General features: G+C 36.6%; 1 protein-coding gene and 1 long non-coding RNA gene across 2 annotated transcripts; one reads left to right on the top strand and one right to left on the bottom strand.

The window, feature by feature from the left end:
• Positions 1-35,778: 35,778 nt before the first annotated feature.
• On the bottom strand, positions 35,779-41,017 carry LOC145732028 (uncharacterized). The gene is made up of 3 exons (XR_014178925.1): positions 40,902-41,017; positions 40,606-40,788; positions 35,779-35,887 (listed from the first exon to the last, which is right to left on the bottom strand). It is a non-coding gene; the product is annotated as an uncharacterized LOC145732028 (long non-coding RNA).
• Positions 41,018-50,285: 9,268 nt separating this feature from the next.
• Positions 50,286-60,050, top strand: LOC145731604 (uncharacterized). Its single transcript, XM_081983457.1, has 5 exons — positions 50,286-50,573; positions 50,673-50,914; positions 51,000-51,210; positions 51,609-51,846; positions 59,809-60,050. Exons 1-5 carry the CDS (start codon positions 50,503-50,505, stop codon positions 59,866-59,868), a joined length of 822 nt encoding a protein of 273 aa, XP_081839583.1. The 5' UTR covers positions 50,286-50,502; the 3' UTR covers positions 59,869-60,050.
• The last annotated feature ends 12,039 nt before the right edge of the window (positions 60,051-72,089 follow it).

Raw genomic sequence — 72,089 nt, 5'->3', positions numbered from 1 at the left:
ACTACGGTGTACTAATTACTGGGAAAATCCGTCGGGTCAATACGAGTCCTAACGACGGCTAACTACGGTGTACTAATTACTGGGAAAATCCGTCGGGTCAATACGAGTCCTAACGACGGCTGACTACGGTGTACTAACTACTGGGAAAATCCGTCGGGTCAATACGAGTCCTAACGACGGCTAACTACGGTATACTAACTACGGGGAAAATCAAAAGGAACGGTCAGGTATTGCGGTATAGGCCCAGAACAGACGCCGTACCGGTACACGTGGTTGAATGGTACTTACTGCTGGTCGGGTTTCGTGTCGGAGCAGGCTGGCTGGTTCGGTCGCTGACCGCAGGTGGAAGAGGCCGTTTGCCACGTGCAGGCCAGTTTTATGACCTGCAATGCCCCACTCACCTACGTACCATGTATGGGGGACCGGAAGCGCGCGCACTGCCACACACTGGGTGCAGGCAGGACGCCGTTGCAGGTTAACTGCGGTACTATAGCCGCTAAACATTCGGCCGCGTAAAACTTATTAACCACGTATTTATCAATTACCGGTTTTCCGCGACACATCGCTATGACCCTAACAAAAAGTAACCGACGTCCCGATCCTAAACTGACAAGAACGGAGAAAATCCGACTGTGGGAACTTTAACAATTAAATCGATGATTCCGGTTGATCGATTCAATCAAGAAAACGGTAAAAACTTAGTAACTTCGTTACAGTACATGTTTCACCATCTTTTGTAACATTTTATACCTTTTAGCCCTGATGAAGATATATGGTTAATATATCGAAACGTTGGCCAAGAACTGGTAGAACTTATTTGTCCCTAACTCCGCCAAATAATCATTAAATAATAAAAAAAGTATGGAAAATAATGAAATACTATTTATTAAAATACTGCCTAAACATATTTCGAATACATTTTAACTGAAAAATCTGTATTAAACGCATACTGTATTTTGCCATGGTAAAGCCACTTCTGGTTTTACAAAGTATTGACATAATCTATCTCTTAATTGAAGTGCTGCGGCTGTTGGTCGACCACATAATTGTGATGGATTAAGGTTTTGTGGTAATTGGAAGGAAGTATCTGATGATATTAAAACTCCATCGTGTTTTCTAATAAAGTTGTGCAATACACATGCAGCTTTTACAATATTTTTAGCTTTGTCAACATTGCATGCTATTGGTGAATAAAATACTCTAAATTTTGAACAGAGAATGCCAAAAGCACACTCAACACTTTTTCTCGCTCTTGAAAGACGATAGTTAAAAATTCTTCTCTCATTATTTAAGGTTCGTTGTGGGTATGGCTTCATTAATTCTTGTCTTAATGCAAATGCTTCGTCTGCAACGAAAAACATTGGAAAAGGACCGCCACTATCGCAAGGGAGTGATCTGGCCGGTGGAATATGTAACTTATTTTCATTGAGTAGGCCACCAATCCGTGAATTTGTAAACACTGCACCGTCGCTGTTTCTTCCATAATCGCCTACAGATATCATAGTAAACATAGAATCAGCATCAACAATTGCCATTAAAACAATTGAATTATAGGATTTATAATTGTAGTAAGCAGAGCCACATTTCGGTGGAGCTTGGATCCGTATATGTTTGCCGTCTATGCTACCTATGCAGTTGGGCATATTCCATAGTTCTTCATATCTCCTAGCAATTTCCAACCACATATTTTCTGATGGTAAAGGCATATATTCTTTTCTGAGATATTTCCAAATAGCTTTACATGTTTCGTTTACTACATATCCTATGGTAGTTTCTCCTCTCATAAAGTAAAAGGATAGCGTTCGAAATGAAGAACCGGTAGCAAGATATCTGTAACAGAAAAAAATATTATTATTTTTTTTCCATGCAGAAGTTTTATCACTGTTTATAACTAAATTCTACTATATTTTTGTCTATCTAATAAATTTTTTTTGTTTTGTTTCAGTGGACGAATGTAAAAAGAAATGGAGAATGTTACGAATTAGCCTCTTAAGATATCTAAGAGAAAGCAAGAAACCAAGCGGCAGTTCTGGAAGAAAGAAGAAACCCTTCTATTTAGAAGACGCAATGAAGTATTTGATACCATATACGAAAAGTCGACATCAAACTGGAACGGCAGATTCTGATGAAGTATCTGACAGTGATTTTCAACTGGAGGAAAGTCAAACTGTTACTGAAAAAGAGGATAATGTAAATATCTCAAATATTTCACAGAAGAATATTGAACAAAGTCAAATTCAAAAAGTTAATGAAACATCAACTTCAGACTTACTGGAAAGTAATAGTGTTCCCTCCGTGTCATCCGAGTTGTCAGAAGAAACTCCGCAGGGATCCTCTTCCAAAAAACGCAAAATACAAAAACATACTGCACTGAACCTGAGCTGGGAAAACTCAGCTGTACAATGTCTGACTGCCTTGAGTAACAAATATAATGCAAACACAAAAAAGAAAGAATCGTCTGACGAAGAAGATGCCGACTTACTTTTCCTGAGAAGCTTACTCCCCGACTTAAAAAAACTAAATGATGCTCAGAAGAGACGATTCAAACAAAGAGTTTTTGCACTTTTTGATGACATTCTAAATGAAGACTCTGTACATAATACTGTACAACATGTCCCGCTTCCTTTTCCATCCCCATATTCTTCTTCAGTATCCGAGGCAATATCAGTGTCTTCCTATGACAGCAACTTGACGTCGAGCAGTCGATCGGGATGGTCGACAGAGCGCGCGCGGACTACTGTGTTTTTAAACACAAAGAAAAGGAAATTCTCGCGATTGAAAGTGAAAGTACTGCAAGTAGTGCGGACAAGACGAGCCACAAAACGATGGCGGGTAATAGGGGACCCCTCTTACTCGACGGATTCGATACAGAAATGGAGATATACAAGAAGGAAGTGGAAGCAATAGAAGCACGGAAAGTTGCAGCGAGACAAAAGCTGGAGAGAGAAAACTCCGTTCGACTCAGTCAACCAGGGTTCAGTGATCCGGGCACTCAAGAAATTGGGACTGTCCGACCACATGGCTAGTTACATCGGTGAAACATTCAACAGGGCTACAACTGAAATTAAGTTGGGGAAAAGCATCTCTCGTAAAACTAATGTCCCCCCGGATGGCGAGAATTTATTCTCAAAATCTGGGTATAACCTATCCGCAGCTAACTCGGTGCTAACTAAGCTCTGGCTGCATCCCGGCTCTCCCAAAAATTGGGGGACACCTCCTTCTCACCCGACCAAAACCCTACCTAGGTTTGCTAATGAAAGGGTTGGCCTGAAATGGCCTGCTTTCTGATTTGCAAACTTTCTCCTACTTGACCAAGCCGATGAAGAAAGAAGCGTCCAGGAGGACAGAAAAGCGCAGAAGAGCCCTTAGTCGGCGGGGGTACTCTCAGCCAGGACCGCGGTGACACTTTTAACTTCGCGAACTAAGCGAATTTCGACTCAAGTCGAAAAATTGCATTTGTAAAGGTGGAACCGATACTGGCCTAATGGTCTACAGCGATGGGGCGGTAAAAAGCAGTAATCTTGCTTGACCCCCTTATCTCAGGCCGCACCCAAGTCATTAATAATGGCGCGCGAAAACAGTCAGTGTGTGTTCGCGTCGCGTAGTGATCGGTTCTCCAGGAGTGAAAAGTGAAAATTGGTGGAAATTTTGGAATTCGTCCGCAGGCCATTCCAGGTTTTTCGAGTCTCGTAAATTCAGGGAAAAGCGTCTGGGACCTTTTCGCCACCATTTACCGAGGTTTTTCGAGTAATTTTTCGCTGTTTGCCGTCGGGGACGGAAAAACCGAAACAGTTTCAAACCAGCAGCCAACTTTTGGGTTTTGAAGCCGTGAGGGTCATCCAGTCGTCTGAGAGCTTCTGGATTACCGGTGCAAGTAGTGTTTTGTGCGGTATTTTTGTGTTTTGAGAGCTTTTTTAGTGCTGTTGGTTGTGTGTGTTTTTTGTGCAATTTTAAAAGGAAATGGTAAGTCTTTAATTTTTGCCATTGTCCCGTAGTGCACCTATTTCTTGCTTTTGAGTTGGGAAGTTAATTTTTTTGGGGTCAAAAAAGATTTTTCATAAAAATAATTTGATTTTATTTTTATTTGTGGCAATGTAGTTATTCAAGTTGCGTTTAGGTTATTAATTAACCTAATTTTTTCTTTTTTGTGTACGAGTTAGGTGTGTTTATTTTTAGGGTTTTTTTCAGGGTTTTGAGTATTGTATTTTTTTCACCAAGGGGTGGAAAATTCTTTGTTTTCAGGTTTTAGGTTAACCGTGGGCGCTGTGCGTCCGGACGACTGTAGCAGCTTCCCATAACCTAACCTTAACCTAACCCAATTACCCAAATTAACCCAAACCCAACCTAGGGAGTTTAGTCCATTTTTTTATTTTATTTTTTGTTTTAATTTTCTTTGTAAAGCATTTTAAGGCACTTGGCCAAAGTTCGTGACCACCCTTGGTTCAGGTTGTCTTTTATATTTTTATTAAAGTAAATTTAAGGTTTATCTGTTCAACCGAAAACAGTCTGGCATCCCGGTGTTATTTTTGATTTTTTTTAAGTAAAGTAATTTTTTTATTTTGCTTTTCGATTCAGGGGCCGGTAGACGGCCGTGACTTTAAAAAGTATTTAGAGTCAAGTAAAGTTTTTTTATTTTTATACGGTATCATAAAAGTAAAATCATTGAACTAGTCACGGTCGTAAAAGGGTTGATGGTATGATGACAAACTGACCGAGTTCACCCTCTAAACCGAATACGATACTCAACAGGTCAACCAGAGCTGACATCACCCTTATTAGTCAAAGTCAGAGCCCAATTTTACGGACAAAAACAGAGTTCCGGAGAGACGGCGGACTCATTCATCGCTAGGAAAAGGGCGTTGTCCGCGCGGATAACATTCCGCGACCAGTTATCGGAGGAAACGATAGTTTCCACGACTACTTTTCTAAAGCTCCTCCAAACGATAATCTATCTTTTAAAGATCTTTCCCTCAAATTGATTATGTTGTTAGCTCTAACTACCAGCCATCGGGTGCAAACTTTTTCGTTTATTAGATTAAATAATGTTTTTAAAAAAGATTTAGGTTACGAAATTTTGATTTCGGATAGGATTAAAACCTCTAATGTGTCTTCAATTAGGCCAGTTTTATACTTGCCTTTTTTCACCGAAATTGGGGCCTTTTGTGTGGCAAAATGTTTAGAAACTTACATTAACAAGCCGTCCTCTTTACGGAATGCTCAAGAGCAGAGGTTATTTTTGGCTTTTCATAAACCTCACAAACCAGTGTCTAGCCAAACTTTGAGTAGATAGATTAAAATTACGTTAACTCGTTGCGGCATAGACACTACGATTTTCACTGCTCATAGTACTAGACACGCATCAACGTCCTTAGCGAAGCTAAAAGGTGTCAATGTTGATCTTATACGTTCTATGGCAGGTTGGTCGGAATCGTCTCAAACGTTTGCACGTTTTTATGATAGGCCTGTTATGGATAGATTCTCTTACGCTAAGACTCTTCTGTCATAGATGATTTTGAGTTGTTCTGTATCAGTTAAGTTTTGTTCATGTATTAATGTTTAAGTTTATCAATGTTCATTAATTCTTTTATATTTTATACACTGTTGTGTTGGTTACAATAATATTTCAATAAAACATTTTAGAGCTTGATTCTCTCTAAACATCTACCTATATTTGATCATGAGAGCAAGGCGGAAATATAATTATTAAATTAAACGAACTTGCCTGAGTGAATTATATTGCCGCCTTGCTCGAGCTCGATTGACCCTGGACTCTCTTCAAAGCGAATAAATCTTTCGCCCTTCTAGAGATTCCTTTAGAACTGTCTTGTTCGACTTTGATGATAAAGATTTGCGGGCGCAACATTGCTTTTGGCGCCGTAGGGGCAAGAGCTACAAGCTCACTTAAGATACGAAACATCAAAGTCCCCAGGACCTCCACGGAATCTTTAGGCGGTCTACCTCCACGCGGTAAAGGGCGGGCAACGACGTTAGGCAACTAGTCGTGGGCTTGTACACCACGCCATAAGTCCTAACGCGGCTAAAGACCATCAAGGCCACGGTGTCCGGCCTTAGAGCGCTTGAGAGCGAGAGCGCATCGCAATTTACTCGGCAGAACACCGCCGTAGTCCAGGGTTTTCTGTATTGTTCCCGCGGCAACGCAGGTGATGGACAATGACAAATCCCCACCTTTGGTGGGCGACAATCAAGGAAGTGGTGAACCACACACTCTATACGAGGACTCGAGTGATTCCGATGTCCCAACCACTTCCGCCGATGCAATTTTTGCTTGTACTACTTGTGACAGGAAGTACAGGTCGAGAAGGGGTCTCCAAAAGCATGTGAAAATATGTGGAACTAGGGACCGAACAGATTGCGAATTCTGCGACAGGAAGTTTAACAACTTCCTGGCAATGAGATGCCATCAAAAGAGAGCGCACCCAGAGGAATTCCAAGCTATGAGCGAAACTAAACTTAAGACCAGTGATGTCGAGATTTTAAAGAATATTGCTGAAATCGAGGCCAATAAGTTGGGGCACTATTTTATTGGGGCCTGTAGGAAAGCGACTGGGTTGACCACGGATCAAATACGCCACAAACGCGAAAAACCACTCTATAAAGAGTACCTCCGATTGGCAGTAGAGAAAAAAGCGGCACGCAACCCCTTTGCAGCAGCCGCCGCCACTCGCCAAGGAGTGAATAAAGTGGGCGTAACCCAACCCAGTCAGAGTACTATCAACTCTAAAAAGGCAACGCCCAGTCCATCAGGGGGCATAAATAGCAAGGTTTCACTCCTCCGCAGAGGAGGGTACATCCGAAGGAGTACCAAGAACAGGGCAAAACCCTCGGTGCGGACGACGAGCCCGCACGAGAATTAATAAGGCTCTGGCTGAGCTAACGGGCTGGACCATCGACCAAGGGGCCTATTCTTGAAAGCAGGAAACAGAATTCTCAAGAGAAGTGTTGATAGAATGTGGCAGAAGAAGCTGACAATGGCGTGTTCCTGTCACATTCTACATGTCTTTCTCTTGATAATTCCCTTCCCTTGTTTCAAGAATATGCACCCAGGTCCGCTACGGGCGTAAGAAGAGGCAGTAACAGGTTTACCTGGAGGAGGAACGGAGGCTTGAAAGAGGAACCGTTTCCGACGTTACTGTCTCGGACACTCCCGCAGATATACCAACTCCTGCCGACGATGTAACCCGTGCCTCGCTCTCGCAACAACAACATCGTCCCTCTGGAGAGGACTCCCCGAGTTCTCCTTCTATTGTACCGCCCGTTCGCGCCAACAAAAGGCCTCGAGATGAGTCACCGTCTCTGCCGTCTGCTTCGGTGGGCGGTAAGAGACCCAGAGTTGACGGAGGTGTCCCTCAGGAAAGGGATGCTATTAATAACACAAACACCGCTGATACCCAGACGTCAGCCGAAGTTTCGAAGAAGAGGGGTCTGGATCAAGATGGCTCTTGTCATGGGCCAACAAAGCGTCGTGCCGCGCGACGCTCGCCCTCGTTGGAAATGTTTAACGTCAATTGAGTAATAAACAGTAAGTAACAACATAGTAGTAACATTTTGTGCTAAAGTTGGTGTTTTTTTTTTTTTAGAAAAAAGCTCTGGACACATGATATAAATTTGGAAAGAAAAGAAAAAGGCGAATTTCATACACTCATGCCACAACTGCGACTAGATAAAAAGCGTTTTTATAAATATTTCAGAATGGACATTGCTTGTTTTGATGAAATACTAAATCTAATTAAAGATGACATCGAAAAACGATATACCAATTTACGAGAACACTACCAATTTACGAGAAGACTTAAATCGTATAAAATCGGATATTTTTTCACAAACTCTATTATCACTTCAGTTGATGCCATCTTTGATTCGCAACGAAAACGCGGCTTGTCGCGAAAGAAATAAAATTCGCTGGAGTTTCGTTGTCGCCAGGCAAATTATTCGCGCCAGTGTGTGCATTCCTTATACCTTCAACTGAGAATTGTGAGGCTGATCAGGAGTCGCGTATTCTGGAAATCGAAACAGAGTGGACGTTACAGGATACAGGTTTTACACTCATTTGTAATCATTATTTTTTGCCTAAAGTAGATTTATTTGCGTCTAGGACAAATCACAAATGCACCAGATTTGTATCCTGGATGCGCGATCCTGAAGCCTGGGCTATTGATGCTTTTACCTTAGATTGGGGCAATCTTAAGTTTTACGCGTTTCCTCCATTTGTTTTAATTTTGCGGGTGATTCAGAAAAGTATTGATAGTGAGGCGGAGGGCTTAGTAGTGGTACCCAGATGGACGTCACAACCCTGGTACCCTGTTTTCCTTTCTTTATTGTTAAAGCCACCGCTAATTTTACACCCGAGTAAGAACTTACTTTCTTTTAATAGAACACCTCATCCTCTATGGCGATCTCTTACCCTGGTAGTCGGGCACTTATCAGCGAAGGTTTGAAGTTAAACAGCGTGCCTGAAGTATCTTTGGACATCTGCACAGATTCCTTGGCACCAGCCACGTTAAAGCAATACAACTGTTGGAGCTCGAGTATCAAGTGTTGTGGTTAATGTGCGAACGCACTTGCTTTAATGTGACACTTGACAGGTGTCGGCTGTCAGTCGGGACTTACTGTCAATTAGACTAATAAGAGACGAGAATATAACCTAATTTTAAGAATGTGAATAATGTTATTATGCATGTAAAACCATGTGGCTTTGCATGAGATCTTTACCCAAAACTTTGATAAATTAATGTTTTTGATATTATAATCAACCCGTATTTATTTAAAAAATAAACGGTGCTATAAAAAATACAGTCCACTATATCGAATTTTTGAACCAAGACCCAACAAATGGTCGGCTTCGAACCGGATACTTTGATAAAACTTTAAAGGGTAGTTGCCTTTTGGAAATTGGAAACCTGGCGAGCAGTTTGATGCATGTAAGTCTGTTCCATTATCCTTATCCTTATTTCTGTGAATTCGGAATAACTGTTATTTGGGTTATTACATTAATAAACTTTGATATTTTTGTAAACCATGGCTCAATTACTGCCAAATCTCAAGAGTAAAAGAGCCCAGGTAAAGTCAGCTCTTACTAGATTTGCTACCTTTGTTGAACAGTGCAATACTGATAACATCTTTGACTTGTATGTTGAATTACACTCACGATTGGAAAATGCCTTTTCATTATTGAATACATTTAATGATGTTCAGTCGGATATTGAGTGTCATGAGGAAGTCACAGATGAGATCATGCAAAATTGGGAGAGTGAAAGACTAAACTTTGAAAATAAATATTACCGAGTTATATCTAAGGCTAAATCTCTTACAAATTATTATGAAAAATGTAAGCCAAAATCTGAAGATGGTTCATCTGCTGGTAGGTCAAATAATCTACCAAATGTGGCAAATGTGGCATTTCCTACCATTGAACTTCCTAAATTTTATGGGGATTATGGTAAATGGGGTCAGTTTCGTGACATGTTTACATCCTTGGTTGACAATGATGATTCCTTAGATTATATTAAAAAGTTTTATTCTCATAAGTTGCTTGAAGGGTGATGCGGCCAAAATTATTGAAAACATTGAGGTAACAAGCTCAAATTACTCCATTGCTCTAAACTTGCTTAAATCAAGGTATGAGAATTCCTATATCATTATAAAAAGCCATGTGTCTGCTTTAGTTGATGCTCCTGCTGTTAATACTAAGGATTTGTGTGTAAGTTTGCGTGCCTTTACTGATAATTTGCAAAAACATGTTGTCTTTATTGTCACTAAATGAGCCAGTAGATCAGTGGGATACTATTTTGTTTCACATTATTTGTAAAAAGTTGGATGTTGTCAGTCAGCGGGAATGGGAAACAATGGTTATAAATGCTAGTATAAAAAATGAAAAGCTTAGATTTAAAGACTTGACATTGTTTTTGGAAAGGCGTTGTATTTTATTGCAAACATTAAAGAATGAAAAACAAAAGTCAGGTGAAGTGAATAAAGAAACTTATAATAGTAAAAAAATTTCGTTATGTTGGTGACCATATTCAACAATGCTCATTTTGTAAATTGTCTGGACATATTATTCGTGAATGTCACAAATTTAAAGAATTATCATCAAAAGCTCGATACATTGAAGTGAGAAAGTTGAAATTATGTACCAATTGCCTTCAAAATGATCACCATACGTTTAAATGTAAAAAAGGTAAATGTACAAGGTGCAACAAGCATCATCATGTTTTACTACACTTTGAATCTGAAAGAGGTGCTCATTTTGGAAGTGTTTTAAACAATTCAAATGCAAATAATGCAACTCGGGTGAGTGTTGAAAATGTTCAAGCTACTGCTCTTGATAATAATGTTACGGTTTGGGCCTACTATACTCGAGTCAGGATGAAACCGATGCGCCGCAATATCTGGCCGGGCGCGTATTAAAGTAGGCCACAGTTAGGAGGCGCCACCTGGAAGATTCTTGAATGGTCAAGGCAACCCGCGAAGCGTTTCGCGGTCATTCTAGAACGTGGTTTGCGAATATAAAAGAAGCGGCGTTGACGACGGCGTAGTTAGTTAGTTAGTGTAGTGTAGTAGTGAATTTGGGAACGCGGTAAAGTTTAAATAGCGGAATAATTGTGGAATTGTAGTAGTGTTTTTAGTAGCTGTGTTAATTATTGTACGGAGTGTTTTGAAGTGTAATAAATTTATTAATTGTTGAGTTAAACTGACTTTGTGTGAACCCACGGGAAAATCGTAACAATAATAATGATAATGCCTGTTTGAATTCTCAATTTGTTGAGCCCACAACACATTCAGTGTCAGCTTACTGTAATAATAATGAACAGTCACAGATTCTTTTATCTACTGCCCTTATTCTTATGAAAAGTGATAAAGGAAAATGGGTAAAATGTAGTGCTTTGCTGGACAGTGGTAGCCAACCCAATTTTATTACTAAAAAAGCTATTTTTAGAGCTGGGGCTACACTGTACAGATGTGAATGTACCTGTAGTTGGAGTTGGCAACTCATTTGCTGCCATTCAAAAAAGTACAACCTCATGTATAAAATCTTTAGTTTCAGATTTTGAGAACAAGTTGTCTTTTCTGATTTTAGACAAAATTACTAACAAAATTCCAGCACTCTCTTATAATTCTGTTTCCCTAAACATACCCCCAAATATCAATTTAGCAGATCCATATTTTAATGTTTCAAAAGAAATTGATGTTCTATTAGGAGTAGGTGTATTTTATGAATTGCTTGGTGCTACGCAAATTAGATTAGGAAATGTCAATGATTATCCAATTCTCCAAGAAAATCAACTTGGTTGGATAATTTCTGGAAATTTGTCTTCTAGAATATTAAATGTTTCTAGTCCGTTACAGTGCAATTTATCTGTTAAAGAGCGTGATAGCTTTCTTCAAAAATCAATAGAAAAGTTTTGGGCTTTGGAAGAGGTTTCTTCTGCTCGTCAATTTACATTGGAAGAACAAAAGTGTGAGGACTTGTATGTTCAAACTATAAAACGATCTGATTCTGGTCATTGTGTGGTTACTCTACCAACAAGAACGAATATTTGCAATCTTGATAATAATTTTGATAATGCAGTCAAACGATAACATAGTGTAGAAAAACGACTTTCAAAAAATCAACATTTACGCACCTTGTATGACCATTTTATGAAGGAATATGAGTCACTCGGTCATATGGTAAAATTGACACCTGATCAAGTTAAAGACACACAACGGTCTAATATCTTTTATCTCCCGCATCATTGCATTTATAATGGAGAATTAAACAAATTTAGAGTTGTATTTGATGGGTCATCCAAGTCATCTTCTGGTCTAAGTCTGAATGACACTCTTATGGTCGGTCCGACTATTCAGGACAATTTAATAAATATTTTATTACGTTTTCGTTGTCATTCTATAATTATTATTGGTGATGTTGAGAAAATGTACCGCATGGTGTATGTCAATCCTGCACAAAGAAATTTGCAACGTATTGTCTGGCGCAGTTCTGCTGATTCAGTTCTTCATCATTTTCAGTTAATCACCGTCACATATGGTACTAGTTGTGCGGCTTTTCAGGCGATTCGTTCTTTGCAGCAAATAGGGCTGGAGAATCGTCAAAAATATCCTGAATTGTATGAAATTATCATGCATGATTTTTATGTAGATGATCTGGTTACTGGTACGGACAGTATTGACCAGGCTCTGCACATAAAGCATGAGCTAACTAACTTATTTGAGAAGTATGGGTTTAAGTTAAGGAAATGGGCTTCCAATTCTAACTCAATAGTTTCACATTCAGATGAATGTCATCTTAATTCTACCTATTCAATACGTGATAGCGAAATTCATAGAGCCCTTGGCCTGGACTGGCACTCTCAGAACGACATCTTAGCATTCTCCGTGTCACAGCTAGAGTTGCCTACAGGTGTGCCCACCAAACGGTCAGTATTTTCTTTGATTTCTAAATTGTTCGATCCCCTTGGATTACTGGCGCCTGTTACCATTAGGGCTAAGATTCTTATGCAAAAATTATGGGAACTTAAGCTACAATGGGATAATCCATTGCCTGAAGATAAGGTCACTGTCTGGCGGACATTTGCTGCTCAATTATTAACTTTGGAAAATATAAAAATTCCACGTCATGTTTTGCTTGATAACCCAATTCATATTGAGTTGCATGGTTTTTCCGATGCATCCCAATTAGCTTATGCTGCTTGTATACAGGGTGTCCGGAAAATACGTGTACAACGTTTGACGACAGACTCCTGACGTCAAAATATGTCGATCTAAGCCGACTTAGTTATATCCAAAATTGTCTCGTTTAGGCCGGTAGAGGGCGTCAAAAATTTGTAAAAATATTGGTTTTTTACGGCGTTATGACAACCCAGATATTTTTGTCGAGTGACCGGAAGTATTTTGAAGCTATTTTACCTCTTTAATATTTTCCGTTGGATGAGCTGTTTCGCCAGAAAAAAAATATTTACAATATTTAGTATTAATAGTAATAATATTAAAAATACCTGTAACAATAATTTTTTAAGTGACCTAGTTGCTATGGCATTTAATAATTTGACAATTATTGACAAATTGTCACCAGTCTATGAAATTTACTCAAGTATACGATCAACATTCTTAAATTACAAGTTCATTTTACCATTAAAAATGGACAATTATACAAACTCTGAGAAGGTTGACATGCTCCTGGTATACGGGTTTTGTCAAGGAAATGGGCGTCAGAGTGTTAGGGTTTACATGGAGAGGTTTCCTAACCGTCGAATACCAAACCACCAAACATTTGCCAATATCGAGCGTCATCTTCGAGAAACGGGCAGGTTTGAGAAAAACTTTGAAGGCAGGGGTCGTATGCGAACAACTCGAACTGTGGAAACAGAAGAGAACATTCTGGAAAGAGTCGAAGAAGAACCAAGTACCAGTACCCGTCGCTTAGAACGTGAGTTACATGTTCCTAAAACGATTATCAATGAGGTTTTAAAAGAACAGTTATTACATCCTTATCACGTGCAAAAAGTCCAGGAACTTTTACCGACTGATCCCCCCATGCGGCTTACATTTTGTCAAATTATTAGAAACAAAAGAATCCGTGATCCAAATTTTTGTAGAACAATTATGTTTACTGACGAGGCGTGCTTTACAAGATCTGGAGTAACCAATCTGCACAACGAACATATTTATTCCGATGAAAATCCACATGCCATTAAAGTTGCACATCATCAGCATCAATTTAAATTAAATATTTGGGCAGGTATTATTGATCGCTACCTTATTGGTCCCATTGTTATTCCAGACAGGTTAGATGGAAATATTTATTTAAATTTTTTGCAAGACACATTACCAATTCTTCTGGAAAATTTGCCAATTTTACTTCGGAGGCAAATGTGGTATATGCATGATGGTGCCCCGCCCCATTTTTCCGTTGCCGTTCGGCAATACTTACATCATCAATATCCCAACCGATGGATTGGAAGGGGCAATGATGCACCAGTAAAATGGCCACCACGTTCTCCTGAGTTAAATAGGTGTGACTTCTTTTTGTGGGGAGCTATTAAAACATAAGTTTACAATACTCCTGTAAACACACGTGATGATTTATTGCAGCGGATTTTAAATGCAGGCAACCATTTTAATAACCCCGAGACATTAGATAGGGTACAATTTCATTTCTTAAAGAGTATTGATAAGTGTATTCAGCAAGATGGCGGTCATTTTACACATTTGCTTAAGTAATGTTTTTGGTTTACTTAGTTTCTTACAATAAATAATTTCAACTTTATTATACCTACTTTGATGTATGCAGGTAATTGTAAATTTTTTTTTCCTGGCGAAACAGCTCATCCACCGGGAAATATTAAAGAGGTAAAATAGCTTCAAAATACTTCCGGTCACTCGACAAAAATATCTGGGTTGTCATAACGCCGTTCATATAAAAAATGAGGAGAAATGTTGACGTATTATATCACTTTTATAACACTTCCACTTATTTACAGCCGGTGACTATACTACTAGAAAACGTCATTTTATAGTATTAGTCTACATACTAAAATTCATTAAAATCCATTAGCAGGTTTTCACGTAATTTAGTAAAAAACCAATATTTTTACAAATTTTTGACGCCCTCTACCGGCTAAACGAGACAATTTTGGATATAACTAAGTCGGCTTAGATCGACATATTTTGACGTCAGGAGTCTGTCGTCAAACTTTGTACACGTATTTTCCGGACACCCTGTATATGTAAAATCATCCGATGCTTTAGGTAATCATTGTTGTTCTTTATTTACATCCAAAACTCGTGTGGCTCCTTTGAAAACCATTTCATTGCCTCGTCTGGAGTTGTGTGCAGCTGTTTTACTATCTCAGCTTTATATGATGGTGAAAGAGTCCGTAAGATTTTCATGCAAAAATGTATTCTTGTGGTCAGACAGCACTATAGTCTTATCATGGCTAGACTCTTCTCCAAATACTTGGCAAGTATTTGTAGCTAATCGAGTATGTGAAGTACAAAAGCTAACACATGATGCAGTGTGGCGACATGTACCAACTGAATCAAACCCTGCTGATGTGGCGTCTAGAGGTATTAATGCAAATGATCTTTTGGCATATGACTTATGGTGGCATGGACCAAAATGGTTACTTAGTCCATCTTCTAATTGGCCTAATCTTCAAGTAAAGCTTGATAAAATTGATTTAGAGCGTCGTTCCTTGCAATCGCTAAATGTAGTAATGTCTGATACCAGGTTTTTCCAGAGATACTCTAACATTCACAAGCTTATCCGTATTTGTGCGATATGTCTTAGATTTCGTAACAATTGCAAGAAATCAAATAGACTTGTCGGAGAATTAACAGTACAGGAAATTCAATTAGCTCGAATAGCTTTATGCAAGGTTGCTCAAATGCAATCATTTCCTGCTGATGTGTTGTCTATACAAAATTCTAAATTATTAGCTAATAATTCTAAATTGAAAAATTTAGATCCGTTCCTTGATGAGCATGGTTTATTGCGAGTGGGAGGACGAATTAATAAGGCAAATAAAAAAGCAAAAAAAAAATAAATAAGCATCCAATAATTTTGGGCTCAAAGCATCCTTTAACGACTTTAATTATTTTAAGTGAGCATTATAAACAGTTACATGCCGGTTGTCAGACATTATTGGCAACATTATTGGATTTTGAACGGTAGAAATGCCGTACGAAGCGTGTTACGAAAATGCATTGTATGTTTTCGAGTTCTTGAAAATAGACCCTTTATGATAGTAGGGGTAGATTTTGCCGGTCCATTTCAAATTAAGAATAGTAAATTGCGAAATAGAACCATTATTAAAGCTTATTTATGTGTGTATTTATGTTTTACGACCAAGGCCGTACATTTAGAAGTGGTTAGCGATTTAAGCACAGAGTCATTTCTAAAATGTTTCAAGCGCTTTATTTCACTCCTAGGTATTTGTAAGAAAATTTATAGTGACAATGGAAAAAACTTTGTAGGAGCTAGCAATGAGCTAAAGAAAATGTATAAAAATTTAGAACTTTTATTCCAAGATCGTGTTGTCACAAACTATTTCTTGAAAATGAAATTGAATGGAAATTCATTCCGCCTCATTCACCCCACCGTGGAGGTTTATGGGAGGCAGCAGTAAAAAGGGCTAAATTTCATGCCGTAAGAATGGTGGGTAAGTTACTTTCGAGTTCTTACTTTCGAAGATTTGCAAACTATTTTTACCCAAATAGAGGCTATTCTGAACTCACGTCCTTTAATGCCCCTCACTAATGATGTTAATGACTTATCAGCCCTAACTCCTGGACATTTTCTGGTAGGTCATTCCTTAAACCTCATTCCCGACACAGACTTTACAAAGATACCTGAAAATCGCCTGAAGCAATTCGACGTGCTAAGGTCAACTATACAATCATTTTGGAAAAGGTGGAGTGAAAATCCGGGAGAGGGCCACGTGGAGGCGTCGCGCCAGTTCGTACCCATATCCGCAGCAGGTCTCCAAGGTGAAGAGCCTCTAGTCGATAGAATAATGTAGGTAAGGGAAGTCGGCAAATTGGATCCGTAACTTCGGAATGTCAAAGTGAAGAAATCCAATCAAGCGCGGGTAAACGGGGTAACTATGACTCTCCTAAGGGCAAGTGATGAGAGTTGAGTTTCCCGTGAGTTCTTAAGTGAATACCGAGCGAAAGCGAGGCCGCTAGAGTTCTTCTAGCGATCACTGTGCACACGAGTTACTTTTACTTGAGCTTTGTTCTTATAGTCCAGCTGCCTCCGGATGTATTCCAGGCGAGAGTCGGGCAACGTTGGTGACGAACAACCAAACCAGCGGCTAAACGCTGTGACGCCCCGAGAGGAAGTGGTTGAACGCACGACGGCTCAGAACACCGGGTCCGAAAAATCCCCTGTCCTCAAATCCTCTCGGGTAGTTACCGAGACAGGGGTAGGCATTACCAAGGGACCGCCTAACACCGCCTTAGGTCTCAAGCCGGCTTTGGCAAGCCGCGCTCTGTCTCAGAGGAGATGCCCCAAAGGAAGGCGAGGTGTATTAACGGCCGACGGCTCGGATCAGTCCGGGTCGTCGGCCTTTTTTATGACTCGCTTTTTGGCGGGTAGTAGCCGATCAGAGACACCGCCTCCAGCCAGCAGAGGAGGCGAATCTGACATGGATGGTGCCAATTCACAACGCGGTAACGCGGGCACAGGGGGCCGTGTTTTAACCGGACCTCCCAACCATCTTCATGTGTGTGAGGATTGTCATAAGACATTCCCCGATGCCGCAAAACTATTGCGGCATAAGAGAGCTCGTGAGTGTGGAGACAGGATGAAGTGCGCTTGGTGCGATGCACGCTTTGGGGCGTTTAAAGCCACAAGGGCACACGAGAAGAGGGTACATCCGAAGGAGTACCAAGATCATGGCAAAACCCTCGGTGCGGACGACGAGTCGGAAACCCTTCAGGTGATGGCTCGCGCCGAGGCTCGTGGGGCTTATCCCCCTACGAGAATAAATAAAGCTCTGTCTGAGCTTACGGGCTGGTCCGTTGACCAGGTCCGCTACGGGCGTAAGAAGAGGCAGTACCAGGTTTACCTGGAGGAGGAACGGAGGCTCGAAAGAGGAACCGTTTCCGACGTTACTGTCTCGGACACTCCCGCAGATACACCAACTCCTGCCGACGATGTAACCCGTGCTTCGCTCTCGCAACAACATCGTCTCTCTGGAGAGGACTCCCCGAGTTCTCCCCCTATTGTACCGCCCGTTCGCGCCAACAAAAGGCCTCGAGATGAGTCGCCGTCTCTGCCGTCTGCTGCCGGTGGGCGGGAGACCCAGAGTTGCCGGAGCTGTCCCTCAGGAAAGGGATGCTATTAGTAATACAAACACCTCTGACACCCAGACGTCAGCCGAAGTTTCGAGGAAGAGGGGTCTGGATCAAGATGGCTCTTGTCATGGTCCAGCAAAGCGTCGTGCCGCGCGACGCTCGCCCTCGTTGGAAATAGTTGAAGTGGAATCCCTGACGCCTGTGAGCGAGCCCTCCTCAGTATCAACCGCCTCCGCCGTCGGTCATGGAAGCGAGCGAACGGAGACTGCTGCTTTGTTACCCGACGGGTTCGAGCAGTGTCTTCGGGAACTCGTGGAGTTGGTCGGCGGCGTTTCCATGCCCCTCAGGCAGATCGCTACTTTGGCGATCAGCGGGACGGTAGCCGAACTACAAGCTGCCATCAGCAGCTGGCTCCGTCCCCTTATCAAGCCCAAAGACCATGGGCCGAGGAGGGCCAAACCGCAACGCTCCTACGGTCAGCGGAGAGGCGGACGTGATAACCGCGCGTCTACTTACAAGAAGGCTCAGGACCTATTTCGACGTGACCCAGCGGGGCTAGTAGACACTCTCTTTCAGGGAGTGTCGCTTGATAGCGACCCAGAGACACCCTCGGTCGAGGGCGTCGAGAGTCTGTTCGGGGGGATTTTTGAAACCCCGTCGGTGGCCGACGACAGGGAACTCGGTGCTGGAGGTGCACAAGAAGCACCCATAGGGCCTATTACGGTCGAACAGGTCAAGGCCGCTAAGCGCGGATGGCAAAACTCAGCCCCGGGTCTCGACGGGATCCGGGTAGCTGATGTTAAGGCGCTCAATAACATCGAGCTTGCCATTCTATTCAACGCCCTATTGGGTAGGCGTGTCGTCCTTCCGGAGTGGAAGCAACTCCGGACGACACTTGTTCACAAAAGTGGAGACCGTAAGGACCCCGCTAATTGGAGACCCATTACCATCGGGTCTGCGGTGCAGCGTCTGTTGCATCGCGTGCTCCTCGCAGCGTTAAAGTCACAACACGCGCACAATGAACACCAGCGTGGCTTTGCCCGGGTCGACGGGACACTAGCTAACGTTGTCCTCTTGGACACATATATCAGATATCGCAAGGCCGAATTTCTACCCTTTAATGTGGTATCATTAGATATTCGCAAGGCCTTCGATACCGTTAGCCACCATTCGATCCGGCGCGCGTTAGCCCGGGCTGGTGTCAATCCGCCCATGGGCAGCTACATCCTAGATGGGCTGGATAGCGCAACAACGACTATTAAGGTCGGCCGCCAGTTCACGCGCCCAATTAACCTACTGCGAGGAGTAAAACAGGGAGACCCTTTGTCTCCCTTTATTTTTAACTTAGTTGTCGACGAGTTACTGGGGAAGCTGGACTCCGGTTGGCACGGGGGCACGCTACCGCGAAGCAGGGCTTCGTGCATGGCCTTCGCCGATGATCTTGTATTGTTGGCAGACAAGGCCCGGCACATAAGATCTATGCTGGGTGAAACTGAGAAGTTCTTTGGGCTCTGTGGGATGTCGGTGAACCCGGCGAAGTGCGTCGCTATGGCGACACATGCACCGCGCGAGGGAAACTGGCTCCACTTGGTACAACGGAGCGTCTTCAGTATAGACGGGGCAAGCAGCCCCCAGGTCAGCACTCTCGATACCTTCAAGTACTTGGGCAATACTTTGGGCCGACCGGGCTTTTAAAGCCTTCGGTATCTCATCTTCGGGAATGGTTGGAGAGAGTCATCAGGGCTCCTCTGAAACCGGGTCAGAAACTGTCCCGGTCAGTCGTAAAGACTTACCTGATCCCGAGGCTGTTGTTCGGACTTCAGAACACCGAAGTTACGGGCAGCGCCCTTAAGGACGCTGATCGCCTCATAAAGAGGACAGTCAAAAGAATTCTCCATCTCTCCACCCATACGCCGGATCATATGATCCACGCGTCGGTGACGGATGGCGGATTGGGTGTGCCGGAGCTGCGGAGACGCTGTTTAGACGCAATATTGAGCGTATATCAAATTTAGCTGGTGCTTGTCCCGCATCCCAAGTATGGAGGGAGGTTCTCTGGGGCTTATTCTCGGGGTCTGGAGAAGGCCGCGGAAGACTCCTCTAGTAGGAGTTGGGTTATGACTAAACCTAACGGTTGGTCAGGCCGAGACTACGTTAGGGCGATTCAACTCCGGACCAATAATCCAAACAATCCAAAGGTCTCCCATATTCACGTCCGTCGAGGTGCCGGGGGACGGGATGCCTCGAAACCGAGAGCATCCCACACATCCTTCAAAAGTGCTCCGTTGTGCACGGTGAGCGTATACACCGTCACAACGAGATAGCTAGTAAGATCATTAGGCACGCGCGAGCTAAAGGATGGGAGGTCGAAGACGAGCCTCATGTCAGGCATGACTGTGGGACTCTCTTCAAACCGGACATCGCGGTGCATCTGCCGGGTAACCGGACGTTGGTCTGCGATGTCCATGTCCCATGGGACGGGGGGGCTTCGCTCGACGAGGCTCGGAGGCGCAAGAAGGAGGTCTACTCGGGGGCCGTCTTTAGAGAGGCCGCCGCGTCGCGATGGCCCGGCCGTGAACTGCTCATAGAGCCACTAACGGTCGGCGCCAGGGGTCTCTGCTAGAGATCACAGGCCCATTGAAAGCGAGCTGTGTAGGGTTTTTTCAAAGGTTTTGTTTTTTGGTCATCAAGCCCTATAGCCTCTCTGATGAGCCGTAATACGGCGAAACCGGTCAGAGGATTGGGATTGATAAACAAAAAACAAAACCTCACCATTTTCAACCAATCAGATCGGTGTTTACCGAATGATGCGGCATTAATGGTGCTGTTCCTAGATTTTGGAACGCCATCTGTACTTTCTTAACTCATAGAGTTGAGTACAGATGTCACCAGATGTTGCACACAACTATAAAAACATACTTGGCGCAATAGAGTATGTGGCCTTTAAAAGGACAGTGGCCTTATCTGGGCTAGACAAGTCTATTAAACAGACTTTGGTGTCATCTCCTTCAGATGAATGGTTGTTTGGTTCTGATTTGGAGAAACGTATGGAGGCTGAATCTTTCGGTCATGAAAATCAAGGCAAGTCCTGCTAAAAGGGCGACTACTACCATGCAGCAGAATTTAAAAAACTTCCGCAGTCCGTCCCGACCAGTCAGGGGAAGACGTCAGGGCGGACGTCAAGTGAGAATGAATCATCAGACCCGAACTCCCACTTCTCTACGTCAGACGTCGGATTATCGTCAGCCAGGATCCAGACCCAGAAAGGTGACAAGAACGGATCGGATGGAACAACGAAAGCGTTAAACTCTAGGTTAGTAGCTCTAAGACAGCTGGAATTTTAAAATTTCAATTTTCTTCTTGGAAAGCATTGACTTCAGATAGATTTATTTTATCTGCTATTCAGGGTTTTAAAATACCTTTTCTCTCTAGGCCAGTTTAAAAAAGAGCGCCTATTGAACCTAGTTGGTCAGTAGTTGAGGTTAACGACTTTCTTAACGCCATTGGAAAATTTTTGGAAATGGGTGCTTTGCGAAAAGTTCAGCCTTGCGACGGGCAATACCTTTCTTCAATTTTCTTGGTACAAAAACCTGATAAATCGTTTAGATTGATTCTAAATTTAAAAAAATTGAACAAGTTTGTTCACACATCTTATTTTAAATTAGAAGATCATAAGTCAGTCATAGGTTTGCTTAACAAAGACGATTTTATGGCTACTGTGGGTTTGAAGGATGCTTACACTTTTATTCCAATACATAAGCAGCATAGGAAATACTTACGCTTTTGTTTCCAAGGACAAATTTATGAGTTCAATTCTCTCCCATTTGGTTTAAATTGTGCTCCTTTTCTGTTCACCAAATTAATGAAACCAGTCATAAGTTGTTTATGGAACCAGGGTTTCCGCTTAGTGATTTATTTGGATGACCTTCTTATTTTGGGGGCCTCAGATCAGAAATTTACCAAAAATGTTGTTGAATCGATAGCATTGTTAGAGTCGTTAGGTTTTGCGATTAACTATGATAAGAGTGTTACTACACCAACACAAATAATTAAATATTTAGGTTTTTTATACAATTCAGCAGAAATGATTATAATTTTACCAATGGACCAAAAAGAAAAGATAATTGCCTTGACTAAAAAGTTTTCTCTTACGAAAAGATGTCAGATACGGGTTTTTGCGAGGTTTGTAGGGACACTGACGTCTGCATGTCCAGCGATATCTTATGGTTGGCTTTATACAAAATCCTTTGAACGCCAAAAGTATTTGGCACTGCGAGATGCCCAGGAAAACTATGACTCTTTAATGAATATACCCTTTACTTTATCTACAGATTTTGATTTGTGGCTAACCAATATTATAACTGCGCAGAAGTCATTAAAGCCTCGTAATTTTGACATTGAAATTTTTTCTGACTCTTCTTTAACAGGTTGGGGTTTATTTTGTAATGGAGAAAGATCACACGGTTTCTGGAGTGCTTCAGAAAGACTTTCTCATGTCAATTATTTGGAGCTTTTAGCTGCGTTTTTTGGTTTGAAATGCTTTGCCAGTAATTTAACGCATAAAGATATTTTATGTCGTATTGATAATACTACAGCAATTGGGTACATTAACAGAATGGGCAGTATTCAACATCCGAAACTTCATGCACTTGCTAAAGAAATTTGGCAATGGTGCGAATTGCGAAAAATTTATATATTTGCGTCGTATATAGGAATGCACACATTGACGCGAATTGATTCGCCGCGATAACGAAGCCAATATTTCGCCACACAGGCGGTAGAGAAATTTGTCTCTCCTATCACATTTGCGCGAATATTTCGCGACACGTAGGAAGTCAAAATTTGTGGGTCCACTTGCGCAAAAATTTCATAAGACATATTTTTTATTGATTATATAGAAAGATGGATTCTTCAAGCTCTGAAGAAGAAGTATTATTGGCTGCTTTAGAAGATGAGGAAGGTGAAAAGTAAGGCATTCTAACAATTTTTTATTAAATATAATTATGTGGTAACTTTAAATTCAGTAGCGCCTTAACATTTACAGGACAGGAAAATGTTTAACGTCAATTGAGTAATAAAAAGTAACATTTTGTGCTAAAGTTGGTGTTTTTTTGTTAGAAAAAAGCTCTGGACACATGATATAAATTTGGAAAGAAAAGGAAAAGGCGAATTTCACACACTCATGCCACTAGATAAAAAGCGTTTTTATAAATATTTCAGAATGGACATTGCTTGTTTTGATGAAATATTAAATCTAATTAAAGATGACATCGAAAAACGATATACCAATTTACGAGAACACTACCAATTTACGAGAAGACTTAAATCGTATAAAATCGGATATTTCTTCACAAACTCTATTATCATTTTAGTTGAAGCCATCTTTGATTCGCAACGAAAAGGCAGCTTGTCGCGAAAGAAATAAAATTTGCTGGAGTTTCGTTGTCGCCAGGCGAAATTTTTGCGCCAGTTTGTTGCTCCTCGTTATACGCCAAAGACTTTGAGTCGACGAATATTTCGCGAAGCGAAAATTTCGCAGTCGCACCGAATTATTCGCGCCAGTGTGTGCATTCCTTATACCTTCAAGGGAGAATTGTGAGGCTGATCAGGAGTCGCGTATTCTGGAAATCGAAACAGAGTGGACGTTACAGGATACAGGTTTTACACTCATTTGTAATCATTATTTTTTGCCTAAAGTAGATTTATTTGGGTCTAGGACAAATCACAAATGCACCAGATTTGTATCCTGGATGCGCGATCCTGAAGCCTGGGCTATTGATGCTTTTACCTTAGATTACGTTAGATTACTTAGATTACTTAAGTTTTACGCGTTTCCTCCATTTGTTTTAATTTTGCGGGTGATTCAGAAAAGTATTGATAGTGAGGCGGAGGGCTTAGTAGTGGTACCCAGATGGACGTCACATCCCTGGTACCCTGTTTTCCTTTCTTTATTGTTAAAGCCACCGCTAATTTTACACCCGAGTAAGAACTTACTTTCTTTTAATAGAACACCTCATCCTCTATGGCGATCTCTTACCCTGGTAGTCGGGCACTTATCAGCGAAGCTTTGAAGTTAAACAGCGTGCCTGAAGTATCTTTGGACATCAGCACAGATTCCTTGGCACCAGCCACGTTAAAGCAATACAACGTAGGTCTTCGGTTATGGTGGTCCTTTTGCCAATCCAGGAATAATAACGTATTTTTAGTTACTGTCCCTTTATTATTAGAATTTCTTACAATACATTATCAGAAGGGTTTGTCTTATGGATCACTTAATAGCTATCGCTCCGCAACACACACTTTCGCCTATAGACATGTCCTTAGACATTTTGTCTGAGAAATTAGTGGTTCTCTTAGCTTTGGCCACAGGGCAAAGAGCGCAGACTCTGACCGCTATCGATAATAAGGAATAATATAGGAACATCATTGTTACTTCAGATTTGATAACAATTAATATAACAAAGCGGTTAAAATCCTCAGGTCGAACCCGACCGCAACCCACCTTATTATTGCCATTTTTTAAGCAGGATCCCAGAGTGTGTGTAGCATCGACGGTCTTAGCTGGATAGGACTGAGGTTTTGCGTAGTGATATTAAAGAATTATTTATAACTTATAAGAAACCTTACAAGGTTGCTTCTACGCAGACTGTCTGCCGGTGGATAATAGTATATTATAAACCTAGGGACTAAAGTGGTTCTTTTAATCCCGCGGCGAAAGGTTTGTAGCCCGACCGTAGGGAGGGCTACAATTTGCTAAGGGATTAAAAGACACTTTAGTCACGAGGTTTATATACTATTTTATGCACTTTAGAATGCGAGAAACTAAAAATAAAAAAAATTACAAAACTAACAGTGGTTACAACGGTACTCTCGTATTACTGATAGTTGTTATTGATTGTTGTTGGCATGGTGGATTCACTTAAAATTTATTGTGCCCTGGAAGTGTTGCTATGGCACAAAACAAATGTCAAACGGTGAATCCAAAAAAAATCGTATTTTTTGAAAATGAACATTGAAGAGGCCGCCCAAGAGGCCATCGCTAGCCTTCTTCCAGAAAAATCTCGCGAGGCTTACAAAAAACAGTTTCTTGTTTACCAAAAATGGTGCGTTGAACAGAATGCAGAGCAGGGATTAAAAGTGTATCTTTTATCCCTCAAATGAGGGAAAAAAAAGTGCACTTTTAATCCCTAAAGTCACACTCCTACCCTAAAAACCTTTTTAGGTAAGAGTGGAATAGACATTTTTGTATTTTCTGCGCACAGCACCAGGCACGCTGCGACTTCAACAGCAGTTCGGAAAGGTGTTAGCCTAGATGTAATTCGACTTTCTGCGGGTCAGAAGCATCAAAGACTTTTGCCAATTTTTATAACCGCCCCTTGTTAGCTAATAATAATTTTGCGCAGGCTGTGTTTGGAGATTAGTTAGTATATTATACTACTTTGAGTTGAGTTTTTTAGTGTTATATTTTATGTTTCAGTTTTATTACTTGGATCACGTTTTTTATAATTTTTGTTACGTTTGATTGGATTTTTCGTAATAAACTATATATAATCTGCTTTCCGTTTAATTGCTGCAAATTTCGATTTTTTGTCTTTAAACATCTACAATATGAATTCTTATTTATGAAGACGAGGCCAAATATAATTATAAGATCAAACGAACTTACCTAAGTGATGTTCGATCTTAATTATATGTAGGCCTCGTCGAAATAAATAAGACCCTCCTTTATTCCCTGATCCCCTTGATTATTTCAATTTACACCAGTAAACTAGATTTCTTTAAATAAATGAGATACCGAGCGCCACCGTAGGCGGACGGGGGTAGGTACCGGGAATATCGATTTTTTATTTCTTTCTTTTAAATGTGTGGCTTGACCCTAGAAGCGGGGTACTACAATATGAATTCTTATTTCTTTCGACGAGGCCTACATATAATTAAGATCGAACATCACTTAGGTAAGTTTGTTTGATCTTATAATTATACATCACTAAAATCAGAATAAAACGTACTATTTGGTGGGCTAAAAATCGAATATGGCGCCCATAAGAAAAAAGAAAGTTGGTGATGACTGCCAAAAAACGAAACGTCGTGTGGCAAATTTGAATCCATCATCGAATAGCTGGAGAAAAGTGGCAATGAAAAGATGCTTTTAGTTTTGAGATATCTCTTCAAATAAGGTTAGAAATAAATAAAAACAAAAAATCGAGTTTTCAGTTTTTTTCGGATATCTTCGGAAGTACTCGGAAAATCGAAATTTTTAAAACGGCATTTGGTTCAGCTTTGCGCAACTTTGCCCCAATTTAAACTTTTTCATATCTCTTATGGTTTCTGAGATCCCAATGGTGAGGGTCGAATTTGCATTACCCTGTATATTGGCTGGACAAAGTGGCATTACGAGTTTATTGTATAGCTCTACGACAGAAATATCTGCGCAATTCATGAAGTTCGGCAGCGAAGCTGGAACAGTAATGTATTTGGACAACCGTATCACTGAAAAAAACCATGGACTTTGATAATTACTTTACAAGTTACCAACTTCTGCAATATTTACAATCCAAATAAATTTTTGCGGGTTAGTTGTAGTGACAAGATTATAGATCACCACCAATAAAACTCAATACATTTTTTTTTGTTTTTAGTTGGGACCATAAGAATCAAACGATTTCAAAATAATCCGCTTTTGGACGATAAAGAGCTTAAGAAAAAAGGCCGGGTCTCCCACGACACAGCTCTAGCACAGATGGAATTGTTAGAACCAAATGGTACGACAACAAGCCAGTGTATTTAGCCGCAAATTTTGTTGGAGTATTTAGCCGCAAATTTTGTTGTGTTGGATACAGAACGACTGCAAGCGTTGGGATAAAAAACAAAACACTCACATACAAGTACCCAGACCAGAATCTGTAAGAATATATAACGTAAATATGGGAGGTGTGGATAAGGCCGACTTGTTGTTGCGATTGTATCGATCATGTAAGATCTAGAAAATGGACACTTAGAATGATCTCCCATGCATTTGACGTTGTACTTGTTAACTCTTGGCTAGAGTATAGAAAAAAAAAACGAATCTTTGGGTATAAGAAGAAGCAAAACTTACGATCTATTTCAATTTCGTCATAAAGTTGCCGAAAAACTTGTATATAGCGCAAAGTCATCCAAACGAGGTATGCCAAGCTTTCAAAAGGGCATTGAAGAACCTTCTCCAAAACGGCAAAAAGTTGAAAGTAAACCAGTAAAAGAAAAAAGACTAGATGGAGTTGATCATTATCCATTATATGATGACAAGCCCAATAATACCAGGTGCAAGTTGCCAGGTTGTTCTTCAAAAATACATGTTTATTGTGTAAAATGTGAATTACATTTGTGCTGCTTTAAGGGTAATAACAAATAAGAGTTTTATGAAATAAAATGTCCTCAACGTATATGTACAACTCAACTCAATCTATATGAATTTTCCACTTATAGCGTTTTCGGCTTGTTGCTCTCGGGCAATCGGAGATCGCTCTACTCGCGATCGCTGTGTTCGACTTGGATATGTCGATCAATCCGTTTATTGACGGAATTATTTGACGGAGCGACGAGCCACCATAAGAAATATAACCTAACAAATTTTTATTTCTGTTTTGGTTGTTTTGTATGTCGCGTTTGGTGTTTTTGAATATGAATCGGTCTCAGCAAATCCTGCAGATATTGGAATTATTGTCTTCCTCAGAAAGTTCTGATGAAGAAGAATTCATTTCAAAGGTTGTGTGCTATGGTAAAGTTACCCAAAAAATGAAGATAGGCAACTACGTGAAAGATGTAGTTGAGAAATACTCAGATAATCAAGTAAGTTGCACTTTAATAATATCTATGCGTTAAAATAACTGTTGATTCTTTCAGTTTAAAGAGCATTTTCGTATAACGAGAGCCACATACAAAAAGCTTGTGAGGTTATTTAAGAGAAGCAGGTTTTTTCCAAAGGAAAGTCATGGTTCAAAAGTGCACAGTGCAGAAACTCATATTCTCTCATTCTTGTGGTTAGTTCCTTATGTTATATGTTGTACTGTATAAAATAACTAACAAAGGATTGCTGGGAATAAAACTGTTTTAAGAAGTGTCGGAGATCGGTTCAATATTAGTTTATCGACTTTACATGTGATCACAAGGCGGGTGATTAATTTTCTGCTTTCAATTGCACCCAATATTATACGTTTTCCTGAAACGGAAGAAGAAAAGAACCAAGTAGCCGCAGAATTTGGGTATATCATTCTTATATTTATAATATTGTAATAAAGAGTTCTAACACAGTATAGCTATACTGTGGTTCTAACTTCTAACTAACCTCTTCTATGACTTCAAATCAGATATCTGGATTTCCTGGAGTAGTAGGCTGCATTGATGGAACTTACATCAATATAAGGACCCCAGCCAACAAACTGAGGTTTACTTAACTTACACCAACAGGCATGACATGCAGTCCATGACTCTACAGGGAATTTGTGATAGCCGACGTCGTTTTCTAGACGTATTTACCGGTGTTCCATCATTTATTTCTGCCAAAGTGAATAGTTTAGGTCCTCAATTCCATGTTTTGGGCGATAGTGCCTATCCATTATCGGAAAATCTTCTGACTCCTTATAGGGACTATGGGAACTTAACCCCAAGTCAGAAAACCTATAATTACAAATTCTCAGCTACGAGAGTGAGAATTGAAAACACATTCGGTATGTTGAAAGGGCGGTTTCCACAGTTGATGAAACTGGAATATCACTCTCAGAAAATTGGCTTCATTTATAGTTGCCTGTTGTGTCTTGCCTGTATAGACAATGGTGATTTGTTTCAAGAGGAGCCATGTTCTGAACATATAGGTCAAGAAAATTATGCACCTGAAGTTCATGGCAATAGAGAGCAGGGAATTAAAAGGGATAATATTGCTGTGTTACTATCAAATAGGGAATAATTCCTTTGCTTTCAATGAATATATAGATGTTAAGAATTATATTTAACGGGTTTCATTTTTTATTCCTTTTAAAAACAAAAACTATGATTATTTTACTTTTTATTATAAAACAGGTGAGTATTAAAAATATATCAAAAATAAAATTTTATAAACTCAAAACGTAAAAACTACAAAACCAAACATAAACAAATATTCTTATAAAAAATTAAACTCTACATACTACAGTCTTAAAAAAATGCAGGACTAGAAATGTTAAAAAAACAGGTAATACATTCAAATGTCTTTTGAAAAGTCAGCTTAGTACTTAGTCCTTTTTCTCAGACCCAAAAAGTTCTTTAATAAGCTTTAACTTCTCTTGAGGTCTTCTTTCTTTATTTTGTTCCTTTTCATCATGTAGCTCCTTCAAGAATTTAATCATTTCTTTTTCATTTGTGGAAGATTTCCTTTTATTAACTTTTATTGTAGGATTACTAGAGATATTTTTTAATAATTCTTCTTTATTAGCACTAATTAAAATCTCTGGTTGGATGCTATCATCAATTGACTGATTTTTTTCTATTTCAACGTATTTTGATAGACATTATTCAGCATTACCTCTTTTTGTATGACAAAAGTAGCAGTGATTATAAGAACAATAACAAAAAATTAATGGCCTGGCATGCTATTTTGGCAATGTCCTTACCAAGTATGTACCATGTTTTTAATATGTCCTAAAACTTGCATAGTGTACATGTAGTACAGTTTGTCAAAAGCAGTTTTAAACTTATTTAAGAATGCAGGCATTTATCTTTTCCATACATTTTTATGTCTGTTTGTGGTCGACCAACCACTGAACTTATAGTTCTTTATGCTGCATTTGCCAAGCTACCTAGTATTTTATCAAACTCCCATATTTCACTTCTAAAACATATTTTATTTTTAGTGGAAGAAGTGCAGAGAATGTGGAGATTGCTCCGGGACCGGTTTACCAAAGAACGGAGAGCTCTAAAAAATATTCCATCTGGAAGTCAGGCCCCAGAAGAAACTATTTGGCCTCTGAAAAAGCCATATGAAATTTTTGGAAAAACATATTCAGACTAGAAAGTATGAGTACTCTGTATGCCTGTCCTAAAATTTATATTAAAAGTAATTATATTTTTTCAGAAGGGTGTCAAATGTGATGGACAATACCAGACCATCAAGCAGCTGTTCCTCTGCAACAAGTGTTACCACAAACGTTCCCTTAAACTCTTCGGAAACACACAAAATATGGAACACATGTTCTCAAATTATTACAAGTAATGTCACTGAAGAAGAAGAAGAAGAATTCTACACCATAGAAGTTGCTGAGGAAGAATCACGAAATAATCATCAAAATTATAATGAAGAACAAGTTGAAACAGTTTCTGACAAAAATTTTGAAACACCCACAATTAATAAAATTAATAGAAAAAGAAAAAATGAAACAGAACCAATTCAAGAAACATTAAATATATTAGCAGACTATGTTAAACGGAAAAAAGCTGCCACAGATAAAAACACTGCCTTTGGACAATATGTGGGTCTAGCTTTAGCTGATATGACGATTAAGCAGCAAAATGCCAAAAAACTAAAAATTATGCAAATCTTAGTAGAACCAGATGAATAAAACCATTTAATACAGCATGTAAAGTGTTTAATTTATTATCACAACATAAACCTAAAAAAAAACTAAACAAAAAGTAACAAAAATTGTAACTTAAAAGTAGGTTAAACATTTGTATGAAATTTTGAAGATGGTAATATAATAAACTTGAATACGAGCTGTAGATATTTGTGGTATAATGATTTTAGGTGAAGAATTGGTGGTTAAAAACACCCCTGAACTGGTTTTTAACTGATTTATTTAAGTTTTTTTTTATAACGAAAAATGCGCCGTGTGGCTTGTCTCGGTAATGCGTAGAGACTGTCAAGTTGTCTTGAGGGTTCTTTCTCCAAATTATTCTTTGCAAGTTTCTTTGTGATTCATCGATTAAAATTTGTCTGTACATTTTTGTGATGTCAGCCGTCAAAACTACATTATAAGTGCGCATTCGAATTATAATGCTAAACAGATCGTCTTGAATCGACGGTCCAACCTTTAAAACATCATTCAGGGATAGTCCTGACGATGTCTTTGACGAAGCGTCAAATACAACACGAAGCTTAGTAGTAGAACTAGATTCTCTGACGACAGCGTGGTGAGGTAAGTAATTACAAATTTCTTTTGTTTTAAAGGATTGAGAAGTTATCGGGGTCATATGGCCTAAGTTCTCGTATTCTTGAAGAAAATCGCTGTATTGTTGATGTAATTTTGGGTTTTTTGATAATTTTGATTCTACTAAGTTAAATCGTTTGAGGGCAATTGAGAAAGACTCTCCTAGTTGAGTGTAATTGGACTTTAATGGCATTTTAACAACGCATCGTCCTTCTTCGTTTCTATAAAAGTGCTCCCGAAAATCTACTTCGCATTCTAATTCCTCATTTGAGAATTTAGTGTGATCTGTCGAAACGTTTTCGATATGCCAAAATTTCTCTAGCTGATCTTTTATAAGATCTTTGTTCATTAGTGTTGCGACAGAACAAGTTGGACCCCAATAGTAAGTAGGACTAAGAGGACCAGCTATGATCCAACCTAATTTGGTGTTTTGTAAAATAATGGGCAAATTGTCTCCAATTTCAAGACGTTCAGCTTTGAGAAGTGAGAAAAATATTTGATTACCTAGTAATACGTCGATTTCACCTGGTTTGTAATAGCTTTCATCAGATATAACCACATCGGTAGGAAGTTTTAGAATCCGTGGATCAAAAGGACTTTGAGGAATATTTCCAGTTATATTTGGAATCACAAGAAAAGGAAGATCAACTGAATAGGTTAAATCGAGAGATGAAAGTTGTACCAAGGCTCTGTGAGTAATACTGGTGATTGAGTGATTTATACCCGCAACTGGCAAATTTATTTTTGTAGAGTTTAGATTTAATTTTTTAAATAACCTTTCGGTGATAAAGTTAGACTGAGATCCAGAATCTAAAAGACCTCTACATTTTATTAATTGGCCTGTTACATCCTTTAGATACATTTGTTTTGTAGACAGCAAAATTTGTGTGTTTTGCGTATTTGAATGTAGTGATGCATTTTCATGATAATTTGTTGTGTTTTCTTCATGTGTGATTGTGTTAGCATTTTGATTCAAAGCTTCTTGATCTTTGGGCAATTGGTTTCCGGGCGAGATCCAATTCTCTACATGTAAAATAGTATTGTGTTTTTTCTTGCATTTTAAACATGTTCGTTCGCTTCTGCAAGAATCCACATAATGCCCCAATCTCAAGCAGTTACTACAAATTTTGTGTTTCTTTAACTCAGCATAACGATGCTTTGGATCAATGCTCAACAATTTTTCGCATTTGAAAGTAAAATGTAAATCTTTGCAATAATTACATTTTATGCTGGATCGATCCGAGTGTACATGTGTGTGATTGTTTTCAGTGGTGGTAACGTGATTACATTTTATAGGTTTTTCGTGTGAAATTGATATATTTTTATGTTCTTTTGTGTTTAATGTCTCTAGTAATTGAGCTTTATTTTTTAGAAAATCGATAAAGGTTGATAAATTTGGAACCTCATTTGTTTTAATTGAACTTTCCCATTCTTTTCTAGAATGAAAATCTAATTTATTATTTATAATATAAATCAAAAGTGTATCCCACTGTTCGACCGGTTGCCCCAAAGATTGAAGCGATCGAAAGTGCTTTTGAAATGTATCAATGATTTTTCTTAAAACACTGTGATTTTCTTTAGTCATAGTTGGAAGTTCAAAAATTCCTTTTACATGCGAGTGAACAATTACTCTGTGATTTTCATAACGTTCTTGTAACAATTTCCAAGCTACAGGAAAGTTATTATCTGTTACTTCTAAAGATTGAATTACTTGCATGGAATCGCCCTTTAAACATGAAAGCAAATAATAGAATTTTTGTACGTTATTTAGCGATTCATTTCTGAGTACCAAAGCAGTAAACCCTTCTCGAAATGGTAACCACCCTTCATAAGTACCAAAGAAGTTAGGTAAATTTATAAGAGGAAGTTTTACATTTACATTGTCATGACTAATTTCAACTTTCTGTTCTACTTTTGTTCCCGCTTGAAAATCTTCTATTAAAGTACGTGCTAAAGAAGTTAAACTGAAATATTTGTCTTCAAATAACTGTCTCTCTTCAAGTTCGCTATCTAAATTATCAACTGAATTTAATTCAATTTCGCACTGAATTTTCTGAAAGGCATACCACTCATCGTCTAGCTTTTGCAGTCGAATCTTGATTTCTTCGATTTTGTTATCTGTACTTGAAATATTATTTAAAAAAGTTTCAAAACGATTAATTTGAGCGATGTTTATACGGCGAAGAGATTTTAATTTGTTTAACTCTTCATCTACAGTGCGTTCCATGATTTATTTGAGAAATTAACAATTAAGATAAAAATAAAGGTATTTCTTAATTTGATTTGTGTGATAAAATGAGAATGTGTATAAAATAGTAAGCTATTCACAATTATACGGCCACACTTACCCTCAATAGCGAATAACCTAACCTTGAATTCCGTGTGAATCGGCCCTGCTTCGCTATTTAGTTTGTGAACTCGGCGATTGCATCCAAGACGGAATATTTTCCTGCGTAGTTTCAACGGTGTTGTCGAACCATACGTCTGGCTGATCGTCGTTGCCGTTTCTGCTTATGTGCGGTGCTGTGTTTGTGATTTTAGTTCAGTTGGACGATTGTAACTTCGTCACGTCGCGTCGCCGTCGCCGACCTTCTGTGTTGCTAGCTGGATCCGATGTTCGTCAATGGCCGTCGTACATCGAATTTTTACTTTGATTTTTGTGATTTCACTAGATTCTTCAACCGTTATAGATATCCGGCTCGAAGGACCATGTAGATATTTGTGGTATAATGATTTTAGGTGAAGAATTGGTGGTTAAAAACACCCCTGAACTGGTTTTTAACTGATTTATTTAAGAACGAAAAATGCGCCGTGTGGCTTGTCTCGGTAATGCGTAGAGACTGTCTTGCGCAGTTGCCACGTCCTCAGATATCGCATATCTCATGCTTACTACTACTGAACACGAGCCTATTGTAATAATACTAATATAATAAAGAATACATATGTATTCTTTAAACTGTGATCATAATTTTAACCCTGATTTTGGTCCTTGGCCTGGGTATGGTCTTAAAATATAACTTTTAAGAGGGAATGCTTCATCGGCAACGAAAGTAAAAGGGTGTATTAGTGCACTATTAGGTAAAGGTCTGGGTTTTGGAACAGCCATTTGATTACCATCTAACATTCTACCAAATACTGATTTAGCAAATACTCCTCCATCACTTTCACTTCCATAAGCACCTAGATCCACCAAGGTGAAATTGTATGTAGCATCACAGCTTGCCATTAATATAATACTGAAGGTCTTTTTGTAGTTGAAGAAAAGGTTGCCACTTCTAGGTGGGGCTTGAATATTTATATGTTTGCCGTCTAAGGCACCAATACAATGAGGAAAATTCCAGAGTTCATCAAAGGCACTAAATATCTTAAGCCATTCCTTTTCAGATGAGGGTGGCTTTAAATAAGACTTGGATAATGCCTCCCAAATTGCAATGGCAGTTTCTTTAACTGCATAGTGTACAGTTGAGTGTCCGACATGATAAGCCCACGCTATTGTTTGCATTGTAGAGCCCTGGGAGAAGTAACTAAGAACAAAATTACATGTATTTTTAAAGGTCTATACGGAAAATAAAAAACTTGACTTACTGCAGGGTCATAGCCAATCTTTCCTCGGGACCTATACCATCTGGCAACGACTTTTTTTTAGGAATGGTGTGACCATTAGCAGTAATTTGTTGAAAAATTCCACAGATAATCTAGTATATTTGAAAAATTGTTTAGCATCATTTGATTTCATGGGCAGAAAGTAAGTTTTGTAAAATCCTTTTGTTTTTCTTTGTCGATTTATCAATCTTGTCTTAAATGCCCGTTTTTTTCGACCACTCTGTTTTAATAAAATCAAATAGCACAAAAGTATTCCTGCACCAGCAATAATAACTGTATCCTCTTCATTATCCATTGCAGGCTTGTTGGATTTTTGTATTGTTAAGTAAACCACCGTGTTTTGTAAGACAGTATGCACCACTTTTCAAAATATAAATCATATAACTAGGTTATGATAAATTAAATTTAAAATGTATTTCTACCGTACTATGAATGTCAACCGGTTTCTTACTTCTAACTTGATTGCTTATCTCTTACTGTTATTGCTTATTTCTTACTGAAATCGGACTATGAATCCCGCTTAAAAGCCGTAAGCCGAAAACGCTATTAGACATATTGTCCTTCGTCGACGGCATGACGTCACGGCCGTAGGAAACTAATTAGGCTAATTCACAAAAAATCATAAAAAAATGAATATTTTTCCCTCAAAACGCCAAATTTTTTCAAAATGTTTTTAGAAGGGTCATGACTGAAAGGGTTAATATACCGTATTAGTCGTGACCCGACGTCCAATCGGCTCAATATTGTATTCCCCAAAATAGTGCAAATACGAGTAGAAATGCCGTCGCCCCAACGTCGGTACCTGACGATGCGTCGGTTAATCGAACGTTGGCTCGACGTCCAAATGCCGTTTGGGCATTTTGTATAGTTCTTAGAGAACACACGTGATTAGCATTGATTCTTTGATATAAATAGGAGCTGAGCAGACACAAAAGATTAAATTTGCTGTAGGATGTTAATCAGTTGGAAAATAAATTGTACGTTAGATATATATTAATGACTGATTGCTGGTCGTTGTTCACTCCCAATGTCAACTTCTGCACAGTTACTCAGTTCGCCATGCGTAGATTGACATTTAAAGGAATGACAATATTTCTAATACTTTTAGCATTTAGTTGGAAATTAAATGAAAATTATTCGGCCAGATATTGTGGATAAAACAATGCTGCAAATGGCATAACAGCAAATCGAAATCGCAAATAAAACTACACACCACCCGCGCCCCAATCATTAGTTTATTATTAAAATTAAAAAAATCCACGATTGACCTGGATGACTTTTTTTTGCTTCTCGCTTCGCCGGGAGAATATCTGAAACAAAAAAAATATATTACCACGAGAATATAAGAAATGTCAATGTGTTTTAAGTTTTAACCAATGTTAGCTGAAGCTTGATTTTGTATTGTAGCATAAAATCAGTATAAAAATTCATTATAGATTGAATGGTAATCTAGCACACAGGTGGTCTATTTCTGACCATAAACAAGTTTAGAAACGTATGAAAATTATACGCAAAGTTGCGAAGAAGGTATTTACCATACACATCTGTTCGCATGTTTTCGTATACGTAACTTAACGTATAATATCAGAAATTTACTGACTTTAAAAAAATTGATTTTATGCAAAACACGTATTTGCTAGCGCACGAGAAAACCCACCAGTTAAAAACAGCGCACGGGAAATGCGCACTTTCCAGCGTCCTCACGGAAAAGGTACATTTTTTCAAACAAATCAACCAAAAAATAGATTCAGACTAGTAAGAATAATGAAAAAACCTTTCCTACTCAGGTGCGGTAAATGCACTTTTACACACTTATTTGAGTGCGGGAAAGAGTAGGTACTTTTCCGCACCGGATGCGGTAAAGTTACTTTTCCGCATTGCAAAATTAATTTACAATAAATGTAAAATTTTAAAGGTAATACCAGGTGTCCAAGAGCACCCCGGACATAGGAGATTAAAAAACGGTTTTGATTTTTTTGCGCCTGTACGGTTGATTTGATTGAAAAATCGTAATAATGAAAGTTGTAGTACCTATCACGGACTAGTTTTGTGTATTTTTTTCGGATCTCTAGCTTGAGCCCTTTCGTCGTAAAACACGAACAAAAATGAGAAAATTTAAACTTTTGACCTCCACTGTATAGGCGGTTGTCGGGCAACGGGTAAACAGGTCATTGTTGCTGGTACGGTTGCTCGACAACCGCTTATACAGTGCAGGTAAAAAGTTAAAATTTTTGCATTTTTGTTCGTGTTTTACGACGAAAGGGCTCAAGTTAGAGATCCTAAAACTTGATCATTTAGCAGTTCCCAAGCCAATTTTGATTGATATCAAACATAGGTTGAGTGATTAACTAATAAACCTTGTTCTAAATTTTTACAAAATAACGAATATCTGAGAAACTGTAAAGTTTAGACGTACCAAACCTCAATGTCATTACCTTTTATTTTCAACGTACATTCTGAAAATCAAATAAAATACTAAGTATTCCCTTTGAAAAAATATAACTTTGATACTTTTTCTGCATTTGGGACAACCGCTAAATCTTGAAAATATTTTTAAAAGATACCTCCAATAGGTCTACATCCATCCCAGAATTAAAAGTTTGTTGAAAGTGAATACTTTAGTCACAATTTTCCGTGTCGAATAACGTGAATAACCCTGTATAATGTATAAAAAAACAAATGTTTTAATTTTGTATGTCATTAACCACAACAATTTAAAATGTTTATTGTTCAATTGAATTGTTAAAGACAATTTTCAGATTATAGTTTAGTTAAGATAACAAAATGCAGGTAAAAGTTAAAAAATATAAATAAATCGCAGACATTTAAATTAGGTAGGTATATGACATACTTCACAAAAGTTGAATTGCAAAAGCTATCAGAAAAATAAGTAATACACAGGCTCTTCCAATTAAAAAAGTCGAAATTACTTAAGCTGAATCAGTCAACACGGTGTTTCATAATAAATGCGTTATACAGGATGTTTCACGATAAATGCGTTATATTTTAGTGTTTGATTGAACGTCAAAAAATAACTATAATTTGCTATATAAACCATGGTTCAAAGATGTTTCGTTATGTAGATACAGGGTGTTAAAGTTTGGGTAAAAAAATCTAAATTTATTTATTTCATCAAAACAAAAAGAGAAGAGATATTTTCGAAAAACTTTTTAGGTGTCAACGATAAAGTTCGTTTTGCCATTAAAAAATATATTTTTTATTTTTGCTAGTGGCGTCTAATCAAACAAGTTATTGACCATTTTTGCAAAAAAAAATATGTACGCCACTGTTTTTCCATAAAATGCAAATCAGTTCTGAATTCCTTATTCAATTTATCACAGAAAAGGCATCTAGAAACTTTTTGGTACGCATCTCGTTTTCGAATAAAAAATCCTGCAAAAGTACCATTAAAATTAATACTAAATCTTCGAATTTCGTTTCTATCCAATTTTAAAATTTTAATTTATCCAGTTTTTTAATAAAAAACTAGGAAGATACTGCTTGTTCCTATCGAATAAAAAATTTTTGAAAAAAACTAAATTAATAAAAATTTAGATATTGATTAATAAACAGTCGACGATTTAGTATTGATTTTATGGGTACATTTTTATGATTTTCAATTTTTTATTGGATAAAAGAAAGGTGTACCAAAAAGTTACTAGATAGCTTTTCTGTTCTAAATTGAATGGGTAATTCAAAATTGATTTGTGTTTAATGGAAAAAAGAGTAGTGTACATATTTTTTTGCGAAAATTAAAAAAATATGTTTTTTATTGCAAAATGTGCCTTATCATGGACAGTTGACCTACAAAGTTTAATACAAATATCTGAGACCGGTTTGAATAAATAGAGCCCAACTATAACACCCTGTATCTCCATAACAGAACATCTTTGCCCCATGGTTTATTTAGCAAACTAGGGTAATTTTTTACTTTTAATCAAACCATAAAATATGACGCATTTATCGTGAAACACCCTGTATTTTAGGGTTTGATTAAACGTCAAAACAAAACCTAGTTTTCTATATAAACCATGATCCAAAAATGTTTCGTTATGGAGGTACATGGTCTTAAAGTTTTAAAAAAATAATAATAGTACCTTTGGAGCAAGATGAATGTTCTGACGATATGTGGTATTTTTTAAATAATGCCTAAATTAATTCTATTTAGACTCACAATTGCTTCCATAACATTTTATTCATTATGTAGCTAAATTTTTAATAGTTTTATGAATTTTACCACGCGATCCTTGGCCTTCAAAGATCCTCTAATCTCATTTTCTCAATATTTCAGGTTAGGAACGAGAATTTGAAAAACGGTTTTTACTGGCCTATTTGGATGTTATTTGGTTACTTTTTCATAATGAAAAAGTCACCATTCCATTTGTTTTTTTTATTTTTTTTTGGAATTTGAATCATGGTGTCAAAACTAGCCCCATGGCGGAGAAATATTCAACTAAATCAACTATATTTTGGTTGATTCTTATTGACCATCTTACTTACCAAATTTGTTGAAATTGGTCAAACCGTTAAGAAGTTAAAGCAGGTTATTGCAAAAACAATTGAACACCCCACGCCATCTTTGTTTTTGAAATAACAGAAATTTCTGTTTTACGAAAATGATAGATAAATTGGTTCGCTTTAAAAATGTGGAAAGAAAATTCTAGTTTATGGTGCAAAATTTATAGAAAATTCAATTTAAAAAATTAAGCTGGCAGTTACGGCCTCTGGTGGTCATTTTTAGAAATTGAAAATATTTTTCAGCGATTCTTCATGGCCGATTTACGTAAAAAATTTCTAAGGTCAGGAGACTATTTTTCCAAACTCTGACCAACAAAAAATATTTTTTGTACGGTTGTCTGAAATTACGGGTTATATTTTGACGTTTGCACGAATCTTCTAACTGTCCAGGTAACCAAGTTAGCACGTGTCAAATAAAGACAATTATCATTTAAAAGAAACAGTTGAAAAATTTGTAATATAAATTTAGACAGTAATAAAATTGTAAGAACTAGGTCATGTGTAAAGGCCAGTTGACATTGTCAAAAACAGTCACGTGAAGTTCAAAACGCAGTTTAAACTTTGAAAAATGGTAAATTAAATTTAAACAGTTGTTAAAACTTAAATTGCAAAATGCACGTTACGTGACGTTGAAAATGCAATTCTGCATGTTCTTGCAACACTGTAAAGGTCAGTTGACATCTGTCAAAATTAGTCACGTGACCTTAAAATGTGGTTTAAAATTAAAAACTTTGGCAAATTACATTTAGACTATTTTAGACAGTTGTAAAAGCAAGAGACACATCATGTGACTTTGATTATGTCATTTTAGAGCTTGCAACACTGTCCAAGCCAACTGACACCTATCAAAAACAGTCACATGACTTTAAAATGTAATTTAAATGTTGATCATTTGGTAAATTAAATTTAGACATTTGTAAAAGCTGAAATTGTAAAATTCACGTTGTGCGACGTTAATAATACAATTTTGAGCCTGCAACACTGTAAAAACCAGTTGACACGTTAAAAACAGTCCTGTGACCTTAAATGTTGAAAAATTGGTAAATTTTTATAATAATTTGTGATGAATATTGTTTCAACTCAATATCATGTAACAAAGATTTTACCATAATAATTACTTGTGCCTATGCTGTTATGTTCAATTTTCAGTCAATATTAATAAACTAAATTTTGAAATATACAGACAATGCCTTATAAATATCTCAAAATGCCTTGTAATGTCTTGTAATACCTCACAATGCTTCGTAGTAATGGAAATTACCTCAACATTCTACCGCTGGGTTGATATGGAGAATAAGTAAATTTATTAATACTACAACTAAAAACTTGGGTAAACCCTGCCTCATATACTACATATAATACATATTAACTTAAAGTTGAACAATGCCGTCTACAAAGAGTACAATGATGATTATTGTGTTAAAGATAAAACCATAATGAAAACTGCATTGCTTTTTATTTTAATGCTACTTTCATGTTATAATTAATAATTTAAAATCAATTAACTCACCTTAAAACTTGCTTTTTAATCCACTGTAATGTAGATAGTTTCAAATATTGCACAGGATTTTATTCTTCTCCAACTTGACTTGATTGCAGTCCCTGGGAAACGTAGTCACTTTCTTCATAAAAGTTGTGCTTTTTCATCCACATGGAAAAGTAGTGATGTATGCAGTATAAACCAGTTGCAGATCTGTAAGACTAGCCTAATTAGTTACTAGAACCACCCTTAAAAAATGTGTAGTAATGATGCATCAGCATGGTTTATTACATAGGTTAGGTTTGAAATTGTCATTGTAATCTTACCTGGGCCCAGCAGCTGTTGTATCCATTATGTCTATAAAAAAACATACATTTACTTGGTTTAGTGTATAATTTTCATTAATTAAATTATTGGATTTTGTCATAAAAATATAATTTAGCAGCATGTTCTAGGTAGATTTTTGACATAACAAGTGACAAGTGGGATTAGTGGGAATTTTACTTGACAACACAACAGATTCAAGAGGGCGGCCCTATCAGCAAAACCTGTTTCCTCAAAGCGACACGTCGCGTGACGTCACAGTGGATGCTCGGCTGCACAGTATGAACTTAAAACCAATGGGTTATTCTTTACATTGAACAAGTGAAGCCACCTCCACTGAGTGGAGGTATTACTTTCCTTCTGACAAAGTATTTATACTGTTGCGAAGCGAACTTTTCATTATTAGTTAGGATTTCTTTAGTTATTTGTTGTTACCCCTGTATGTTACGTTGCTTTGTTTACGTTCTACATTCTTTTGTCTGTGTTCTAGAAAATCCTGGCTCCGTTGCTTATATAGAGAGAGATTTATGTTATAGCTTAATGAGTGTGAGAGAGAAAGTCAATTTCATGAATATTTGGGAACTTTCTAGAAACCATGGAAGCCTATATAAGCAGCTGAACCAGGCCTGGGTAGTTAGTTGTTGAGTTGATGGTTGTAGTGAAGTTGAAGTTGTCAGATAACGAGGTTAAAAGTCATTGTCAGTTTATTGTTTGTAAACAATATACAGTGTTGTACAAGAAGTGTGTCATTAAGGAGTACGACGGTACATTTGGTGTCAGAAGTGGGATTGGAGAATCGAAGAAGAGATCCAGAGGAAGACAGAATAAACCGACAAAAGCAGAAGGTGTGTTGAATGCCTGTGAGTACACGACAACAAAGCGCCAAAATGGATGAAGGAATGAAACAACTTATGGAGATGATTCAAGCAATGAAAGCAAGCCAAGACCAAAAGTTCGAAGAAATGAAAGCGAGCCAAGACCAAAAGTTCGAAGAAATGAAAGCAAGCCAAGACCAAATTAAAGACCAGTTTCAACAACAAGATGAAAAATTAGACCGAGTAATAAATGAAATAAAAGGAGAAATGGACAACACGATGGAAATTTCGGAAGAAAAGGTAAATGAGAGGATAAGCGGTATGGAGGAGACCGTTCAGACCTTGCGAGAGGAATTTGACAAACTACAGGAAAAGTCTTCAAAGCCAACCGTAGTCGCCAGTTCTAGTGTCTGCTCAAATATTAAGCCACCAGTTTTCGACGGTAAGACCTCATGGCAGGTTTACAAAAAACAGTTTGAGGCTGCCGCAGAGGCCAACAATTGGACATCAAGTGACAAAGCCACTGCCTTGGTTTTGTCACTTCGAGAAGAAGCACGGGAGGTTTTGCAGACTTTGGACGAGAGCCAGTACAAAAACTACGACGACTTAATCCAACATTTAGAGATGAGATTTGGAAATAAGCACCTAGAGCAAGTATACGAAGCTCAGTTGTCTAGTAGGACCCAAAGAAGCACGGAAACACTTCATCAGTATGAAGCCGACATTGCTCGATTAGTTTGTCTGGCTTATCCAACGGCCTCTCACGACATTAGAGAGCGAATGGCAGTACGGGTTTGTACGAGGTCTTAAAGATTGTGACACAGAGCAAGCAATACGATTAGCGAGATGCCAAACATTGCATGATGCTCTTGCCTACGCTTTGGAGTTTGAGGCGGTCAAGCAAGTATCACGAGGACATACTCGAGTGCGTCAAGTCAGAAGCCTTACACCGGAACCGAGAAACCGATATTCCAATTCAGATCACACAATCACTCAGTCAGACTTGAATCGTCAGCTGTATACATTTCGAAAAGAACTAATGGGAGCGTTAAATAGAAGAAGTCAGAACAACCGAAACGCTCAAACCACCACGTTTACTCGGTCATTGGAATGCTGGAACTGTGGAGAAAAGGGGCACATTCAATCGCAGTGCCGCAAACCTAAAAGAATGCAGAACCAGGAAAACGAAGAGTAGCCAGTTTTCCGGGGCAAAAGCTGGCTACGCAACACTGTCAAGCCCCACCAACCATAATTAAAGTAGCCCGTCTTCAGCACGAAAACACCAGCTTAATAGTGACCGGTAAGATTTGCGGCCGGGATTGCCAAATGGTTGTTGATACCGGTTCTTGTCATACTATCGTAAGGCCGGACATAGTGAAACACTGCAGGATTAGCGACACTGGTACAAAGTTTATATTGGAAACTGCCGCTGGTGAGTCAATGCCTGTTCTGGGAATCCATGAAGCTGAAGTGAAGCTTGGGCGGAATGTCTTCAACCATACCGTTTTTGTGGCCAACATAACTGATGACGTCTTAATGGGCTTATTTCTTATGGAGCAACACAAGTTCCAGCTGGATTTGGAGAATAGACTGATCAAGACTGGACAAGACGAGATTGTTATGATGACACCCGAACAAGATATGCGTGTGAGGAAAGTCACGTTGGAAGAAGATGTCAACTTACCTGCAAGATCAGAGACCATCGTTAAAGTTAATTTGGATAGGAAAACGGAATTGAGCAAACTTCAGCTGATAGAACCGAGTTATGAAGACGAAGATGATGCTGTGAAGAAGGGAGTTCTTGTAGCCCGCACCCTAGTCCAGCAGAAAAACGGCCAAGCATACGTAAAAGTCGCCAATTTGAAAGAATGTGGTCAAAGATTAAAAAAAGGCGATATAATAGCCAAATCCGAACCAGTACTTATGGTGACTAAGGAGTCGCACGAAACAAAACCAAACCCCGACAGTGACCTTCCTGAGTGTTTGGTGCACTTAATGAAAAAGACGAGCTCAATTTTGACTGATCAAGAAAAACAGACTTTTGGCCGTTTGCTTCACGACTACAAGGACGTGTTCGCCTTAAATGAAACGGATTTGGGAAGAACTCATTTAGTGAGGCATAAAATTGAAACAGGGGATTATTTGCCCATTAAGCAAAGACCCAGACGACTCCCATTGGCTAAGCAAGCAGAAGTGGAAAATCTTATACAGGACATGGCGGATCGCAGCGTCATTGAGCCATCCACCAGCCCTTGGAGTTCTCCTGTGGTACTTGTTACTAAGAAAGATGGGTCGACAAGATTCTGCGTGGACTATAGAAGACTAAATGAAGTTACTAAAAAAGACAGTTATCCCTTGCCCAGAATAGATGACACCATAGACACTCTGGCTAACGCAAAGTGGTTTTCCACCTTGGATCTAAAAAGTGGATACTGGCAAGTGGAGATGGATCAACGGGACAAAGAGAAAACTGCCTTCTCAACTGGAAATGGCTTGTGGCATTTTAACGTCATGCCTTTTGGACTTCGCAATGCTCCGGCAACCTTCGAAAGATTAATGGAAACTGTTCTACGAGGATTGACTTGGAAAACCTGTCTTGTTTATTTAGACGACATCATTATTATGGGCAAAACATTTGAAGAACACCTGCAAAACGTTGAAGAAATCTTCAAGAAGTTCAGAGGGGCATACTTGAAATTAAATCCGAAGAAGTGCAGCTTTTTCCAAGAAGAAGTCGAATACTTGGGACACGTTATATCGTCAAAAGGAGTAAAAACCGACCCGAAAAAAACTGAAGCTGTAAAAAATTCCTGTTCCGAAAGACAAGCATGAATTAAGAAGTTTTCTGGGATTGTGTTCCTATTACAGAAGGTTTGTTCGTGGATTTGCTGATATAGCCAGACCCCTACACAAATTGACGGAGAATAACCAGCCCTTCGAATGGACTACAACATGTCAGGAAACCATGGAAGAACTGAAAGTAACCCTTTGTTCTCCACCAGTTTTGGCTTTTCCACGACCTGGGGAAGAGTTTATTGTGGACGCAGATGCTAGTAATATTGGTTTAGGCGGAGTTTTATCTCAAATCCAAGATGGTGAAGAACGAGTGATCGGCTATTTCAGCAAATCACTATCAAAGCCAGAGAGAAATTACTGCGTAACCAGGAAGGAGCTGTTAGCCGTAGTGAAAACAGTCGAGCAGTTTCACAAATACCTGTACGGACAACGATCAAGACTAAGGACATGGCTATTTCAATTCAAAAATCCAGAAGGACAAATAGCTCGATGGTTGCAAAGACTTCAAGAATATGACTTCCAGATTGAACACAGAAAGGGACGTTTGCACGGAAACGCGGACGCAGTGTCACGAAGACCTTGTGTGCAAGGTTGCAATCACTGTAAACGCCTGGAGATAGCTGAATTTGGAAAGCCTTGTCGAAGGATCGCTCTGAAAAATGACATCGCATGGGATCGGGAAAACTTGGCTGCCGATCAACGAGAAGACCCCGATTTAGGACAGATAATTAACTGGAAAGAGCGTGGAGAAAGACCAAATTGGGAGGAGATTTCCGCTAAGTCTCCAACATTAAAGGGATATTGGGTATTATGGGAGTCCCTTATTATTGATGGAGATTTACTAAAAAGAAAATGGGAAAGTCCGGATGGGAAAGAAGAACGACTACAGGTAGTTCTGCCAAGAAACCGAGTTAGTGACGTACTGAAAGAAGCCCATAGTGGAATTGGTGGAGGGCACTTTGGCATCAACAAAACGTTAAATAAAGTTAGGGAAAGGTTCTATTGGCTACAAAGCCGTTCAGATGTAGAAGATTGGTGTCGGCGTTGCGCAGACTGTTTCAGTAGCAAGGGTCCCAAAACTCGGAGCCGAGGATGTATGAAGCAGTATAATGTCGGAGCTCCGTTTGAGAGGATTGCCGTTGATGTAGCTAGACCTTTTCCCAAAACTAATTCCGGAAATCGCTATGTCTTGGTCGCAATGGACTACTTCAGTAAATGGCCAGAAGTGTACGCAATACCAAACCAGGAAGCCGCTACTGTAGCAGAAGTTCTGGTTGACAACTTCTTCTGCAGATTTGGAGTACCGAGGGAGCTGCATTCGGATCAAGGGCGTAATTTCGAATCGGCAGTATTCACGGAAGTGTGTGACCGATTGGGAATTAAGAAAACCAGAACTACTCCATTACACCCACAGTCAGACGGAATGGTGGAACGTTTCAACCGGACACTAGGCAACTACCTAAGGACAGTCGTCGATAACAATCAGACAGATTGGGATCAGCACATTCCGTTGTTCCTGATGGCTTATCGATCGGCAGTACATGATTCCACTGGCAAAACACCAGCTAGTGTTGTCTTTGGAAGGGAGCTTCGTTTGCCAATGGATCTTCTTTTTGGACGACCGGAAGAACCCCCAGCCTCTTGTGATAGCTATTCGGAAAAATTGGCGCAACGCTTGCACGTGATCCATGAGGAAGTAAGTTAAAAACAATACTGTGACAAAACTACTATTTACTCATTTTCTTTGAATTTTTACAGGACTGAGGAAAACATTAAGACTAAAGCTTTTGCCAGCAGCTCTTTAACATCACCTGCAGAAAGCAGTAGTTGTTCGGCACATTGGGATACATTCCAGGAAATCTTGTTGCCAGAGTCACCAAAGCAAGCACAAGACCCTATATTCTTAAGCGACAATGAACAAATTGAAAACAATTCTACAAAAAAAAATATCTCATGCAGTACATTGACCATGAAACGAAAACTGCAAGAACTGAACCAAGATATACCACAAAAATTAAAATTGAAAAAAAAAGATTGTACAGCACAACCTACTGCAATGCTTAGCAAAAGCATTGACAATGCTTTCGAAAAACTAAACCAGCTCGTTGATGTTCAGCCTACCAGGGAAGTTCCAAAAGAGTTGGAAAATACTAATTATTCGTTTGGGCTTACCATAGCTCTGATGTTAGAAGAACTGGAACCCCAACAACAACTGATTATGAGGAAGAAAATTATGAAGCTCTGGGCAGAGAGTGATGTGTGAAACTGTGAAAAGTAGATGTATTTATTGATCAAAAAATTTTGATAGACAACTGACAGTTTAAGTTTATTTATTTTCATAATAAATTCAATTTTAAACAGGAATTGAACCTTGTAACACGTTTTCCATTTGCCATGAAACACTTCCAACATCTGAAACAAAATAATCTGCCAACACATCTCTTGTTTCTTGATAGGTTCGTTTGCAGTTACTGGTTCTACTAAGTGCAATAGATGTTAGGCCTGTTCCTAAATCATCAGGAGGCGAACTCCGTAACGATGTAGGAAATAGAAATAGACAAGAAAGAAAATTTCTTTCTATTAACTGTTGGTACTCTCTAAGTTATTTTCTATCACATTCGGCTGACACCGTCAACAGAAAACGGGAAGCTATCGGTCCTAAAAACATTGACTAATTTCTAGTAATAAATCTAGGGCTTTTACTTGTTTCCTCGTATTCAGGGTTAATGACAAGTATCAATGACAATATTTTGAATAATTATACGTTTTTTGATTCTTTCTCAGTATTTAATCATATATTTCAAAGTTTGAATTCTAAAATAGTCCGTTTTGTTCCCATTATTGTTGTTGTATTTATTGTAGTTCTGTCGTCAGTTTCTTATTTTCTTGTTAGACCATTAATATTTCTCAGTTCCTTGTAAACATGCTACCAATTGTTATGCATTTTGTGAAGGTAGTAGGATGGGACTTTAGGATGTGTTGATGGAACTCATATAGCCATAACACAACCATTCCATCATCAGCTTACACCTCACAGCTTACCCATCAACAGCTTACACCTCAAAAACAACAACTAATAGATGCATTAACACTTTTACTAAAACCTCAAAAACAATGAAAGGGGGGTGCAAACACAATCAATTGGTCCCCAACACAACCTTATTATTGACACAATGTTGACACTGACGGGCATAAAGGTTAAAAAACAAAACATTTGAATTTTAGAAGACGACGGAAAAGAAAGATTGACAAATACAAAATTTCATAGCTCCAAGAGAGATAAATTCATAGCAAGACCTCATTTGGTCTTTCTATTTTGCACAACCCGAATAGCTACGTTGAGTGCCGATCTTCGCCAATCGAAACGTAGAGAGTACCATATATTACAATAGAGAAGAGTTTTCTATGATAGCAAAGAAATTTCCTTGCTATTTGTTGCAGAGTTCGCCTTCAGAGATCTCCAGGAACCAAAATCCAACTGGCCATTTTCATCAATGAAATCTGTATAACCAGTGGGGCAATACTTTCTTTGTTCTGCAGGAAGACCCATATTGTTTTGTAAAAAATTGTGTAATACTACTGTAGCTTTGACAATTTTATCACACATTTCAACATTTGTCATGAGAGGACTTTTTAATATTCTCCACCTCTGCACTAGAATTCCAAATGTGTTTTCTATGGTTCTTCTAGCTCGAGAAAGTCTATAATTAAATATGTTTTTTCTATCACCAAGAAACTGACCTGCATATGGACTCATTATTCTGCTATGCAACGGAAAGGCTTGATCAGCAACCATAAAATGTTGCAAAGGTATTTGTGACTTTGGTAAATTTTTAGCAGGAGGCAAGTTTAACTGATCATTTAATAAACTCTCATTTAATAAAGGATTTTTTGTGACATCTTTTTGTAGGGCCGATTGAACAATCTCAAGGAGGTAGTTGAACAAGTCAGGTGTCATCCATGTATATTTAAAATACTGTTCAAAATCCCTCTCTTTATTATTAAGCATATCATTAACTAGGGATGCAAAATGTCCATGCTGATCTCGACTTTGTTTTCTATTAATTGGTCTTGCCTTAAATCTTCTGACTCTTCGACTCTGACTTTTCTTCAATTCAGTGAAAACTTGACAAGAAGAGAGCAACAATAATGTTGCCAACAATATACACGCTTTCTTATGATTCCGTTGTAACATTTGTTTGAAATATGTAAGGTACCAAATCGGAATAATTAATATTTCAAATAAAAACAAAACAATGTTTATAGGTTAGGTCACGTGGTAATAACCTTTTACATTTGATCTAGGCGCATGCGCAACATCTTAATGTTAAATGCTGTATAAACCATACCTCATGCACTAATACTAAATTTAATTTTAACACTAAATTTGCTAATGTTAAATTTCTGTCTAAACCCACCATTAAACTTTAAAAAATGGTAAATTAAATTTAGACAGTTGTAAAAACTTAAATTGCAAAATACACGTTATGTGACGTTGTAAATGCAATTCTGCATGTTCTTGCAACACTGTAAAGGACAGTTGACATTTGTCAAAATTAGTCACGTGACGTTTAAAATTTAAAAATTTGGTAAATTAAATTTAGACCATTTTAGACAGTTGTAAAAGCTGAAATTGCAGGAGACACATCACACATGACTTTGATTATGCCATTTTAGAGCTTGCAACACTGTCAAATCCAACTGACATCGGTCAAAAACAGTCACGTGATTTTAAAATGTAATTTAAATGTTAAATGTTAATCCATTGTTAAATTTAATTTAGACAGTTGAAAAGCTGAAATTCTAAAATACACGTTGTGTGGCGTTAATAATACAATTTTAAGCCTGCAACACTGTAAAAGCCAGTTGACACCTGTTGAAAACAGTCATGTGACCTTAAAAATGTAGTTTAAATGTTGCAAAATTGGTAAATTATTATAATAATTTGTAATGAATATTGTTACAACTCAATATCATGTAACAAAGATTTTACCATAATAATTACATGTGCCTATGCTGTTCTGTTCATTTTTCATTCAATTTTGTTATATTAATACACTACATTTTGAAATATACAGGCAATGCCTCAAAATACTCTCTAATGTCTTGTAATACCTCACAATGCTTTGTAATAATGGGAAAGTGCCTCATAATACCTCAAGTGTGTACACCAAATTATCTCGGTCATTTACCCCTTGGGTTTTTGACATTTATTTGAAAACAATTGAATATTAGTATGGAGTATGTTGCATAAAATATGTTAAGAATTGTTTCTAGAATCCAAAACCTCGTTCAAAAATAAAAACATAAGGTTCAAAGTGTTTTTGCTAAAGTGTATAATGATGATTATTGTGTTAAACATAAAACGATAATGAAAACTGTAATGCTTTTCATTTGAATGTTAATTTAAGTAAAATCACTATACTGACCTTAAAACTTGCTTTTTATCCACTGTTCTAATATAGGTAAGTAGTTAAACCCATTGCACACAATTTCACTCTTCAACTTGATTGATATGTTGCACCTTCTATTGGTTCCTCCTTCCTGGCTTAGGTGAATTTATTCATAAAGGTTGTGTTTTTTCATCCACATGGAAAAGTAGTCAAGTATTCAGCATATACTGAATATAGATCTGTGAAATAGGCCCAATTTGTTACTTGAACCACCCTTAAAAAATGTCATATACTAGAAAAATTTGTAGTAATGATGCATGACTGCACATGAACATGGTTTATTAAGGTTAGGTATGAAATCTTACCTGGGCCAGCCATCGACTTTTTAAAGGTTATGGACTAGCCTTTCGTCAAGTTTATTGATTCCATAGCAGTGCGAGAGAGAGGCAGACAGAAGGATGAAGCTAACCCCGGCAAAAAATTATTTTTTAGTATGGAGATGTATACAAAGTTGTGTTAGTAGTTGAAGATTTGTGGTATTTTTGTTGGTTTTTGACGGTTTTTCGTAACTTTTTGTTTTGTGAACAGTGATTACAACAATGGTTGAGTCTTGTGCAGCTATAAATTGTACGAGGAGAAGAAATAAAGGTGTGAAAATAAAGTTTCATGGGTAAGCAAAGTTTGCTAATGTATTTACAACTTATCCACCTTGAAATAAAAAATACCTGTTTTGCCAGAACTTACTCAGAAGATGATTAAATTATTTCAGCTTTCCCAAGGATTGTAATTTAAAAAAAGCATGGATACAAGCCATTAGAAGAGAGAATTACAAGCCTGGAGAAAGGGCAGTGATATGTGAAGAACATTTTGTTGAGGAGGACTATTTTACCAATGTTCATGGTAACAAAGTTTTGAAAAAAGGGGCTATTCCTTCTGTATTTAATTTCCCTCCCCATTTGAAAAAAATAGTTAAAAAGAGGAGAGTTTTGCAGAGAGACAGGAAGGAAACAGGTTAATATAATATAACAATTTTACTTTTTAATTTTCTTTCCAATCCTCATACAGTTTTTTTTTTATTGTAACAATTTTTTTTAAGAAACAAATTGTGATAATGGGAATTTGCAACCAAATCATTCTACGGACATTTTGATGGAAATTGACTCAGATAGTGGTACTGTTGACCAAACACAGGGGAACTTAAATGAAGTGGTTGCTGACACAGTTTCAAGCTCTGATGTTTTTCTAAACCAGACTAAAGTTGAATCATCATCTTCAGCATCATCCCAGAAACTGCAAATAGTTGCAAGGTAAATTTTTGAATAATATGTACATTTTAATCAGGAGCCATTGGTTTTTTATTCTATTTTTGTGGATACAAGGGTTCTTAAGTGGGTCACTGTAGTCATAATTTTTAATTGTTCTATTTTTAATTTTTAAGTACTACCTAAGAGTGTCTAAGGTTATTAAGCAGTAAAAATTGTTTTTAGCCTTTCAATTAATGTTCAGGTATTATAATAAAACACTACTTACAAAGTATGTATTTGGACATTGACAAATTAAGTGATAAAATTATATATTAGATGTTCCACTTGACAACCCTTATATTTATATTAAAATTATTCAACTTTTTAAGGTGTTTTGTAAGAAAAAGATACCTACTTTTATTGAAACAGTTTTCTATTATATTATTTATTTATATTTGTAGGAACAGAAGGTGTCCTACTTATTTTGGGGATTTTAAAGAATGTGACCTAGGATGTCCAGTAAAAAGCAAACGATTCTTTAAGGTTGCGTCTGAAACTGTATGTCGGTATAAGGCAATGATTAAATATTACCAATGTAAGAATAGAAGACAAAAGAAAAAAATTAATGATTTAAGTTCAGTATTGAATGACTTGATGGAAAAGGAAAAAATTTCATCAGACCAATTTTTAGTATTGCAGGTATGTTGTCATGTCCTAAAAGTCCTAAAACATATAACTTTGCTTCTATAGGAATTGAACGTGATTTTTTTTCTTAGCTGCATAAAATGCTGCCAACAGTTACATTCCCACGATAATGTTAATTCTGCTTAGCTAGTTAAGTTCCCATGCTATTCGCCTATTTTATATTCCCATGCAAGCTCAGCAAATGCAAATGTATTAAATATAGGTTAAGCATGATTGTAGTTAGTTCTTTAGTACCATCCTTTGTATTCGCTTCTTGGCAAAATAAATTTTTTTAAAAACCTAAATTTCATTTTTGAAATTCTAACTGGCGCAGTCGGTAGGATTTGCCAACGGTTCTGTGCATCGCGCATCTATACCGGTTTGTGTTAACAATTCGTGGCAAATTCTTGTCCAAAAACGCGAAACTTCAAGGTGGTTCTGAAAACTCACTCCTAGACCAGGGAAAAGGAACCAGAATCGTCCTACATCCTTTTGGTGCGAGCAGCGAGGAACAAGAATCGTCCCCAGCTCATAAGTAGACCAGGGAGAAGACACAAATCGCGACTCCTATTGGAACCTAAGCTAAGAAACTCATCTACATGAAGACATCGAAGATAATCTTCCTATTGCTGTAAGTTACTGATTTATTGTGTATATATTATCTAGTGACAAGTTGGAAGTTTTCAATTTTCTTTGAACTTAACTTTTAACGTATTTTTCTTAAGCACTTTTCTTTCGTTTATCAAACATGGCACAACCAAATTATGCTTTGATTCGTTATCAAGCCGATAACATTCCACAATTTGATGGAAATCCAAAATTAATTAATCGTTTTATTTCATCTTGTGAAAACTTTTTAAACGCACATAGAGATAGGAATAACGCAAATGCTGCGATAAATGTTGCTTTATTTGATACCGTCTTAAGTAAGCTCATAGGCCGAGCAGCTGATTTAATTGCTTCGCGTATAGAACTTAATTCTTGGGAACTAATTCGTAATGCAATAATCAGCACATTTTCCGACCAAAGATCTGTTGATTGCGTAATACAAGATATTATCACCATGAAACCGGATAAAAATGAAAATCCTCAACAGTTTGGTTTAAGATTGCAAGATATAAGAAGTCTTTTGTTTTCAAAAATAAATTCTTCTAATGAGGCAAGAGAAATTAAACTTCTGAAAATTGCTGAATACGGTAATTTAGTTACAAAAACATTCATAAGTGGACTAAATTATCACATGCAGTTAGTAGTACGATTAAAAAATCCACAATCTCTTGAAGAAGCCATTTCTCATGCAATCGAAGAAGGAAACTTTCTTTATTTTAAGAACAGACAAAATACTTCTTCTAAAATTCAAGCTAGTTCACAAAACACCTTAACACCTCAAAACAAACACTTTCGTCCCACACAGAACAATTATACAACACAACCTACACAAAGAAATTTTGTTCCTTTCCAGCAAAATGTAAGTTATACACCAATGATGCCGCAGTATTTTAATACTCACAGAAACGATTTTCCACAAAGAAATAATTTACAGTTTGCAGGATTTGGTCAATTCAGACCTAGATCAGGGCAAAGTAGAATGATTAATAACACTAATCAAAATTTTCAAAGATCTCCGACAAATCAGTTAAGATCAAATGTTTTTAAGTCACAAAATCGTCAATTCCCTAGAGATGAACCAATGGACGTCTCTTCTGGTAATACCATCATAAACAGGGCTATGAATCAACAAAATCAAAATCGCAATTTTACGAGTCAGGAACTGTATAATCAATCGGTTACAAGTCTAAAAGATCAAACCGAAGAAAATTTTGAACCTTATGTTGAAAATTCATATCCTGAAGAGGAAAACGCTTATATTCCAATTAACAATCAATTTGATGACGTAAATCACTCGAATGATGATTTTTGCTGTGAAAATTATCAATTTGAACAACCAGGAAATTTTGATGAGTCAAATTTTCAGATTTCTCATTCAAGCAATTCCCCAATATAGTAGTTAACGTGAACAATTATGTTAATACTGATTTACCAACAATATTCTTACCCGAAATTAATTCTTACTTTCTAATCGACACTGGAAGTGGAAAAAGTTTTATAAAGCCTGAATTAGCCTATGAAATGTATCCACATTCAATCTCAAATGAACCTTTTGCTGTTCGATCAGCTCACGCTAAGTCAATTCACAACGAAGTTGCTGAAATTCCAATTTTTCCATCTTTCAATTCCCCAGGAAATCATAAGTTTTATCTCTTTGACTTTTCACCGGAATACGATGGTCTTTTAGGAATTGATTTCTTAAAAAATACTGAAGCAAACGTAGACTTGAAAAATCTTCTACTAGAGACACCAAATGCTGTCATACCTTTGCGAATTAAAAACCAATCAATAAATATAAATAATTTTGACTTTGCTGAATTTATCATACCACCAAGAACTTGTCAAAAAGTTGAAATACCTGTAAAACAATGTAATGGCATTGGTATTCTAAATTATCAAAATTTCGGAAACGGAGAAATGCCAAATGCGTTAGTGTCAATTAACAATTTTCATGCATTAACAACTATTGTTAATCCTTGTGACAATCCAATAAAAATTCAAATTTTTGAACCTTTCGATGTAGAAGCCATTAATGAAACTGAAATAAATTTTTTCGAAAAAATGGAAACTGACACAGAAATTGACAAACACTTGGACAATGCTCAAAAACAAAATTTAAAAAATTTGAGACTCTCACACTGTAACAAAGAGGAATACAAAGCTATTAGAAATCTTTGTTATGAATTTAGAGACATTTTCTATTGTGAAGGAACACCATTAACATTCACGAATCAAATCAAACACAAAATTAATTTGACTGACGAAACTCCACTTTTTACAAAAACTTATCGTTATCCCGCCGTACATAAGCAGGAAGTCCATTCTCAAATAACTAAAATGTTAAATGATGGAATAATACAACATTCAAATTCCCCATGGACTAGCCCCATTTGGGTAGTACCAAAGAAAATGGACGCATCAGGTAAAAGAAAATGGCGCATAGTCATCGATTACAGGAAATTAAACGAGAAAACTATTGATGACAAATTTCCATTGCCAAATATCTCTGACATACTTGACAAGTTAGGAAAAGCACAATACTTTTCGACACTCGATTTAGCCAATGGTTTTCACCAAATCGAACTACACCCACCTGACATCCCTAAGACAGCCTTTTCAACAGACACGGGACACTACGAATTTAAACGTATGCCCTTTGGCTTGAAAAATGCTCCATCTACGTTTCAAAGAGTCATGAATAATGTACTTAGAGGTCTACAAAATGAAACTTGCTTGGTTTATCTTGATGATATAATCATCTTTAGCGTTTCTTTACAAGAACATATAGAACGACTAAGAGAAGTTTTCACACGTTTACGCCAATCAAATTTTAAAGTCCAACTAGATAAGTCCGAATTTTTACATAAAGAAGTCGCATATCTAGGACACAAAATTACTAACAACGGAGTTAAACCTAATCCAGACAAAGTCGACGCTGTAAGAAACTTTCCAATACCTAAGACACAAAAAGAAATAAAATCTTTTCTAGGTTTGGCTGGCTATTATAGACGTTTTATTAAAGATTTTGCGAAGATCAGCAAACCATTAACCGCATGTTTAAAGAAAGGTTGTAAAGTAATTCATTCTGATCCTTTCATTAAATCATTTGAACATCTCAAAAATTTACTTATAAATGCTCCAATATTAAAATATCCAGATTTTTCGCAACCCTTCGTTCTCACAACGGACGCTTCTAATGTTGCATTGGGCGCAGTTCTATCTCAAGGAAACCCACCTAATGATTTACCAGTAGCATTCGCCTCTAGAACTCTTAACGAAACTGAACAAAAATATTCAACCATAGAAAAAGAACTTTTGGGAATTGTCTGGGCTTGTAAGTATTTTCGCCCCTACCTTTACGGACAAAAATTCAAGATATATACGGATCATAGACCACTCGTATGGCTATTCAACTTGAAGGAACCTAATTCAAAATTAGTAAGATGGCGACTTCGATTAGAAGAATACGATTACGAGATAATCCATAAAAAAGGAAGTCTAAATAGTAATGCAGACGCACTTTCTAGAATTACGATTCCAAACAATGCAATTGAAACCGAATCGTTAATAAATAGCCCAGGAAATATTGATAATGATATCAATGATTTTCTAAACAGCGCTTTTGATCCAAATTTAATAACAAATGAATTAGTATCTGAGACAATTGAAAATATCGAAAATAAAGTGCAACCTAAAGTTAATGTTATTTCCGATATTCAATTAAATCCCCCTACGGAAAGTTCTAATCTAAGTGAAACAGCACATAGTGTCAATGACATCGATAATTTCACTAATATGACTGTACTAGATGAAATAATAAATAATAAGTTACATCAAATAATTGTAAAACAATCTCCATACGACACTTATAAAAAAATCGAAACGGAAAATTTTGATGGAAATCGTATTATTAACGCAACATTACCAACAAATTTGGAAATTATCAAAAATTTCTTAAAAGAATATCTAGCTGTAAAAGTACTTGCTGCTAAAAATACTTATATCTATTTTCATTCCAAAAATCTTCGTGTTTACTTTCAAAGATGCATGAGTAACTATTTTAGAAATTTGAAACTTATTGAATGTTCCAAATTAGTCAATAATGTTCAGCCTGACGAAAGGGAACTCATGATTAAATATCGACATGAAAGTAAAACAAATCATAGAGGAATTGAGGAGACATTAAAGTTTTTAAAAGCAAACTATTATTGGAAGTCATTAAAAACCGATGTTACCAATTACATCAATAACTGTCCAATATGTCAACGCGCAAAGTATGATAGGAAACCTCCAAATCAACCTTTGATATTAACCCAAACTCCAAAGAAACCTTTTGAAATAATTCACATTGATACTTTTCTAATTGGAAAACAAAAATTTCTCACAATCATTGACAAATTTTCCAAACTTGCACAAGCGTTACCTTATGATGGAAATGCAGTATCATGTGCGGACAAATTAATCCAATTTTTTCAATTCTTTGGAATCCCTCAACAAATTATATCAGATAACGGATCTGAATTTCAGAATGAAGTGGTGAAAGGACTACTAGAAGCTCACAACATCCAAATCCATTTTACAACCCCTTATCATCATGAGTCAAATTCTCCAATTGAAAGATTGCATTCGACTTTAATTGAGCACATTCGAATCTTAAAGGAAACTGATCCCAACTCTGACGTAACAAAGTTAATGCCATACGCTGTAATTGCTTACAACAGCACAATCCACAGCAAAACACAGTTCACACCATTTGAACTTGTCCTAGGTCATACTGACTCTAGAGATCCCATGAACTTAATACCATCCCACGTTTATACGGATTATATTAATAACCATAAAAATAATACGCAAATCTTGTACGAAACTGTCGCTGAAAAATCAAGACAAGTAAAAGAGAAAGTAATTGATAAAATTAATGAAAAACGATCTAATCGAGATTTAAATATAGGTTGCCAAATTTATAAAAAATCAAACACTAGATCAAGTAAAATTAAAAATAAATTTTTGGGTCCATTCATTCTTAAAGAAATTCTTCCAAATAATAAAATAAGAATTGAAAATCCAAAAACAAAGAAACAGGAAACAATTCACATAAATGAAACAAAAATTAAAAATATTGTTTCAGATGGAGTTGGACCTTCGGGACAAATGTAAAAATTCACGATCTAAACAATCAACCCGGAATATTACCATTCAAACTGGGAACCGCAAAGATAATAAATGACAACTGGTCTTTTGTACAAACTATCAATTTAGAACCGATAATAAACCAGTTTCAATCAATTAAGACCAAAAGTAACACTTTGACAAAACATTTAAGAGCAAATGACACACTTGACAAAGAATACACCAATTCACTAACATCCATACACACACTAGAAACACGAATTGAAGAACAAATAAGTCAAATTTTGCCCATGTATAACATGAAAAGAAGTAAACGAGGCCTGTTAAATCCTCTTGGATCATTTATAAAATGTATCACTGGAAACATGGACCAAACTGATGCGGAAAATATCGATCAGAAAATAAGACTTCTGCAAGATAACCAAAACCGATTAAAATCAGACGCAATTAATCAAATTACGTTAATGGAATCGACCATTGATAAATTTCAAGGCTTAATATCTAATATTACGCATAATGAAATAATTTTAAGATCACGAATAATACAAATCGAGCAAAGCATTAAAGAAGCAAAACTTCTCGGTGACAATCTGAGATACTACTTTACGACTTTTACATTAATCAATCAAATATCATCAATTTATCAATCAATTTATGATATTCTTAATAAAGTAGAAATTGCAATAACTTTTGCTAAACTAAATATAATGCATAATTCGATGGTGGATCCTAAAGCGTTCTTAAAAGAGGTTCAGTCAATCGAAAATCTTGTAACTGACAAAAAATTACCAGTTTCCGCCAATATAGAAAATATTCTATTAATCGAGAAACTAGTAAAGATTAAAGGCTATCAAAAGAATACCAATTTGACTTTTATAATTGAGCTTCCACTTGTTGAACTGGATGTATACCAATACTTCAGCGTGCATCCTGTTCCTGTGCCTAATGGTCAAGAATTCATTGTCAACATTCCACATAAACCGTATTTAGCTCTCAACGACCAGAGATACGTTTACTTGGAAGAGAAATGCGAAGAAATGATTGACAACAATTACTTGTGTCAGAACACCCATATGAATGCATTAGATAACTTTCCACCTTGTGAAGTTCAACTAATCAGCCACAGCCAGAATGTTACTTCCTGTCATCCATTCCAGTTGAAGTTATCAACGCCTCAGGTTACCAAAGTTATCGATGGAAAATGGATCGTAACCATACCAAAACGACTTGTTAGTACCGCTGACTGTAATCATGACAAAACAACAATTCCATTATTTGGATCTTATTTAATCGAAGTACCTATCGATTGTAAATTACAAATACAATCGATTATATTGGAAAGTCACAAACCTAGCCAGTTAACATTCAATCAAGTTACACTGCCAAAACTTGAACTGTCTTTGATTACCAATAATCAATCAATGTACGAGCCACCGTCACTGGATCTTGACATAATCAATCTCAAAACTACCAATGAGTTAAAGGAAAATCTTTAACTTCAGAAGAAAACGCTTCAAGAAGCTACAACCAGTGTTTATGTGAATCGGGTTAGTTTGTGGACAATCGCGTTATATGTAGTTTTCGCGAGCCTAATAGTGTACTTCATTTACAAAAAAGTTGTAAAAAAGTGTAAAAAAGTGCCGGAAAATGTAAATCCCGAAAATGACATTTTTTGAAAAAGTGAAACCACATTTTTATGTTATGTGCTTTCATCTTAGAGGGGAGGAGTTACATTCCCACTATAATGTTAATTCTGCTTAGCTAGTTAAGTTCCCATGCTATTCGCCTATTTTATATTCCCATGCAAGCTCAGCAAATGCAAATGTATTAAATATAGGTTAAGCATGATTGTAGTTAGTTCTTTAGTACCATCCTTTGTATTCGCTTCTTGGCAAAATAAATTTTTTTAAAAACCTAAATTTCATTTTTGAAATTCTAACTCAACTATTTTTTTTTTGCCATTTTTTTTTTGCTTGCATGTTTTATAAGTCTATTTATAGCATTTTGCAACAAACAATTGTTAATTTATTATACATTTATATAAATTTATGGATAACTGGAAAGATGTTGGTTATTTAATTTTTTTTGCCGCAGTTTAAATACTTAATTCCAATAACCAATTCAATTTAACAATAGTAAGGGGTACATACTTGTATACTAAAATAATAAAAAAAAACTAATTTTTAAAAAATAATGGATTAATTTAATTTCCCTTTTGAATATCTCATAAGTTTTTAGGACTTGCAACGTGAAGGACGCAGTCTTTCAACTTTGATTCAACTCCTGAGTAGCCCTTGAGAAAGCATATTAGGGTGCAAATAAATGCAGGTAATCTAATATCTTCCGGACATAGACATCTGCCTACCTGGTGTATCTATATTGTATATGCAAAATATTATGTCAAACTACTATGGTAATTTATTCAGCTAGTAATTCGCGTATTTAACATGTTGGCAACAAAAAAAAAACTGTTGTGACGCTGACCACCTTGTTTAAACTCCTGTGCACTAATAGTTGTCATGTGCACATAAAAAGTGCCACATTTTGCCTTCCTATATTAAATGGGTTACAATAAGGTTGGTATTTAGCAATAAAAAAGGTAATATAAGGAACTGTATAACATAATTACAATTAGGTAGTAAATAAGTAAGTATATAAGTAAAAACTATCTATCCTATTTCTATTCCTTATTTAATAATATATGCATGGCTTGTAGAAAATTCCACGAATGCAAATTATGCAGGTAACATAATACAGAAGAGCAATCTTTATATCACCATAATATTCATATGAGTTTAAATTAACATTTGGCATTTGATTTTTAAATTGACATTGATTATAGAAATAAATGCCTTTTATGCCCGTTTCCACGGCACTCGCAAGTCAATTTTAAGGACAACTTAAGCTAAGTTGAGATTTGAATGTGACAGACTAAATGCAAAATATTACGGTCTAAACAATCCTTATCTAAGTGGTACTTAAACCCAACTTAGCGCGCGAGTGTCGAGGAAACGGACATTATTGATACCACAGTGACACTAACTTTACTAATGCCCATTTGCACCAATGCAATTAAAATATACCTAAGCTAAAAGCCCCTATGTTGTTATGAAAATTCAATGTAAACATCAGAACATAAGTTCTACTTAGCCCGGAGTGTTTAAAAAAATTGGTGCACACGGCCATATATAATATTCCTAGAGTATACCCTTGCCTTATGTTATTCTTAAACTCATTTATCAAATAATAATATAAAGTATTGAAATTTGTTTAGGAATGCGTTTCTGAAGCAGAAAAGCAACTTTTGTTCAGACAACTGCAGAAGAAAACTCGATCCAAATACAGTCCAGAACTAAGATGCTTTACTCTGACATTACATTTTTATTCGGCTTCTGCTTATAATTATGTAAGAAGCATGTTTGGTAAAACTGCATTGCCCCATCCACGTACGTTGACAAAATGGTATAGTTCGGTTGATGGCACCCCCGGATATACTTCAGAAGCCCTTCGAGCCGTAAAAGCTAAAGTAGAGGTAGAAACTAAAAAAGGAAAGAAATTGGTGGCTGGTTTGATGATGGATGAAATGTCAATCCATGAACATGTTCAGTGGACAGGAAGTAGGCATGTGGGATATGTTAATTTTGGAACGGGGATGCAGGACAGTGATAATTTGCCAAAAGCTAAAAATGTGTTAGTTTTCATGTTAGTGGGCCTTAATAGTAGATGGAAAGTTCCACTAGCCTACTTTTTAATTGATTCCCTATCTGCGGAAGAGAAAGCAAACTTAGTAAGGGGCTGCTTTCTTCAGCTTGAAGGTATTGGTGTCACAACAAAAACTTTAACTTTTGACGGCTGTGCCTCAAACGTCGCTACGGCAAAGATATTAGGAGCTAATTTAGATTTTTTAAATTTAAAACCTTATTTTATTAACCCTATTAATAATGAAAAAGTTCATATTATATTAGATGCATGCCACATGATTAAACTGGTACGGAACACTTTAGGCGACTGGGGTTTTCTTTATGACCATGAAGGCAAAAAGATTAATTGGAATTTGCTCAAAGAGCTTGTTAAATTACAAGAAGAATCTGGGCTACATTGTGCAACAAGATTACGTTCAAGACATATCAACTATTTTAGAGAAAAAATGAAAGTCAAACTTGCGGTACAGACACTAAGTGCTAGTGTGGCCGATGCTTTGGAATATTGTGACAAAGACTTGAATATATTATTTTTTAGGAACAGTGACGCGACAGCAAAGTTTTGTCGAAATATTAATAATATTTTTGACATTTTAAATATAAGAAACTTTCTAGGAAATACTCCTTTCAAAAGACCCCTCTTTAAGGGAAATAAGGAATTCTTAAAAACATTTATTAGGAGTTCTATTGAATATTTAAGCTCGCTAAAGGGAATTAAAGGTGAAAATATAATGGTAACTGGACGGAAAACGGGATTTCTTGGATTGATTATTTGTTTATCGAGTATTGAAAACTTATTCACTGACTTAATCGAAACAGATGTTTTACAGTTTCTGTTAACCTACAAGTTAAGTCAGGATCACTTGGAAATGTTTTTTTCGGCCATACGTAGAAGAGGTGGTTTTTCGAATAATCCGACAGCATGGCAATTCGAAACTGCCTACAAAAGGCTTCTAGTTCATTCCGAAATAGTATCTCCAAATACAGCTAACTGCTTAGCGCAGGACACGTCAATTTTAAATGTTACCTCTACTAAAACAGATAATAACATTGCCGGTGTAGATTTATTATATGAAGATGAAAATTTTTCAGAAGAAGCTGACTTAGATTTTATTAAAAATCTTAATAACATTCAGAATTGCTCATATATATGTGACGTTGTTGAATATATAGCAGGTTTTGTCAGCCGAAAATTAATAAAAAGTATTAATTGCAATGTTTGCTCTGCTTCTTTGATTAGTGATGCTTCTATGTCGATGCTCTTAAACAAAAAAAATAGAGGCGGCCTTTGTAAACCATCTAAAGATGTTGTTAAAGTTTGCATTGTTGCTGAAAGTGTCATCAAATCATTACAACATTTTTCTTCATCTAATATAATGGTTAAACTTGTTTCTTTGGCAATTAGAAAATTGAACATTCAGGAAATATTTTCATCTTTATCTAAACATTGCACTGACCAAGATCCGTTAGATGGTCATATTTTACAATTAATTAGATTAATTTTAAAAAACTACTTCACTGTTAGGCTTCACCACATTAACTTTTGCAAAAATGAAGTGCCAAATAGAATTAGACAAAAACTGACCAAAACTGTCATTTTCTGTCATCAGTAATGATTTTAATATTTTTAGTTTTTAATGTTCATTTAATTTTTCGCCTTTTTCTTTTTTACTTTTATTGAAAACAGGAGCTTAAATTAAGGAAATACCTAAATTTGCAACTAATGGTACAGACGATATAACATCTGTCATATTTATATGCCCAGTACCCATTTGTATATTGTTAATGATCAGTATCAAACAAATAGAAGTGATTTTTTGAATCAACAACAGTTAACACTAAGTCTGAGCCATGAAGACTGATCATATCACTGATTTGAGAACCACCCATAAAAGTTCCTCAGATATAGGAATCAATAAAATGTGGATTTATATCCTCTCAAATTTGATTAGTAAAACTCTAGGCAAAGCTTTTTTGTGTTAAATAAGCTGCAGTACATTTCTTTAAATGGCTGAAATGTTGTTCAAAATATGTCATATTGCTTTAAAACAATAAAATGGGAACTATATAATTGATGCTTTTCAGATTTAATAAAAGCTTTTTTTTTTAAGTAAACGCTTTGAAAATTTGCTCGTATGTACATTTTGTTACGTTAATAAAAATTTCAATTGCTACCGTTTTTTATTAATCTCATATTAAGCCAACTTCAAGTAAAAGTCGTCGTTTTCTCGGTCTCCTTCCATATAGCAGCGTAACTTTTTGCCCGGAATATACTCTCTCTCTCTCGGACCTCTCTTACTAATGTTGGCCGCACGCTCCGTCGTGCTTTCGTGAAGCGAAGGCCAGTCCATAAGTTAAGAGGTCGATGGGGCCAGCAGGCCTTGTATTCATTATGACCATTGAAAAATATACATTTATGTACTTGATTTTAATTCATAATCTTCACCAATTATTGGATTATTGTAATAAAAATACAATATCTAAAATATTGCATGCATCCACTACAAAAGCAAAATGACAAGTGGTGTCGACATTTTTTGACATTACAACACAACATATCCAAGATGGCCTTCTCAGCGGAACTTGTTTTCTTAAAGCGATACGCCGGGTGACGTCACAGTGGATGCTCGGGTGTACAATATTCACTTAGAACCCAAGGGATTGCAAGTGTTGTATGTAGTTTTTTATTACTCTTTACAGTGAAGTAGTCCATCTTCACAGAGTGGAGGCATTACTTTCCTTCTGAGATATATTTATTTATAGAAAGGGGTAAGTTCGACTAATCGAAATATCTAAAAATTTAGATTCATTAAGTATTGTATTTATGGGTTAAAAAAAAAACATTGCATCGGCACAAAGATGTTTTGTTGACAATCATATAGTACTTGATAGGTAGATGTTGTCTCATATAAGTGCTTTCTAGAACAAATATTTAAACTCACCACAAAACTACCTTATTACTACTATTACTTAACATGCTTTTATATAAAGCTACATATACTCGTAGGACATATTAGCTTGAACTTGAGCATTTATGAGCAATGCAGTTTACTGAAGCACCTAATAATGATATTTTTATATTGTTTTAAACATAAAAAAATACTGTAAACTGCAATCATTTTATTAAAGTGGATAAATAATAGTTATTATAAAGTTGTGTTGTGTTATTCAATTCAACCACTGCCCATTGCGCAACAGGTTATGGGCCGAGAGCAAAGCAAAGAAGTGAAAATTGAATAGAACCCGCCAGGAAGTAAGTGAGGTTAGAATTTACTTGTGGCGGCAAAAAGGCAAGACCAAGCCTGTAAAGAAATACAAGAATATTTACAGGAACAAACACAACACTAAAACCCAGTATTCAGGCACGAGAAGTCTAAGCTTAAATTACAGTGATAAACACAAATAAAGTTTGAATATGTTGTTGTTTTTATTACTTCCAAGAGGCTTAGTAAACATATCTGCAATGTTTTCACTAGATGAAACATATTTTATTGACAACTCTTGTTGAATAATCATATCTTTAATGAAATGATATTTAATATCGATATGTTTACCTCGCTTTGAGTTTTCAAAGGTATTGATCATTGATATGGCACTTAAATTATCAACCTTTAAGACAGGAATCTTACAGTCTACAAATTCTGATAAAACACGTACTTATCAGTTCTTGACACGCACTACAGCAGCTACGTACTCTGCCTCCATGGTTGACAACGCCACACAATTTTGCTTCTTGGAAAACCAAGAAATCGGATTTCCAGCATAAAATGCTATAAATCCACTTACACTTTTACGGGTTTGTTTATCTCCTCCCCAGTCGGCATCTGGCATAGCTTCTAGCTCATGTGGTCCTTTTGAAAAATTGATTCCATGTGTAATTGTGGCATTAAGATACTTCAAAACACGTTTTGCTGCTGTCCATGAGCTACTAGTTGGTTTGTCCAGGCATCTGCTTAAATAGAATACAGAATAGGATATGTCTGGTCTGCTTACAAGTGAAATGCACATCAAGCTACATACTAATCTTCTGTAAGATACATTTTGAAGTATATCTTCATCAGTAAAGTCAAAATTTTCTTGCATTGGTGTTGACACAGTACGAGTTTCTGTCATATTAAACTCTTTCAATAGTCGTTTAATCATTCTGGTTTGGCTGACCTTTTAGCGTAATTTCCATCCCCAAAATTGTATTCACTTCTCTAGTTTCACTTCTCTTTGATATTAAACTCCTTGTGCAGATTTTCTAGTAGATTTTCCACTTGCTGCTCTGTTCCTGTTATTAAGGCATCATCGACAAATAAAACCAAAAACTCATCTTTCTTAGAGTACAAACAATAGTCATATTTTGATCGTTTAAAATTGAGGCTTGACATGATTTCATTAAATTTGATATTCCAGCATTTAGGAGCATTCCTAAGCCCATATTGTTGACAGAGCTACACAGTGAAATACCAGATTAGCATAAAAAGACTGTTAAACTTTATTGTGTTATAACAAAACTGATTAAAAATACAGAGCAACTTGTATTTGCAGTTTACACTCCGCTTCGACACACGACGACTTCTTCTTCTTATACTTCTAACCTTAAAATTATTGACATCCTTAACATCCTTTTCTTCTTTTCTTTCTTATTAATATTATTAACTTATACTTAATGCAAAATTCATTTCATCATCAAAATTTATTACTTCTTTTAGATTAATTAACAAATTATCATCACTCTTTATTATTGTCAAACCCAAAAACTTAAACCTTGTAACACCCGCACTATTTAATTAATCACAATTTGGTCTTTTGGTTTTTCCACTATTTCCCAGGTTTTATTTTCTTTTAAAGCACTTAGTTCACTATCAATAGCTTCTTTCCATCCTTGGCCTACCTTGATAGCTTCTTCATATGTTGTAACATAGTTAGTTGAAGTTGTAACAGTTCATTGACATGCATAGCTAAGTATTATTATTAACCGTATTGCATCAATCGGTTCGCTATTATAAGTATTTTATGTATACACAGCAACCTATATTATATTGTATGAGTAGGCATAATAGAGTACGATAAATATAAGCGATTTATTCATTAAAGATATATTGAATACAGGTAACTTGCCGGAGTATCATTTACTACCTTTACATGGCGATCCTGCTAATTTTTCGTGGACTTCTGATTAAATAGTAAAAAGTAAAAGTTAAAAGAAAAGTGTAGTGCCATTGGTTGTGTTTCGTAATGTATCCGATGCCGACAAATCTGCTTAGGAGCTGAGCGTGGTATAAATGTGAGCTAAGATGGGGCAAACCAAGTCAAAAGATACCAAGCAAGAAGTAACGGAAAATGGCGTAGTTAACTCCAATTTTATAGTACAAGAAGCTGAGTACAACATCACTAAAGACGTCAAAGTGATTCTGTATCTTATTTTCGCTATGTTGGCAATGCTCTTATTGTGGAGAATTATTCGGGCTGTCAAGAAAAATATGAAGAAGCAGATCCGCCGCGACATGGCAGCAGTCTCTTTAGCATCTATAAGAGAAACGTAATGTTGAGTAAGTAAACGGAAGAGCTGTTCCGGTAAGCGTGTGCGCGTATGTACAGTGATAGTGATGTACTGTTTATTGTGCACAAACTCAACAAACTCAAGTGTCTTCAGTGTTAAGTTCTTGTGTGTAACTGTGCAAAAGAAAAGTAAGCAATAATTAGTCGTAGTAAATAGTTTATTAAACTGGGTTTTATAATGAAACTTTTAAGTTGATTTCAATTCAGGCGTTTAAAAATTTTATTATAGGTATTATTGTCTATATGACTATTCTGTAGTTACTATCTTTAAACTGCAGTATTTGGATCAATTTGATTATTTTGATAAATGACTAGTAAAGGATTAACAGAAGTTAAGAAAATTTACGAAGCTGCAAAAAGCTTTTCAAGTAATATCAATAAAGAATCTACCGAGAGACGCGGAAATTTAGACAGAGTAAATAAATTACTTGTACAGATTGGTTTAATCGAAAAAGAGTTAAGCAACTTTAAAACTCAAGTTTTAAAAGAGAGTCAGAGCCCAGAGGAATTATTGGCAGCAGCAGCGCCCTATATAAAAGAAACTGAAAAACTAAATTTTAATTCCAGACAAACACTGCTAGAACGTTTAAAAAGTATCGTTGAAATATCAAAAATGTCGACAAACACCGTAGAATTTTTTAGTTTGGCTAGTAAATTAGTTCCAAGTCAATTCGATGGTAACTCCGAAAATTTACAGTCATTTTTAGATGCATTAACTTTACTTAAAAACAATTGCGAAAATCAACTTGCTAACGCTGTAGCTTTCGTGAAAACTCGTTTGACCGGAAAAGCGCGAAGTCTTATTACGAATGAAAATACAATTGACGACATAATTTTTAAACTTCAAAATTCAATTAAAGGCGAAACTTCACAATTATTGACTGCAAAAATTTTACATCTGAAACAAAACGATAAAGAAGCCGCAAAATATGCTTCTGATGTGGACGCATTAGCGCAAAAATTACAAACAGCCTATATTACAGAGGGCGTACCAGCGGAAGTTGCCCAACGGTACACGGTTGAAAATACTGTGCGAGCATTTAGCCAGAATGTCAGTAGTGAAAGAGTTCGATTAATAATGGAGGCTGGCACGTTTTCTTCGGTACAGGAAACTATTACTAAGTTTGTGAATGTTAGTTCGTTGGCACCGTCTTCGGCAAATATTTTTCAGTTTAGGCAAAACAATTTTCATAATGCGCGACGTCACTTTAGGGGCACAGGTCCACGTAATAATAGTTATAACCAGCATTTCGATAGGAGTTTCAATAGATATTCTAACAGTTACAATAGAAATTCTAATAATTTTGGAAACAATATTAATAATTATAGAGAACAATTTAGAGGCAGTAATAGAAGCAGAGGCTCATTTAATAGAGGTTTTAATCGTGGTAACACATCTGCTAGGTACTATAGAGGCTCTAGTCCTAATTTTGTTGGCTTTTCGGAGTCGGGAAACGGATTGGAGCACCAATCGAGCCAAGAAGCGACTCGGTTGGGCGATATGTAACCATATATAGTTTTAGTCTGACATTTTCAAATTTTGTGAAAGTTGAGTTAGAAATGACTGGTTCAGTTAGTACGCTACTAGTAGACACCGGAGCTGACATATCAATTTTTAAACGTTTATCAGTAAATCCTGATCAATTAGTTGATTTTTCTCTAGCCACTAGCATCAAAGGTATCACAGAAGACCTAACTAATTCATTAGGTGTTGCAAACACAAATATTTTTATCCAAGGGTGTACGTTACCTCACAAATTTCATATAGTTGATTCTAATGTTCCAATACCATGTGACGGAATATTGGGTAGAGATTTTTTAGTTGCTTACCAATCAATAATAGATTATTCTAAGTGGAATATGACGGTACACTTAAAACACAAAAAGTTAACAATTCCAATTTTAAGCAGTCCTGAAAAGAATGTGTACCATATTCCTTCTAGATGTGAAGTTATTAGAGAGATCGACGTTTTGAAACATTTGACACACGACGTTGTGGTGTTAAATAAAGAATTAAAGCCTGGTGTATACTTAGCTCGTAGTATAGTATCTCAAAAACATCCGCTTGTAAAAATCTTAAACACAACATTTGAAAATGTAACTGTAGACATATCTAATCTTGAAACTATCAGTCTCGATAAATTTAACATTTACAACATAGAAACAGAAAATCAAGATAGACATGTTCAACTCTTAAAAGAACTTAATCAAGATGTCCCAGACTTTGTTAAAAAAGATCTGCTACAACTTTGCGAAGATTATTCAGACGTTTTTGGATTAGAAACAGATAAATTAACATTTAACAACTTTTACACACAAAAATTAAAAGTTATTGACAAAAAACCAATTTATATTAAAAATTATAGAGCTCCCAGAGCACTTAAAGATGAAACAAATCGACAAGTTGAAAAATTGTTACATAATAATATAATCGAACCATCTTGCTCAGCATACAATAGTCCGGTTCTATTGGTTCCTAAAAAATCGCAAACTGATCAGAAAGCGTGGAGATTATGTATTGACTTTAGAGCTGTAAATAAGGTACTTATAGGAGACAAGTTTCCGATTAATCGCATAGACGATATTTTAGATCAACTTGGTAGAGCAAAGTGGTTCTCAGTAGTCGATTTGTTATCAGGATTCCATCAGATACCTTTAGATGAAGAATCGCGAGATTTGACTTCATTTAGCAGCGATAAGGGTTCATATCGATTTACCAGATTGCCTTTTGGACTTTCAGTCAGTCCCAACAGTTTTCAAAGAATGATGTCTATTGCTTTTGCCGGAATAACTCCAGAAAAAGCTTTTTTATATATGGACGATTTAATAGTAATAGGCTGTTCAGAAAAACATCACTTGAATAATTTAAAAAGCGTTTTTGAAACTTGCAGAAAGTACAATTTGAAATTAAATCCCAAGAAATGCAATTTTTTTAGAAAAGAGGTCACTTTTCTAGGTCATAAAATAACAGACAAAGGTATTTTGCCCGATGAAACTAAGTACGATATTGTAAACAAATATCCGACGCCGCGAGCTGCTGATGAGGTAAAAAGGTTCGTTGCCTTTTGCAACTATTATCGAAGGTTTATACCAAATTTTGCAACTATCACATTACCTTTAAATTCGCTAACTAAGAAAAATGCTGAGTTTGTATGGTCAAGCGAATGCGAAAGTTCATTTAACCGTTTAAAGCAAGCACTAATTAGTCCTCGCATTTTGCAATATCCGGATTTCTCAAAACAGTTTATTTTAGTTACTGACGCATCCCAACTTGCTTGTGGTGCAGTTCTTTCACAAAATTTTAATGGTCAGGAACTACCTATAGCTTATGCATCTCGTATGTTTACAAAAGGCGAGTCTCACAAACCAACTATTCTTAAAGAACTCACAGCTATTCACTGGGCAATAAAGTACTTTCGTTGTTATTTATATGGACAAAAATTTTTAGTAAAAACAGACCATAGACCTCTTGTTTACTTATTCTCTATGAAAGACCCGTCGTCCAAATTAACCAGAATACGATTGGATTTAGAAGACTTTGACTTTGATATAGAATATATAAAAGGAACAGATAATGTAGGCGCAGACGCCTTATCTCGAATAAATATTTCGGATTTGCAGGAAATCAGAAACACGGCTCAAATATTAGCAATTACCAGATCAATGACTAAGACAAACCAAAATTTTAATAAACACACTACTACTGGGGATAAACAATTATCACGTACTGAAGAACCTCAGATTTATGAAGCCCTTAATAATTATAATGTATTGAAATTTCCTTCCTTAAGATTTGAAATTGATAAAGAATGCATTCACATTATTATTAATTATCGCAAAAAGAGCGCTCGTTGTTGGCTTTCAATTACTAATGGCAATTTTTCATTACCGAAACTATTGTCTAAGCTGAATAACATGGCTGGTGATAGTAAGTTTACACATTTGCGATTGAATTTAAATGACAAGATTTTCACACGGTGCACCGTAAATGAATTAAAGGAAGTAGGGCATAAAATACTTTCAAAAGTTAAAATTGTTTTATGTAAAGAAAGAAAATTAATCAAAGACAATGACGAGAAACTTAACTTAATCAAACAATTTCATGATGATCCTATGTTAGGTGGACATTGTGGCCAGAAAAGATTATTGAAAAAATTAAGGTCATTTTATCTCTGGAAAAATATGTCACGTGACATCGCTAAATATGTTAGGCAGTGTCATAAGTGTCAGGTAAATAAAGCCGCCGTTAAACACATAGAACCTTTAATTTTGACTCCAACTCCTCAAAAAGCTTTTGACATTGTCTGTATAGATACAATAGGACCACTTCAAAAATCAAATCACAATAACTGTTATGCAGTGACGCTTCAATGTGAACTAACTAAATACATCGTAATACTTCCAATACCCAATAAAGAAGCTTCCACAGTAGCACGAGCTATCTTTGAAAAATGTATCTTAGTATATGGACCTATAAAAGAAGTAAGAACTGATTTAGGAACAGAATACAAGAATAAAATTTTTGAAAGTTTAGCAAAAATGTTAAATATGCCGCATAAAACTAGCACTGCGTATCACAGTCAGTCCATAGGTGGATGCGAGAGAAACCATAGAGTTCTTAATGAATTTATGCGAATGTACATTGATCAAGCTCATACAGATTGGGATATATGGACAAATTATTACACTTTTTGTTATAATACGACTCCTAGTACTTATCATAACTACACACCTTTCGAGCTAGTATTTGGTAAAAGAGCAGACCTACCTGAAATATTTAATGGTTCTCGTGTAGATCCTTTATACAATTTAGAATCGTATGATCAAGAATTTCGATTTCGGTTGCAGTTAGCGCAAAATAAAGCTCGAGACTTTCTTGAAAAAAACCAAACAAAAGCGTAAGTTGTATTATGATCAGCAAACTAGTCGACTACAAATAAGCCCGGGAGATTTTGTGCTTATAACCAACGAAGATCGTCAAAAACTAGATTCTTGGTTTGATGGTCCGTTTGAAGTCATATTAATTGAAGGTCCAAATTGCATTGTTAAAGACAATAACAACAAGCAGATTAAGGTTCATAAAAATAGAATTAAGAAATATAATGTCTCTTGATAATTAAGTTTAGTTCTAAGTTAGATAAACAGGCCTGTCTGTAAATATTGTAACTATTATAAATATCGAAAGTACACAGTGTAAATACCCTAAATACTGTACGTACATTTAATTTATAGGTATATTATACTATTCTTAGCATTCATCGTGCCGGTAGT

This window comes from Ips typographus, linkage group LG7 (assembly GCF_016097725.1).
Source record: "Ips typographus isolate SLU linkage group LG7, UJ_Ityp_2.0, whole genome shotgun sequence".
In the NCBI taxonomy this organism is placed as follows: Eukaryota; Metazoa; Arthropoda; class Insecta; order Coleoptera; family Curculionidae; genus Ips; species Ips typographus.
This window is presented reverse-complemented; position numbering and strand designations above follow the sequence as displayed.

Excerpts from the sequence above, each read along its gene's own strand:
- LOC145731604 (XM_081983457.1), top strand. The coding sequence starts at position 50,503 with ATGGTTGAGTCTTGTGCAGCTATAAATTGTACGAGGAGAAGAAATAAA. Across the intron at positions 50,574-50,672 it reads GTGAAAATAAAGTTTCATGG|CTTTCCCAAGGATTGTAATT; the intron begins GTAAGCAAAGTT and ends AAATTATTTCAG. Across the intron at positions 51,211-51,608 it reads AAACTGCAAATAGTTGCAAG|GAACAGAAGGTGTCCTACTT; the intron begins GTAAATTTTTGA and ends TTATATTTGTAG.